The sequence below is a fragment of the Cottoperca gobio genome, chromosome 7, assembly GCF_900634415.1.
Source record: "Cottoperca gobio chromosome 7, fCotGob3.1, whole genome shotgun sequence".
NCBI lineage: Eukaryota > Metazoa > Chordata > Actinopteri > Perciformes > Bovichtidae > Cottoperca > Cottoperca gobio.
Genome location: NC_041361.1, coordinates 19,863,303 through 19,935,391, shown reverse-complemented (window position 1 = coordinate 19,935,391; position 72,089 = coordinate 19,863,303). Strand labels below are relative to the sequence as shown.

Sequence of the window (72,089 nt, the reverse complement as noted above, 5' to 3'; positions counted from 1 at the left end):
AAAACTGACTGCTGAGTATTCAAAGCCTGATATATCTTCTTCCTCTGTGCCACAGAGCTTCATTGTGGTCCAATAACTATTTACACATCAATGAGCCACACTGTTACAGGTTACCTTCTTTTTACCATGAACACACACTTTTTGTGTCGATCCCGCATACACCTTATCTTGCACGCCATGGATTCTCGCGGTATCACAAGATTGTGAATCACGGAATCATGGAATTACGACAACCAGTAGCGGCTCCTAAAGAGGTTACCGTAGATGCTGCAACAACATTGGTTATAACAGAACTGGAGAGTATTTCTACATTGAAAGAAGAGCAAAGAACTTCACTGAAGCATGTTTTCGCTCTTCTCTCGACTGGCTCCGGCAAAGGTTTGAGTGACATATAGTTCATCCTATCACCTGCCAAGTATTTTTTGAAAGTACCTGCCCCCAAACAGTTTCCAATGATGGCTACTCTGATGGTTCTGTGTAACAAAACCATCTGGTGCATCACATAAACAAACACCGTCCTGCTGCTAGAAATAACTGGCGCAGCAATCTGCTGTTGAAAATAGTCCAAACGAAAAGCACTATTTCCTCGTGTTTGAATAACATCAGTAACATAATATATTTACCACAGGTTAAGGAGGTCAGAAAGTATTGAGTTGGACCAAAGCACTGCTGGTTTTACTCTTGTTAAGGGATTTTTTGACAATAACAAAACTCTGGGTAGAAGATAAATTCTAATTAATACGGATTTAGATGGGTTTGACTGGAACGGACACGGACATGGACAAGTCAGACAGGATGAAAGTACCACACCTGTGTTACCCTCTGTGGCACCACTAGCTCACAGACAGGAAAGAACAAAAAAACAATTGTTGCAAAAATAGTGGCAAAACACATTTTGGTGTACACAAACTTTTGCATTTATACATGAACAAAAATATAAACATGAAACTTTTGTTTTCTAATTTGTTTGTTTTCACATAAGCCGTGTCCTTTCCAAGAATTTGGCAGTACATGTGTAATTACGCCGGCCCCCGGACTCCACATCCGGCTTCTTCATCTGCAAGATCGTCTGACACCAGCCACCCAGACAGCTGATGCAACAGTTGGTTTGCACAAACAGAATTGTGAACAGAAACCGTCTCAGTGAAGCTCATCTGTGTGCTCGTCGTCCTCAGCAGGGTCATGACCTGACTGCAGTCTGTCGTTGAAACCGTCTGCACTGGGAAAATGCTGAGCTTTGATGGATGAATTCCATGTGACCAAAAAGTGCTTATCTGAAGCCCTATTAATGTGAAGTCTGTAGTTCAGAGTACCAAATAAAAAAATTTTTTCAAGATGAAACTGCACATTTTAAAGAATGTGTTCAGTGTATATGAGGGCGGCAAACATTTTGCTCATATATGGCAAGGTCAGGGATATTTGTCTTCATCTTTGCGATTGACGTCAGATTTGACACGGAGCACACAATGAATACAAATGCCGGAAACAGAGTGTCTAGGCTTCTAGCTTAGTCATCATGGAAAATATGTGAGGAAACTGAAATCAAATATAAGTTATTCTACAAATGGGTTAAAGCCAAATCATTTCGATGATCCTAGAGAGAGAAAATAGAGTACACTACTGCATTCTCTTGTCTCAGAGAATATAGGAAACCAAGTAAAAACGGTCTTCCAGTAAATGTTAAACATGCACTGTAACTCTACAGCAGGTTACAGCACTGTGGAAGTATTCTGCTTGATGACGCCAAAGTGCTGTCAGTCCTGTAGCTGGCAGGAAGTTATTGTCCCGTTAAAAACTTTCCGTCAAAACTGTTGAATCTCTGAAACTCATTGTCAAAATCAACATGAACAAGGTGCTTAACCAGTGCAAAAGATTTCCCCAATGGTCCTTCACCAACTTAATAATGAAAACTGTTTCTTAACCTCTGGTGTTCACACAGCACACCTGCTTCACCATCTTAAAAGACACTGCGGTCACATAAACTGGTTACCCAGGGAGAAACAAATGGCACTCACGTCAGTACAGTAAAGACATCCCACCTAGTGTTACACGGTAGTCTTTACAAGTCTACAGAGTTACTGCATGGTTTACAGCATTCAAGGAAGATAACATCACTTTCATCGCTAGAACATTTACTACAGGCAAACTTTAGCATGCATGTCCTTTTCTTCAAACAATTTTCAATGCATGTGTTTTTCACATTTTTGCATGTGTTTTCCACTGGTTTCATTTCATTACCTCCGCCAAGGAGCTTATGTTTTCGGTTTGGTTTGTTTGTTTATTTGTTAGCAAGATTACGGAACCACTACCTGCCCAAATTTCATGGGCCAAGGAAGAACCCATTGGATCCGTATCACAGGGTGGATACAAGCATTGCTGTATTTTACACTTATGGCAACGGCCTTGGCAAAGGTCTGCGCTCTCCGAGTGCCCTTATAGTTTGAGTATGTTATAAAAAACTTGTAAAGATTATCCATCGCAATGAACATCGTATTTCTGTGACAATATAATCGAAGTGCAAAAGTCCATAACAATCCCCGTTCCTCCAAGATCTAGACAAGAAGGTGTGTGGCCTATGATGCAGGAGTCTACATCAATACACCATTTCTGAGTAACAAATCACGATTGACGGTTTTCAAGAAAACAGTGACAATTCTTTCTGTGGACTCTTGGCAAGAAGTCCAGAGGGACTGGCCATAACAAGGAAAACAGAGGAGAGGCTGGGAAAATGTGTAAAGTCAGGGGCGGGCTATGAGACAATGGGCCCCAGGGCACAGACATGCAAAAAGCCCCACCACCTCTCTTTCATAGGAACTAGACACACATACAGACTTTATAGTTGTCTAGCCTCTTTTCGTTGTTGTTTTGTATCTCTTTGTAGTCGTACAGTACTGCATCGCTCTGTAGTTTTCCCTCTCTTTGTGGTCATTTTGTGTATTTATGGTTCTCCTCGTGGTTGTTTTGCCTCTTTTCATAGTCGTTGGGAGTCTCTTTTCAGCTGTTTTGAATGTCTTTGTATCTTTGTCTGTTGTTTTGGTCTCTTTGTAGTCATTTTTGAGTATTTTCCTTCTTGGTACGTGTCTCATTGAGTGACATTTTGAAGGTGGAGGCCAGGAGGACACCTGACACTTTGGGCCCCTGGATCTGTCCCTTGTGGCCCTTGTTCATTAATTCATCCATGTGCACAGAGTAGATCTCAGTGCAGGCAGTTGGTCATTGAAAAAACTGCTTTCTCTCATCCTGTTTTCAATTACTCAAACAATAATTTGATGCTCTGCTGTCACACTGAATGCTGCAAGGCAATTTCACAAGTACTGAATATCTTGTTATCATGGAAAAAGTACCACATGCCTATATGAACTAAAAAGGTCACTTTACTTCACAGTTGACTGTGGTTTTGCTGATTTTTTAAGGGAAACCTTCAACAGGCAGTAGCACAAGATGAAATATGTGGTAGACCTTCTCCTTCAGTTCCTTCAGCGGATGAGTAAGTGATACATTTCTCACATCCATTTTGGTTAACCCAGGCCACTCCAAAACAGCATCATGAGTTGATTAGGAGGATTTAATTCTTAAATTGCCAGTGTAGCTGTTTAGTGGTATGAGAAGTTCATTCTCAGGAGCATTATGGGCAATTAGGGAATGCTGGACCATATGTTTTTGGGTAAAATTAACATGTAAATGCATTTCAGCCAAAGCTCTCATAAAAAAAGCTCAGGGAAGCAGCTGTGGGGCAGTTAACCAGACGTTCATCTATCAAACTAACCAGATAGTCGTCACCCTTGAATAATTTTCTCTCGTAAAACCCAAAAGTATATTGTTTGAAAACACTTCAGATAAAGCATAAATCTCACTTATTATTTTAAGCGATTTCGCTCAGACTGGCTCCATTTAACAAATACTGTGTTGGCTGCGTTTGATGCTGTTGGGACATTCACTCCTGGTTTGGTAATTTTCACAGAGGGTGTATTTTATTCCTATATTTTAATTTCTTATTTAAATTTGTATTACAAAGTTTCCTCTTTGTGTCACTTGAATATCAACAAAGAGACACAGTCCAAAGAAGCACAAAGAGGCAATTTTGTACAGAAATGACTGTAACTTTCAAAATCCATTTTTGATTAACTCAGACGATCATATAGTCTGGTCTTTGAAGAGTAAAATTAGGTGCTACCCGGAATAAAATGGTATAAAGCTGGTTTCGGTGTCAAACGAAGCAGAATTCTGAGTAGAACAACATATCCAAAATACGCAAAAATCCCCTCTGGGGAATTATTTTTATATGTATTTGAATATTTTTTATTTTTCGGCATTAATATGTTAGTGTGGGGCATAACATTTTTTCATCAATATAAGCGTACTTTTAATGAAATATTTTCTGTCTCTGAGCGGATCTAAATTACTTTGCTATTCATTTAAAATAATCATCGAATAGTCATTAAACGTAATGTAGGTATCGCTAGTTTTCGTCAACAAAACTACAATGTGCTGCCTGTGTTTTAGGTACAAAGGCCTGGTTACGAGTGCATATAAATAAATGGTGTCCCGTCCGGAGCGTCATCCACGTTCGGCAAGTTCGAGCACAATTTATGTAGAATTTCCCGGAAATTTCGACAAGATCCTTCGACCATAATTATCATTGAATACTACAACACACGGTAAGTCAGTAACAATACCCTCTCATTGTATGAAGCTGATTCTGAAATGACAGCTCGTTTACTAATATTGATGTTGACAGTCTCGACTCGAAACTGGGTGAATAGGTGATAACCTATAATTCTTCCCTCTAACTTTCACTGTCTGTAGGTCATACATCGGCAAAACTCATAGTAATTACAAACATGTTGAATTTATTTGCTGCAACTGGCCACATCAATTATGCAAAGAGTGCACGACTGTATTTGCAGCTGATGCTGGAATTACCAACAGACCACCCCTGGCTATACCATTGCTTCACAGAACAAGGATTCCATACAGTCCGCAGAAGCAATCGCTTCTGGGCAGGAATATGGACGGACCTTACAATTGAACAGGTCATGATGCGATCCATCAAAAGCAGAGGAGGGCTGACTAGAGGACGGGATGTGACGGAGACTGTACGCCTTCAGTGGAACTACAGCATGCACAAGTGTGCCGGGGTCCATGATGCCATGACATCCATGACAAATGTAAAGCATAAAACCAGTGAACAAAACATGGAACATGGGACTTCCAGGAGCAATCGGGATTTTGCTGACCTGCACAACATTCAAGAATGGTTCAGCCAACACGAGCCATTTGATTTGAATGAGCCAAGACTACGGTCCTTATCTTCTGGTTTAACGGCATCTGATGGTGATGGCGTAAACTGCGACAGACAGACAGAGGAGGTTAGGGGCACACATCCAGAAGAAGCTTGACATAGTGAGCTTCGTCGAAGCATCTATTAAAAGAAGTGATCAAGTTCGAGCTTTAGAACATCTGTATCCAGGAATCCAGGTTGAAAAACAGAAAGTTCATATCCACCCAAATCATCTGTTTTATTGCCTGATAGCTATTGTACAGAGAGAGGAAGACATGGCTCCATACTTTGGCTATGAGCTTACAACAATGCCAACTTCACTATTCAAGGACAATTTAATGCGTAAAACTGTAAAGGCACAACTAGCAAAATCCCTAGGAAATGGTGTGCAACCGTGTGTGGAAAAGGTGCAAGCTATGCATGTTCTTGATGGTGGGGCCCTTATTCATAGAGTGAAATGGCAGAAGAAGGTGACATAGAAAGACATAACGATACAATATGCCAACTATGTGCGTGCAAGGTATGGCGACTGTTGCATCGTGTTTGATGGCTACGAACAGGGTCCGTCAATCAAAGATCACGAGCACCAGCGAAGAGTTGGAAAAACATGCACAGATATTCAGCTTAGTGAATCTACAAAGGCTCATGATGACCAGCAAACCGTTCTCTCGAATGAAAAGAACAAAAGTCAGTTCATCGCGTTGCTGAGTCGATGCTTGGAAGCTGATGGTCAGATCGTGCACAACAGTACTGGAGATGCTGACACAATGATAGTGGAATGTGCCCTTCAATTTGCAAGACAAGGAAGGGAAGTAAGTGTAGTAGCAGATGACACAGATGTAATTGTCCTCTTGATGTACCACTGGAACCAGAATATGGCTGATATATACTTCCATTCAGAGGCAAAGAGATCAAAGAATGGTTTGAAGGCGTTGAAAATTCAAGACCTTGTTAACAAAGCTGGCAAAGTAGTTACATCCCATCTCCTGTTCATCTATGCATGGAGTGGTTGCGACACCACCTCTGCAGCATATGGGCATGACAAAACCAGTCTTTTGAAGAAGATAAAACAATCAGAAGAATTGCAGCAGATATCCTTCTTGATGACCAATCCAGACAGTGGAACAGATTGGCAAAGCTGGTATCCGGTTATATGTTATCTTATATGGAGGCAGAGCAGATGATTCTTTGAACAGTCTAAGGTACGCTAAATACATGGAGATGGTGTCGACAAGCAAAACACCAATTGATCCACAGAAGCTTCCACCTACAGAAAGAGCAGCAAATTTTCACAGTTTGCGGGTTAATTTGCAAGTCATACTTTGGTTGAAGCTCACAAGCAATGACCTGGATCTGATGCAATGGGGTTGGAAACTTGCTGATACCATACTAACACCAGTCCTGACAGACTTGGATGCAGCGCCAGAGAGCTTACTGAAGTTTGTCAGATGTAAATGCAAACTTTCTGCCAGAAATCCATGTGGCAATAACAGTTGCTCTTGTCGTAAACATTGCCTGAAATGTGTAACAGCCTGTGGAGACTGCAGAGGAAACAGTTGTCAAAATGCCGAGGAGGTTACCCTTGACGATGAAGACAATGTTGACACTAATGAAGAAATCGTGTTTCAGTAGTTAGTTAAAAGTAAACTTGCACCTTTTTTAATTCCAATTTTTTTCCCTTAGCACACTTATACAATTTTGAGCGGACTCTACCATTGTCGGGGGGTAGGGGTGGGGGGGATTGTGCTCATACCAGAGTTAATGCGGTAATGACTATTATAGTTCATAGTAAAGTAACAATTTTCAGCAACTTGGACTTTGCATTTTCTACAATGAAGGTGAATGAACCGTCAAAAGTCGCCATAAAATCCTTATTCTTTTACCTTTTCCATACAAAAACATGCAAAAATGTTCAAAATATTCAAACACATAAAACATTTTCCCCAAAGGGGATTTTTGCAAATTTTGGATATGTTGTTCTATGGCAGATTTGGCTTATGTGGTGAAAAAAATCATCTTTATACCATTTTTTTCCCGGTCAAAATGCCCAAAGACCAGACTAATAGTCTCATATTATCTTCAGACTTCAGACTTTGGAATACATTTCTGCACAGAAAGAAGACTGTTGACACTTTCTGTATTATTTTTTACCTACCTCTTGTCTCTCATTCCAGATCCCTTTACTTCCTGCCTTTGTGTGGTTTCCCGCCATCGTCAGCGCCAGCCCCGCCTCTGATTGTTTCCACCTGTGCCCACTCATCTCATGTATAAATAGTCTCCCCTTGTCTTGTGCCAGTTTGTCTGGTTATGTCCCAGTGTATTGAACCAGGGTGTCAGCAGTATTTTTTATTTTTTTTATTTTTTTGTTATACCTCCTTGTGAGTGTTTTGAGTTTATGCTACCTTTTTGCAAGTAAAGTATGTTATTTCACACTTTACATCTGTTTCTGGCATTGTGCATTTGAGTCTTCCTTCCCTGTGTCCGAGGTTGTGACAGGATTTCCCTTCTGATGATGCTGCGTGATGCATAAAACTCCTAGTTGAAAGTCCAAGTAAAGTAACCAGTAAACACGTGCTTATATTCCTGACTACACAACTATTCTGTATGGAAAGAGCACCACCATGTGGTAGAAGGTTTTCTCTACACCCTTCACACTGCAGCACCGCACTCAGCAGATGGGGTTTTCCCAGTTGAAATTGTTCAAATGTTCCATTTTCCCATTGGTTTAAAAGTTCAATATTTGCTTTGGAAACAGTAGTCAACAAAACAATCTCAATATTCCATTAAAGCTCTTTAATTTGTTGATTTATTGATTCCTGGATTGAGAGAAAATAACAGGCTACTGCTTTGATAACTGCTTTTATTTTTTAAAGTACATTTTTAAAGATAAAAACCAGACGTTCTTTGGTTCCAGCTTCTCAGATGTGAGGATTTGCTGCTTTTTTAAAGTTTCATATCATTGCAGCTTCGGTGTTTTCTGGTATTTTATAGCCTCAATGAACAATAGAGAAAATAATAGACAAATTCATTGATAATGAAATAAAGTGTTCATAACAGCACTTGGCAAACTCCATCTGCGGAGGAGGATAGTGTGACACAATGGGAAGCGCCAAAGCAGTAAGTAAATGGACCTTGTGGGGGGATTGTTTAGTCAACTATTGTTTTCTAAGTCAAAAGTGAATTTTAGTGAATTGAATTGAACCCTCCTCCTCATTCTGACCCCAAATGAAATCTTTTGCCGTCAAAATATGTTTTCTATTCATCAAATGGTCTGAAAATAATGAGGGTTGTATACAATACTAAGCTCTTCACAATTAAAATACATTTTAAGGAATATGATTGAATTATGGGTGTTTTATTGAATTTAATAACTTCTGTTGTCCTCTGGGGTCAAAAAGACGCAGCAGCACAAAGTGGTGCAATGGGGCAAATTGTCAAACCATACTGCTTTCTAACAGATGAACACCCCCCCCTCCTCACGGCTCACACACACACGCACACACACACACTCACACACACACACAAGCCCCTTTAATGTCTGGGGTCAAGCAATGGTGAAGACAACAATAAACATAAACAAAAACCAAACAGGCCTTTTCTCACAGAGTTTGGTGCAGTTCACATTTTAGTCTGAGAGAGACGAGCAGCACAATGAGGAGGCAGAAGCGCTTTACTGTACAAGAGGCTCATGAGCTAATTTTTAACCATTTTGTGGAGATGAATGACCAGGAGGACAATTCTGTACATATTGAGGAGGAAGAATCTGAGGAGGAGGACCAAGCTGAGAATATTTCCAGTCAAAGGATGAAATATTGATCTGGTCGTCCATCCCTCCCAGTGACGGATGACACATGTTGACAGCAGAGAGAGCAGAGAGAGCAGAGAGAGAGACAAGCCACCATGTCCAACCGTGCTACCATGACACTCAACATGTTTCATAAAACATCATCGACTTGCTGATAAAGACACAACAGAAGATGGCCGTGCACAAGACAAACGTACTCCCATTTGAGACGTACGGGACACGTGGGTTTCTCTCCTGCCGTTGATGTACGATCCAGGCACTGATGTGACTGTGCATGGGATGCCAGGTCCAGCTACGCATAGAACATGCAGGTATACAACCTGCTGGTGCACAGTCAGAAAAGAATGAGGGCATGCGAGTTGTCTTTGACATGACAGAAGGTCTCCAGGGTAAAACGATCACCTGTGACAACTTCTTTACTTCACAGGCCCTTGGTCTGGAGCTGCAGAGGGAAAGCTGTACATGGTGGGAACAGTACGGAGGAATAAGCCTGAGCTTCCCCCTGCACTGGTGTCACGGTTCTCATCCAAGTTTGCCTGCCTGCTCTGGTGTGCTATCCCCCAAAAAACTGAAAAATGTTCTTCTGATGCGCACTCTGCATCGGGATGCTGCTGTGAGCAACAGGGATGACAAAAGTCCAAAAATGCAATGCATATGCAATGATCACGCCATTACTACCTGCCCCGCATGCAGCTGAGGGCACATTCAGACTGCTTTTATTCATAAAAGTTAGTTTTTAAAAGTTTTGGAAATTAATGTTGACATGTGAGTTGGAATAAAGTTGACTAAAAAGTTGAAACACAGAGGTGGGTGATCATTTACACTTTATACTTTATAAACAGTCAAACCAACAACAGGTGTGGTCATTTGCTGCTATTAAAAAAATTGAAGTGGTTTAAAAACAGCATCCTAACTCAACTTTGACATATACCAGTCTGTGATGATCCATCAACACATGTGACTCTGATCATTAACTATAGTCACAATAATTGATGATTTAATTTATTTTTACTAAAACAAAAGGTAAAAGTTCATGTAAATGACGACTTATTGGCATAAAAATCCAAATGGAATGGTTTGAATGAAGTTGGCATTAAAGGTGTAACACAGAATTGGGTGAAGTTTCCACTTTATATTCTTTAAATAACAGTCAAACCAGGCGGGGTCAAACACTTTCACTGAAACATCACTAGGGAGCAGTGCAGGCACAGAGACGAGAAGAGTTCCTCTCCTCCACTGCATGAATTCATTCATAACATCATAATGATTTTATTATTGTAAAAAGTTTATTTTTTCAATCCAATGTCATAGAGTGTTTGCTCTCCCCATTACGTGATTTTCTAAAGTTACTTTGACCGGTTACATTTATAGGCGCTCACCACACTGTATCTTCTATTGTAATACTTTATCTTATTTGTGTCTATGACATTATGCTCGGATTGTTATTAACTCCACCAAGGTTTGTGTTCAGTTGGTTTGTCAACAGGATTACAGGAAAAAACTACAGGCTACTTAGCAGTGGATCCGAATCACGGGGCGGATACACACATTATTTTTTCACTTATGGAAACGGCCTTGGAGGCCTTCTAGTTTCTATTGTTATAGGAAATAATGAATTGTGGCTTTACCCTGTGAGTGAAGTGATACTGGAGGTGAAACCAGCTGCTGAGTCAACGTATCAACGTTATCAGGTTCATTTCACTTTCTGCCACAGGATTCTTATATTTCTGTCTACGTGCGTTCATACACAGTATATAAATATATCACATTACTGTAATATGTGCCACATGGCCACATACAAGTAGTTCAATGCCTGCTCTGTTTTGCCCAAAACATAACCATTATTTCTATGGTAACAGGTGCTGCAAAGGAGTTTGAAAGGCAAGGCGTGTTCATGCAAATACATGTCTGTCTGAATGAGGAGGTCTACAAGAGCGTGTTTATAGGGGCCAGAATCTGTGAGAACATGAGGGTAGACCTGAAAGAGAAGAAAAGAACACAGGCTCAGATATATTTTTACTCCTCACAGAGTTTTCCTGCTGGTCATCAAAACCGAAGCCTGAAAGTCTTAGTAACCCTCAAACAGCTCAATCATTGTTTTGACAACAGACTCCCCCACACATTCCAGCAGTAGCTGAACTACTGCAGACAGCTTGATATGGTTTTCATTAATATACCACCAAGGAAAAATGTTTTGTTTTTTTACATGGCCAGACTATGTTTAGTGCTCATTCCTGGACATTGCACTTTCTGTCTGGCTAATTATAAACTGGGCACATCGCAGTCAAAAAAGGGAACTTTAATCAGGGTGGGTTATGTAATCAGATTACATAAAATAACTAACTATAAATGTGCAATTAGATTATAGAAAAGAAACACCTCCCACGTGTTGTAGAATACACAAAATATTGCCTTTTGTATTCAGCAATTTACTACATTTCAAAGTAATATCAACCCTGACTTTAATAACTTTAAATCTGGCTGTACTGAAAAATAAATATATGCCATATGTTTGACTTTTTATGTCTTAGATTCTCATTTAGTTTTTTACTTGAGTGATTTTCTCTGCCAACGCGTGTTTCTCTGTGTCTCGCTGTGCTTATAGGCACTAAAGTTCTTAAAACTTGAAACTTATTCCCCAGTTAACTGATGTGTTTTAGTAACAGTAGGCAGGACTTCCCCATTCATTTAGTCATTGTCATGACAACGCTTTGGAGTGCAAATGTACGTCAGGGTTACTCGTCAGCGGCAGACAGGAAGGAGAGAGAGAGAGAGAGAGAGAGAGAGAGAGAGAGAGAGAGAGAGAGAGAGAGAGAGAGAGAGAGAGAGAGAGAGAGAGAGAGAGAGAGAGAGAGAGAGAGAGAGAGAGAGAGAGAGAGAGAGCGAGAGAGAGAGAGAGAGAGAGAGAGATGTCGACCTTATTTGTGGAAAGATTTGAGGTTTTGACTCTGTCAGTTTTTCCCCTGTGCTCTTTTTCCAGAACTGAATTTCAGCAGAGGCCTGCCATGTAGTAATACCAGAAACCTTACTTAGATGGACCAAGACTAAACTAAATCCTGAAGGCTTCTTTAAAGGACTAATATTGATTTAAATAATGCAACCAAGCTGTGTTAGTGGCAAAGCTTCAGTCGTCGCCTCCCGATTAAATTGAGTCTGACACTTTTAACAACAGCTCATAATTCGGTTCCTATCAAACAATAAGTGACAGTTTGGTGCAATGATGATGGGAATAAAAAAGATAATGATGTGCTGAGGTGTGTTAGAGGTTATGGTGGCAGAAGGTACAACAGCTGTCCTCCCACAATGTCAGCTGTGTGCTCTTAGTAAACATACATAAAAAAAACAAAGCTGCATGAATCGTCGTTTATTTATTAGATCACATGATTGCATGTAATGTGAGAGGGTTTGATCCTAGTGATAAACACACAGATAATTATCATTAAACTCTGTAGTCCCTCCTTTTTCAGAGTTTTGGACGCTCCTTGTTTTGCCGATACGGCCCCCAACTTTGCTTTACTCTCCTCAACATTGTTTCCAGATGCAGCAGCTGTTTTAAATTTTCTCTTCGAGACTCAGACCAAAATTTCAAAACCCACGTTGATGAAGATATTCTCGGAAGTGATGACGAGGCTGATACAAAATATATATTCAATGTGTTTTAAAGCATCACTTTATTCATTCATGAGTTAACCATCCATCCATCCATCCATCCATCGTCAACCGCTTATCCGGGATCGGGTCGCGGGGGCAGCAGCTCCAGTAAGGAACCCCAATCTTCCCTTCTCCGGGCCACATCCTCCAGCTCCGACTGGGGGATCCTGAGGCGTTCCCAGGCCAGTGAGGAGATATAATCTCTCCACCGAGTCCTGGGTCTTCCCCGGGGTCTCCTCCTAGCTGGACGTGCCTGGAACACCTCCCTAGGGAGGCGCCCAGGTGGCATCCTTACTAGATGCCCGAACCACCTCAACTGGCTCCTTTCAACGTAAAGGAGCAGCGGCTCTACTCCGAGTCTCTCACGGATGGCTGAGCTTCTCACCCTATCTCTAAGGGAGACGCCATCCACCCGTCTGAGAAAACCCATTTCGGCCGCTTGTACCGTGATCTCGTTCTTTCGGTCATGACCCAGCCTTCATGACCATAGGTGAGGGTAGGAACGAAGATCGACCGGTATATTGAGAGCTTTGCCTTCTGGCTCAGCTCTCTTTTCGTCACAACGGTGCGGTAAAGTGACTGTAATACCGCCCCTGCTGCTCCGATTCTCCGGCCAATCTCTCGCTCCATTGTCCCCTCACTCGCGAACAAGACCCCGAGGTACTTGAACTCCTTCACTTGGGGTAATGGCTCATTCCCTACCCGGAGTAGGCAATCCACCGGTTTCCTGCTGAGTTAACCATCCATGGAAAATATATAAACTCATGTTTGTTGTTGAAAAAAGGTCTCTTAAGACTATTTATTGTCATTTTTAAGTAGGTGCTTGTTTCACATTCAGTTTCTCCGTCCCTTGGAATGGACTATAAAAACACAAGTATTTCAATATTTTTTTGTATTGCATTTAAAGTAAAAATGTCTGTGTTTGGAACATAACTGGATTTTGAATGGGTTAAAGGAGAGAGAACTTTAGATATTGTGGTCAGAAAACAACCCCAGATTATGTACAATGACAAATGTTCTTTTGCGTCCAAATGCCAACGTGTTTATGATTGAGGTTAGAGAGATTTTGGTAATGGCAAATAAACTTGCATGGTTACAGTTTGGAAACTTAGAAACTTGGTTAAGGTTAGGGAATGATGTTTAAGTTAAAAATGTTATCTTCAGGTTTGTAACGGCACACAAACTCTCACGGTAACCGGCACACTAAGGACACACTTCTTGCTGCATTGGCTCGGAATGCCATCTTTCAGTACTGACGGCAAATGCCAGTGTGATTATCCCTGTGGAGCGAAGCATGGCCTGATGTCAGTAAGATCTCTGTGTGGTTCCTGGCAGAGTCATCTCTTAGATTCCTCAGCGTGAAGACGCTCAGAAAGACTCTTTGCTCCACTTGAACTGAGGGGCTTTCAGAAATTCTGATTCATCCAACCACATTACCCCCTTTCGGCAAGCCGGGCTGCACTCTGGCCGAGCTGTGAAAGAACTCTATTGTCTGCATCCTTTTAAAGTAGGCTCAACAAACGGATAAGCTAAATTCTGAATTTCTTTTATTTTTATATCTTGGTATTAGAATTTGATTGGAAGAATACAGTATGGTCTTTGTATTATTTGATTTACGGTGTCACTCACTACTAATTGTTGCCCTTGGAAAGCTTTTATTGCCATTATTGTAATTGTGTGTTTAAGACTTTTAAACCTGCAGGTGTCCTACGTTCCTTACAGATGGGTCTATTTGCTGTAGCAACATCGTATGAAACCCCACAGAAGGCAACGTTACATAAGGCAAGCAGACACGGAGCATGTTTGACAGAAGATGCGTTCTTGTGCACAGAACAGGCAAACAAATCCAGCTGATTTATCACCACATAAAAATAACAGAAAGAGGCACTCTCAGGTAGTTTTGCAGTCGTAAACCGTGAGACTGAAAATGCAAGAATATGAGTTACTGTGAGCTCTGGCAGGACCACAAACAAAATGGTTAAGGTAATGACTTCACTCCTGGCCAATTGGAGGAGATGATCTCGTATTTAACTTCTAACACATGTGCTAACATTGGGTTAAATGAGGATACAATGCCAAGGACAGCTGCTTGAAATAATGCACTTGTGCTCATTTCTCGTAAAAGGGAATAGTTAAACTTTTGGGCAAATGTGCTTATTGGCTTTCTTGCCGAGAGTTAGAGGAGAAAATTGATTCCACTGTGGAACCGAAGCCAACAGGGCCACTTGGATGGCTAAAAAGGAGAAACAGCGTGTTAATTGTTAGGTTATTTATGAGCTTTGGAGTGAGCCAGACTTGCTCTTTCTGTTTTTAGGTGAAGCTAAAGCCAAGTTCACAGTACACAACTTTTAAAGACTACAAAACCTCTTTACATGACTGACCAGCGACAGGGGGTCACACACTACCAGATCTTTCACCAGAAGGAATCCCAGACGAGTATGTCTGGTCTCCAAACTACATTTTGTCCCGAAAACACAAATGAGAAGTGACACGGTAAATAACGTAATACTATGCATGTCGTCAAGCTTGTGGAAGTTGGAGTTCCCACACACCTTTACCATTTATGTATTAGGTACAACTAGAACTTTGGTTGGGTTACACAAGCAACACATAGCACACGTGAGCCTTCCTCCAGGTTTCCCCTCAACCCGTGTCTTGCACTCTCATTGGCTGTAGTTCCCCCGACCAACCAGCTTTCGGTCTGACGACTATATCAAATCTGGTGGCAACGGCCAATATTTCTAGTGTTGAAGGTGAAGCCAGGGGATATCCGTGCCAAGACTTCCTCTTCCTCTTCCTCTTCCGCGCCCAGCCAACGCGATTCACCTCTAATCTGGGTTGAGTCCCAAAAACGAGATAAAAACTGTTACGACACGTATGTGAACGTCCACATGATATGCCATACTGCTGATTGGCTTCACAGTGATTCTCCACAGAGATTCAACTTGTTTGCCTGCTCATTATGCATCATCTGAAGCGGTTCAAGTGAAAGGCTTACCACGGCACTAAGTCATTTTAATTAACAGGTACCATAATTATATCTCACCTGATCTCAACACTTTCTCAATCCCTCCCCTCTTCTTTCCTTCTCACCTCCCTCTGTCTTCCACTCCAAACCTTTTTATCTGCTGTTTTTTCTTTTCTTCTCATAAACTTGGCAAGCAAACAGGTCTCATGAGGTTTTCCAGAGGTCTGGCTAACGGAAGTGTCAGTTTGGTTCATATTCGGAAGAAAGTGAAGAAAGACATGAATCAGAGAATGGAGGAATTAATATCCCATTTATAGCATTGCATACAGACTGTTCCTGACTTCCCTAAAAACAAAACCTGGACATAACAAATCCCAAATTCCAGATGAACCAGATAAAACGCTCTGTTATGCCCAGCAAGTTCAAGTTAAAAGTGGAAAGTTTCAATATTTTTACAGCTGATGAAACCAGTGCCATGTTTATGGGCTACATACATACCATGAGAACCCCTCCGGTCAAGGAAAGCCTGGGGGATTATAGTATCATACAGTGATGTCATTGGGAGGAAGATACTAGGTTAAACAAACTGACATCATCATTGTAAAAAGATCTCCCAAACATTCTTGTTATTGTTTCATTAAGTGTCAAACCAACACTCTCTTTGAGACAGGTGTACGTCATGCAATTTGTTTTTCATCTTAATCCTTCATTTGTTGCCATAAAACACAGAAGTAAGACCCACCTGATTTATTTGACATGTCAGTTTGTTGTTATCTGACATGCCCTGGCTTTGCTTCTCTGATGTTTGGAGACAGCAGACAGTGATCTCATCTTAAAGTTGGGTAAGCATTATTCAGCTCCCCGTCTCCAGATTATTCTGAGATTTGGGTGAGGTCCCATAACTGTGTGTGTTATAGGTTCAGACAAATGTCCTTTTGTCTGCACAATTCATGCGATGAGGAAAATATGTAAATATCAATTATGGGATTAAAAGGTTTTTTCACGCAGGAGTGACTGGTTTGAAAGAAATGTTCTCCTGTCCAGTGATGAAGATAGATGAGAAAAATCTATAGATGGTGGTAATACCTACAACATAATTAACCACAGACACCACAAGCAGCCAGGAAGAGTTTAAATGGCTCCTCGCCCTTATACTGTTGTTCAAAGATAGAAAACATTTAACCATGTGGCGGTACTTAAAGCTGCTCAAATATAGATCAAATAAATACATCTAATGTTGAAGGATTAGGAAAAAGTGAACTAAATATGTTAAACCGAGTTGAACAAAACCATCAGAGTGATTCCAAATGTACACGTCTGTTAGCGACTAGCTGCCGCATATAGTGGATTATTTTGCAGCTAAATAGTTAGATATGAAGGTGGTGACCAAAAGCTAAAAAGAAAAGTGAATATTGGAAGCACATTTGTCAGGTAGACACAAACAGTCTTAATGTTTCGCTGTGTCTGCTTGTAAATAGGCCATTGCTTGCTAAATTGTTTGCCATATCAACTTTGAAGGTGTTAATATATCAATGCTGCCCCGGTACAGAAGCCCTGAGAGACTAGTGAGAATCTTTTGAAGTTTCTTAAAAAAAAATCCTTCTGTGAAACAGAAGGGAAAAAAAAGGTTGAGCCAGGATCATTTTTCGAAATCAGTTTTTTTGTCATCTAAAAGGAATATCCAGACAAAAAGAAATGCGCAATATATATACTTTGTGTTGAGAGATCGCAAGGATAAATTAAATAGATGTAGCTCTAATCATAACATGGGGAAGTGGTACAAAGTAATCAGGACTCAATTTCAAGTCAATCTATCCAATAGTTATTGAGATATTTCAGTCTGGAAAGTGGTCTACAAACAGACGGGCTAAAAGCACAGCCACTTACCAATTACTATAATATGTGGATAAGTGTTTCTTCTGCTTCTTCACTGTCTGTTTTTACATCAAACATCTGGTTCTAGTTTTGGGTTTTGATCGCTAGAAATGGATCTCATCATCCGTCGCTGTGCATCGAACCGGAAAGTTGAAACGTCAATGGCGTCATATCTGTTTGGCAGTTGGAGTCAAATTTTGCATATGTAGCGAACTAAATATGATGTTATTCCTTTCACACCCTCGCACAGAGCCGGACTCCCCTCTCTGCTCTTATAAGGAAGGCTCGCATCCTAAACTGAGCACAGAGGAGGATGTGTGGATATGCAGAGGTGAGCCAATTCTCCAGAGGCTCAGCAGATTAGGCGAAGTCAGGACAAACATTTAAGGGTCAATTGAGTGAGCTCACTTGACAAACAAAAAAGGAATCCTTTTAAAATGAGATCATTGCAGGAGTCCCCCCTTACATAGCCTCACGTGTCCAGAAGCACAAAGTCGGCCCCCAAAGACCACAGGAAGCCCAGAGGGCTATTTATCCTGCTTATGTAAGAACACAACATTTGGGCCAAGATTAAAAGTTAAACGCTCTTTAAAAGGTTGCGATCAAGCTGTCGACTGTAATTTCATTGAAATCAGTTTCTCACACTCTTTTCTTTGTTCCTCATTATTTTATGGACGTGTTTGCACAGTGTGATTAGATAGGGCATTGACCAGACAAAAAAGGATCAGCGTCTGGGTTTAGTCTCAGTTAAGCCCATCACTCTTCACATGTTTTGCCTACTCTACTGTAGCTGTCATGTCGAGGTAATCTCAGGGCTGTAAATGTTTGCCAGCACAGATAAAATAACTTGTTATACAGTGAGGGGTTTTTTCCGCATACCTACCCTGTATCAGGTGGATTAGTTAATAAATACCCAAGCTGTTTAAGAGGACCGAAAGGTCTCATCGTTACCTTTCAAAGGTCACATGCTCACATGTACGTGCACTTTCCTGCACCCAAAGTCCTGCTTTGAAAATGTTAATTAAGCATAAAGTTTAAGTATAATCAGGAAAATGTACTTAAAGTAGAAGTACTCAATGCAAAAAATACCCCCTGTGACTGTTATACTATTTCATATATTATATCATCAGATTATTATTACTCATGCATTGATGTAAAAGCAGGATGTTACTGTTGTAGTGGGTAGAGTTTGAGCTCATTTCAAAATATTTTGTCTCAAACTGCAACTCATGATCATTTTATACTGGATTTATTGTTTGGTTTGTAAAAACTCTGAAAATAGTGACGAATGCCGTCACAATTGCCCAGAGCCCAAAATGACAACTTTACAAAGTTTGTTTATGTGTTTATTTCCATTAAATGTTTTTGGACGAAAACATTATCAAAATAGTCAAACTCAAAGTTCAATCTTTCCCTCTGAAATGTAGTGGAGTAAAATAGAAAGTGATGTGAAAAGAAAAGACTCAAGTAGATTACAGGAACCTCAAAATTGTATTTAAGTACAGTACTTTGAGTAAATGTACTTAGTTATATTCCACCTCTGGTCATCTTTTGTCCAACCCATCCCATCTCCCTCATTCGTCACAGTTCTCTCCGAAGCTCCCATGTTGACCTTCAGCAGCGTTTTGCAACAACTCCTTGTGGTTGAGAGATAAAGGCTGGATTCCCAGTAGCAGTGAGCAGTGAAAGGCCTTTTTTGGTCATATCACAGTAATCGGAGGCCAAATAAGCTAGCTGCTGGGAAGAACTCTGTAGACTCAGCACTGAGCTGCCTGCGTTATTGCTGCTTGACCTACCACTGGCAAAATTCATCGGCATGCACTGGCTGTCTGAGAGGGGCTGTTTTGGAGATTTGGATCAAGGAAATAGTTCAGAACCTGATGATTAAATTAGGATTTATAAAACAGTGGAATTTCTCCCCCCAGGGTATTCTATCATAAGAATTTGATTTGCTTTCTTGTGTAATGTCTTTGGCAGATGCTGTGAAGTTGATATGACCAGACTTCTGTGGTTCTCTCTGGAACACAAGGGGGGAGTGAAGTGCTAATATTTGCAAATGATCAGTAACTGTAAACCGGCTTTTGACTACAGAGTCCTATTATTTACATATTAACTGTCCATCATCTGGCCCAATCCCAATGGGCCCCCAAAGGCCTTAAGCCCTGAACCCCCCAGGGACATAACTGATGTCCCTGGTAAATGCTTCATTTTGAGAAATTGTATAAATTCTATTGGGACAGCACTTTGCAGCAATGTCACATTACCTGGGCCACGCCAAATCATGTTATGTACAGTTGTAGGTTTTTATTTCCTGATTTGAATGCTTCACCAGGCTCTTGCATTTCAGAGTGGACGAGAGGTATTTGTCAAGTAATCAATTTAATTGTTTTTGTCCAAACAGCAAAATTAAAAGAAACGTTTCATTAAAAAGCGAGCTAGGTGTTTTATACAGCCTTCGCTTGCATTTCTCTAATTTCTTCTTAAATCTTAAATCTTTAATGTTAATGTAGTGTTTCTTTGTAAATGTAAAATACCAGGCAGAACGGCATTGTCTTTGTTAACCTTTTTTCCCATGGTAACCCTACGTTTGATGTCACAATGCTATGAATTGTGGGTAATTCCCCCAGGCTAAGTACGACAGCCCTAAGTCATCATCAACTTTGCAGGCCTCCAAGTAAGTGAGATAGTGAGTGTGGACATTCGGTTGAGCCTAAAAAATCCAAGTCATGTCAGAGAAGAGTGTGTTGCCCTGTAGTACCTTGTTGAAATCCAGCAGCACATCCTGTACTGCACGTAGAGAGGAAAGGAAAAGACTGTGGTACTTCCTGTCTGTTAGTCATTGCTAAAAGTGGCTCCCTCTGGGACAACACTTCCACCGGGGAGATGCTAAAGAATAGGGGAAAGTGAGAGAGACATTTACCACTAGAGGTTGATAGACATTACTATTTGATCCCGCTGAGGAAATCCTCCAAAAATAACACACATCTTATGTACACAATCCCACATCGAGCTTCACATAACTAACTAGAGCCTAGAATTTTGGATACACTTGGACTTAATAACATGAGTTAAGGGAAGACACTACAGGTGAATAGGGTACACATATAAACTAATAAGAATCACCATGAAACTTCACCAGTTGATTACTTTACTTTACTTTTGGTGAAATTAGGAGAAATCTAAAGATGCAAATAGACAAAGTTAGTCAAATAAACGTGTTGTTTTCTTTCCACTAGTAGAAGAAGAAATGTTATGGAAGCAAAATAGTCCCCATTTTAAAAATTGAATTGCCCAGGGCAGAAGTCCATTTGTGTGTGTGTGTGTGTGTGTGCGTGTGTGTGTGTGTGTGTGTGTGTGTGTGTGTGTGTGTGTGTGTGTGTGTGTGTTTGTGTGTGTGTGTGTGTCTTCTTCAGGAGTTATGAAGCTCTCCTGCATGACTGGTCTGCAGAGCACTGTGAAGGCTTTGTCACGCTCTCGCAGGTTGTGAGGTTATGGGGAGTTGTGGTGTGATGACAGACACTAACTGGCCTCTGTTAACACTGTAGATGGACCGCCATGCACAACTGGACACAAATGCGGACACAAAGACGGGACACACCCATGCACTTGAATGCATTCAGTAACTTGTACATAGATCAGAGATGTACTTGAAGGGGGGCACATGACACACAAAACAACAACATTTCATTCACTTCTCCATTTTCTGTCCTGCTGTTAGGCACATGATTCTTGTTTCTGAAAAAACTAAACAAACCCCAAAATCCATTATTTGCTGCAGCATATTGCATGTCACTGTGTTACCATGGCAACCAAGTAAACATATTTCAACAGGAACCCTGAATAAACCTAACCTTTGACCCCCAACAGTAAGATTAATTGTTGCTGCTCGTTTTCTCTCTGTGTCCTTGAGTTTGTTCCCACTCAGTATTTGCCCAAATAGCCTACCCCGAAAACATCCTGGGTGAAAAAATGATGGCAAATGAGGGGCCTTTCTGAAAATATAGGAGCAAGTAAAGGTTTGAAAGAAATGCCTCTTTCATGAGAGGACTGTGGAGAAGACCAAGGACTTTCACAAAGAAAACACCAAACAATGAGCTGTTTTGTGTTTTATTGCTGGGGATAAGATCCTCTTTAATCTCTCTTGACCACCAACTACAGCAACACCACATAATGTTGCTCAGGCCTATTGTGTGCTTTTTCATACTGACATGGGAACTGGTTTAATTTATTGTTGGGTAACTGTGTGAGTACCTTACCTCTATTCATCAGCCTCATAATATAATATTTTGTATATATTTATGTATATACTGTATATATATATATATATATATATATATATATATATATATATATATATATATATATATATATACATTTATAAAACGGACATGTCAAATCAAGCAATCTGATTAGTTCTTAGCCGTGGTATAATGAGCGTATATCACGGGTAGAATTGTAGTTACTTTTCACAACAAGTCAGTATCCCTCAGCGTCTGAGAAAAAACTACAACCGTTACAGCTGTTAAATTACGTCCGTTAAGAAAAAAACTTACAAAGCTTTACTATATAAATAAGAACAGAGTTCCATTCCTTCGGTTGCTTTTATTATAAATAATATCAGCGTGAAATGACATAATCAAACACGTACTATACAGGCTGAAACACAGACGTGTTTACAGTTCAATCTGGTTCCGGTATAGTACAATGTTCTCTACTCTGGAGGAGTGGATTGATCAGTGCCTATCTCCAGAGAAAAAAGCCCCTAAAAGACGACATGCAGAGCTACGTGAAGAGCAGGTAGCTCTTAGGTAGCAGGTAGGTATATATATATATATATATATATATATATATATATGTATATATATATGTGTATGTGTATATATATATGTGTCTATGTATGTATGTATGTATGTATATATATATATATATATATATATATATATATATATATATATGTATGTATGTATATATGTATGTATACGTGTCTATGTATATATATATATGAAAATATACAATTCCAATTTATCGATGATAAAATTCATTACCAGCTATTTTAAAAATTTTAATTAAAGTAAGTTTAATTTGTTGCAGCCCTCATTAAGTTATATGGTGCTTATCCATTTCTAACTTTTATGACAAATCCAGTTTAAAGACAGAATTGGGCAACACATTAACAAATTCCTACGGAGCCTGTTGGGTGTGTAAAAAACAAATGTACTTTTCAGTTATTATGTGGGAAACCTTCCTCCCCTCTTAAATCCTCCTGGTTTTACTACTAACCATTAAAGAGGAGCCTCCATAGTTTAGTTTCCAAAGTCACACCCTTTGTGTTCCTAATTCTCACTCTGCCTCATTTACTTAGATTTAGATTTCACATGAGGAAACAAGCCACAGCTTTGACAAGATTATGTGTATGTATATGTCTTTTGTGTCCTGGCAATGGGAAGGATAATGAAGCATGCAGGTATGCCTGTGTGTGTCTTTGAACTGCATATATGTATTTGGGGGCATGCTGGAATGACAGAGGGTCATTCCAACCTTTTCAGCTTTTTAAATGTGGACTCTCCCTTCCTGTGATGGAATTCCTACTATCAAAAAAATCTCCCAAACAATCTCTATAATTAGAGCTCCCTCTCGAACAGCATCCTGCAGCAAGTGGATTAACTGGGGTTAGATAAAGAGAATTAATAAGGAAACAAAGGGGTCTCTGTGTAGTTTGCATTGGCTGTAATGAAAACAAAACTTTAAAATCCAATAGTGATTTTAATTAATGAATTTCTTTACCCAAACTTTTTATGGTCTTGAGTTGGCTTTTTTTTTTATAGCCTAATTAATATTTTTTTGAGAGAGGCTGTGAGAGAGGGCCCAGCTAGATTCACACACAAATGTTTTGTATCAACAAAATGTACTCCAAGAATGTTACAAAAGGGTGGTGATTTTATTTGCTCAATAAATTATAATCTAATCTAACTGTCACAAAGCCAGGGACAAACCACAACAAAAATACATAAACAATCAAATATATTACCCAACAAACATAGGCCTATTTTGACTTTTTATTATATGTCATCCTTGTTTCGCTTAGTGAACAACATTCAAAATTCAACAACATTCGTTACATATTTAGATATTTTTCATGGTATAACATAATTATAACAAAGTTAAAGTTACAATCTCGAACATCTCCGTTTTCTTTACTTTGGCACCACCTATGGTGGTAAGCAGTAATGCAGGTGTGTGTTTGGATCTTACCTCCCAGAGATACAAACAGTACAATGGCCTGTGTGGGGTCAGTCAGTTTATCGTTTATGGCCTGTAGTCATCCCTCTTTTCTGTGTTTGCTTCAGTTATGGTTTATAACTGTGGCTGAGCAAACACAGAAAAGAGAGATGACTCGCAACGCTAGCAGAGACCAGAAAAAGCAATACGCTGCTTCACACACAAGTGAGTCTGTTGCATTAGCTCCGCCTACACATTAGGCTATAAATGAAAAATGTGTCACTTGTGATTTTGTTAGCTTGTAAAAACCTATCACTCATATGAACATTTAGCTGGTGCTGGTATTTTTGTCATTGTTACTTCTTCCATATCCATATAGTTTAACAACACTCTTCCTTAAGTCAGGGAAATAGTGTTCATTCAATGCAGCTAAATACATCGATATTGAATAAACAATGATATGTTTAATTAAACATATGGAGTAAAAAAAAAAACATATACAGTTGAGTAACGCTGGTTTGAAAGTAATTTGCCTTATCACAAATGTCACTGGGATTTTAAATGAGTTTTTTTCTACTTTTCCTTTTTCACTTTAACCATTCTTCTTTTTAAAAGAGTCCTAACTCTATGGAATACAATGCTAAATTGTTGGAAAATCATGAGTGCAAATCGGTAATAAAGTCAAGGACTCATTGTGGTCCTTCAGTGTGTACTTCTTGCCAAGTTTTAAATTGAGCATTTTGCTTCAATCTCGGCTCCAAATCTCACCATTCACTAAAGACATGAATACTTCCCAATGTAGAATTATATACACAAAGTACATGTTGTTGTTGTAAGTACTGTAAATCTTGCCTTCATTAATTTGTTAAAACCTTTGTGGACAGCATTTTGCATGGTGTTAAAATATGTTGGGCCAACATCTGAGCCTAAATATAAAGCCAATTACTGAACTGTACAATAACTCGTAAACGGCTGAGGTATTTTAACTGGGTAAAGTCAGGGAGTGCTGGCAGCATGACAAACCTCTGACTTAGCTGTTAGCGACGCTTGTAGCATTTCACACTCTGATGTTATCAACATTTATAAGAGTTTATAATGTGTGAAAATGCAGGAGGGTACGTTCTGTAACAAAACTATGGAGGGTGGCCCATCTTGTGGACGGGATCGTATGTGAGAGAAAAGTTTGGGTCGAGCAGGGCCTGCGGTCTTTAAGTGGTCTACAATTCCTACTACTGCTAAAATTCTACATGGCTGATTGTAAACCTTCCAATTGTAAAAGTGTTCTTATTCTTCATTTTGTTGAAATATGAAATATCTATTGTATGCTGCATTAAAAAATATTAATCGGAAAAAATCCTGCATTTGGAATAATTCTACATATGCTATTTACTTGACCCGTATGAAATTCTGAATATTGTCATATTTTGAATAATAGTGGAATATTAGTGTGCATACAAACACAGTCATTAATATAAAAAAATAAATGTATAGTTTACAAATCTATTTGAAGTTCCGTTGTCCTTTTTGTCTTTTGTACACATTATTATGAAATTGTTAAACCATGAAAATGTAACGTAGCATATGTGAATATGTGAATGCGCAATGCAAAAAAACCAAAACAATGCTTTATCTACAAACAATTTCGCAACCCCCCCTGCAGTACCTCAGCAGACCTCCTGGGGGTCGTGGACCGCCTGTTGAAGACCTATGCTCTAAATGTTGCTATCATTTACTGCAGACCAGATCAGCACAGTCCCACTTGTCGTTTTAATCATTTACCCTTGACTCTGGAATGTGTGTTAGTTACTCATTGAAAAAATGTCAAGGTTAATGAAATTGCTTTAGAAAACGTGAATCAGGGCTGTAGTGGGACTCATTTTCAGCCTGGCAGTTTCACAACCTATTATACTGGAGATATGTAATTATAGCTTTACTATGTAAGTCCACTATGATGCACATTCTCTACAACCTTGTTAGTCTTGTGTATATTTTAAAACATCATCGTTTCCAGTTCAGTGCAAATAAGTAGCTTCACAACTTTAGTTTCGATTTTTTCTGAGAACATTCTGCCAACATGCCACACAATTTCTTGACATTAACTTGAATTGTGGTTTGACTGTAGTGCTATCTAAGTTATGCTTGACGTCCTATGTTATCACGCGTAGAGGGTAACGCGGCGCATGTGTCCAAGCGGAGCTCGTCATGGTTTAAGTTTGAAATGAAAAATGCCCTTTTAACCCAAATAGATCACGTTCCCCTCATCTTTTCCACTCCGTCCTTGATTGAATGAAAAAATAATTGTCAGCAGTCTGAAAGGTAAAAGAGGAGATGAAGTATTTCCTTCATCTTGGGCAAAGTTTGATGCTTTAAACTCGATGAACTCAGCTTTGGAACATTTTTCTGCAAGAGTTGTTTCAGGCTGGATTTATCCCCACCGCTGTATTTTTAGCAGAGCATAGGCCGTAATCATCCTACTCCTTCGGGTGTACAGCTTGCGACTTTCTGGTCACCAAGTTCCTTTGGTGGGTTTCCACGGAAACCAGACGAATGAGTCACTCAACAAGTTCAGCCAATTGAGCTGCAGTTTGGGATTTCCAGCTCTCACTCTCTCCCCTCGGTACAGGACTGGAAAATGAAATGTGGGAGAGAGAAATGGTGGCTGGATGGTGGCACACTGCCCAGTTCTGTTCTTATTTAATCTGCCCTCTGCGCCTCCTCCTTCTCTGCCTCCTCCACATCTCTGCTCTCCCACACTCTTCATCTATCACTCTCTTTGAATTTCTTTTTTTCCCACCCTCCCGTGCACCTTCTTTCTGTCACCTCTCCCCTTGCCCTCGAGCTTTGAGCACATTGGCAGCTCCAAATAGTGGCGGGACTTCCAGTAAATGTTTAAAAGAAGAGTCTGTTCCCAGAAGTAATTTAAGGTGACATTAGTTTGTGTGCTAGTCTGTCATGTGTGGGATGTTGTGAGGGGCCAAAGATCTGGTGAGTCAGGATGTCATTGAACAGAAGCATTTACTCGCCACTGTTTAGATTTTGAATGCAGCTTTTGATTATGAACACTTCCTGTGGGCAGTCTGTTATGTGTCTAGCATAGAGTGTTTATTCTGCCAATTAGAGTAGATCTACAGCTTTAATGAATTATTTGTTTTTTCCACCAGTGTACTTCCTTGCTCGTGTGACTGCTTCCATTTCTCTCTGATTACTTTATCCCGCCCTTCAGTCTCGCTGTCCTCACATCTCCCCAACTTGGCCTGCACACACACCACACCCTTCACCGTCAACCCCTGATCCCTCACTTCTCCCCCTCTTTTGCTCCCACTGGGAGGAGGCCCAGCGAGTAGGGAGCACTAGATGATTGGCTCACACCCGACACACCCAACAGATGTGTGGGGTAGAGGGAAATATCAAGAATGTGTGTTTACGTGTGACAGAGAGAGTAGGAGATGATTCATGGTTTATCTCTGTTAAGTCTCTTTAATGTTTTACTAGGGGAAAGGGAAAAGAGATGAAACAGTGGCCTCTAACCTGCCTTGCGTGACTCATGCACGGCTTAGAGAAGATTCTGAATGAAATCCTACGGCCCTGCTCAAACTGTTTATCTTAACTCATAATAGCTGCTGATAAACCTTAACAGGCCTTTCTTGTTAACAATAAATAAAAGGATCTTTATAACTGTCAAGTGAAAAACGAGGTGGTTCGTGAATTTCTACACTCCGGGTGAGGCAATGCGCTTGCAACACTTGGTATATGGAGTTCATCTTTAACATGTCAGATGTTTGCAACATTTATCTGAGACTTGGCTGCACACACTCAGGGACAAACACACGGGCGGCACTTTCAGAATCACATGTCACCGCCCTTACAGATTATAAGATTACTGTCCTTTTTAATTGGAGAATAGGGATCAGTTTAATAAAAAAATGTTTTGTCTTTTGGTGAGACCTTTTTACTGATAATGTTCCATGAACATTTTTAGACAGAACGAGGACTGTGGGACTCACCTTATCCCCCATCTTTTACAGTGTAGAGAAATAATTACAGTATTCAATACATGTTTTTTACAGACTTTCCACAAGTATTTTTAAAATTATAAAACCACAGATTTGGACTTCTATTAGCCCATTAAATGGCTGTTATCAGTTGTTATCACTACCCTTATAATGCTTCAGACAGGGCTAACTAGACCTACCCACATTGTGAAACGGTTGCAGTTTTAAACATGGGATTAACGTTGGTTAACTGGTTGGTTAGAAAAGGATCATAGTTTGGGTTAAAATAAGAATGTTTGTTTTGTAAGTTAAGTATTTGACATAAGTTAACTTATGTTAAAAGAAGTCCAATGTTGACTTTTGTTTTTTACATGTGACACGTCTCCTGGGTGAAAGTCCTGTGTTTGTTTGACCCACCCACCCTGATATTACATCACCTGACTGGAACAATTTGGAACCTCCCTGCAGAGATGCAACTTACCAATAGAGGATGACATGGCCTACTGTGCCAATTAGGTGGTAGAGTACGGTCATACCGCATCAAATCTATGGTCCCCATGAGAACTGATAATTCAATGTATTCCAATAGAATTGCAGCAATCAACTTTACACAATAACAGCCGTAGGGCAAGTGAAATTGCACTGGAAACTGGAAACTATTACTTGTTGTCAGATGCAGTTTGTGAAACCAGTCTTGATTTGATTCTGGCAGAATGATTAATGGTGCTGTCTGTGGAATGTTGCAATTAAATAGTTCCATGCCATTGTAATGATGAATAGTGGATTGATTGGTAAAGGTTGAGTTCAAGCTGTATAATCATCCAAAAATGTCCCTGACAATTACCTAAATCTGTTGCTCCCCACATCTCTATTAACAACATATGAATGGCCTGTTAACATAAAGCTTTGCAGTGATTCAACTGAGACCAAAAGAGGTCAGTGTGTATCAAAGAGCACACAGGAATTAGACTGACTAAGGTGAATGTAAATAAATAGAAAGCAGAGGCACAGATTTGCTTGGACATGGCATGGGAATAGAGGCGAAAGAACTGCAGGTCAGAATGTGAATTTCTCGGAAGCTGGAAGAAATTCCCGGACAGACAGCAGACTTGGGTGTGTTGATGGGATGATGGCAGGAGGCCAGACAGCCAAATTGTAGAACTATGTATAACAGGAAAGTTGACTTACGTGTTTAAAGCTAAAATTGTAGAACGATATATAATCATTTTCAGCATTTATATTTCTGTGTTACATTAACATTACATTACATTACATTTCTGTGTTACATTAACAGATTCTAAAAGTTTTCTGTCAGCAATTGAAATCCGAGTTCAAGGAGTGCCTTTAACCTGCATTCTTTCTGATGGCCAGCAAGGGGGAGACTCCACAGGTTAAAAAAAGAAGTCAGATTTTATAGAAGTCTACGTGGAAATTACCTGACTTCTCACTTGATTTATTACCTCAGTAAACATTTTCCTAATGCTTTCAAGATCTCATTCGCTAGTGACAAGTTTTCTTCAATACAGCATGATGTTCATTTAGTAAATTATGGTCCAATTTGGGATAAAATAGACTATAAAGCAGAGTATGTTTTAGGGCGTGGCTACCTCGTAATTTACAAGACGCTACCACTGCATCGCTACCAAGGCATTGTTCACTAAAATGAGTCGGCTGTTAATTTTTTACAGGTCAGTACATTTAGTTTGAAGCATGTTTTTGCCTGGCCAAAATTAGCATCCAAATTAATATCACGGTTTATGTTAATTACGGATGCATCTTGCTAACCAAGCTAGCTAGCTAGTGCAAGAGTAGCTCTGTTTCCAGTAATTATGCTAAGCTAAGCTAACTGTAGCTTCATAACAGACAGATATGAGATATCAATATTCGCACCTAACGCTCGACAAGTAAGCGAATAAGCATTACTATAAACCATAAATAATGAATATAAAATAATATTTCTAATAATGTATGACTGTGATTGTAGTGATTGTTTTGCTTCTTATCACAAAGATAAAAAACAGTCACACACACACACACACACACATAATGATACACTTTTTATTGTTCATTTTATTTTTGTTACCAAGGGTTTCCCTGCCTCCCCACAGTTTTAATTGTTAGCCAACTTTTCACTGGATTTGACAGCCTTGCTCTCTGACACCACTTTGCCATCCACCAGAGTCTGAGTGACTGTCACCACTTTGGTCTGGACCATCCTCGAATCAACTGCATCCTCTAGACTGGAAAAATTAACAAAAGAGTTGAATTAATACAAAGTTGTTTTTTGTTTAACTAAATTGAGTCCTATTATTCAATTATTTAAAATTTCATTGTTGTAATTTTTTGTCTTGCAAACTTCTATTTATTGTTGTCTATTTTTTGTTTTGACCTCATGATTGTATGAAAGGTGTTATAATAATAAATAATAAGTTGAGTATACACTGGAAATGTCACTATTCGGGTATCAAATATGTATTTTCTCTTAAAGTTATCTGGTATCCACATGCTGAAATGTAGCAGTACATGAAAGTGATGGGAGTATTGTATGAGGCAGATGGACTGCTTTTACTTTTCATATCAACGTCGCTTCATGTTTGCATGAAGCTGATTTTAATCAAATTTGCTAAAACTTCCCTGAAATTAACTTTGCTGTAATATCCGTCAGCCTCACAATGTACAGCATTGAATGTTTGGCTTTCAGCAAATGTATGAAAAAGCAGTTTTAACAGTTCCACCCAAACCTTTCGCCCCCTCTCCTCATACTCACATAAAGTGTGCCTCGCCGTCCAGTAGCCTCCTGTACTCAGCGATCTCGACCTCCAGTTTGACCTTGATATTGAGCAGGTGCTCGTACTCTCTTGTGCTGTGTTGGATGTCGGTGCGGATCTTAGTGAGCTCCTCCTGTAGCCTCAGGATGATCGTGTTGTACTTCTCCACCTCCATGTTGTAACGCATTTCGATGTCACGCAGGGTGGCTTCCAGGGAAGCTTTCTGTGAAGCGGTGAAAAGCTTGATTCCGCATTTCAATGATGCAGTAGAGAACACATTTCTTGGCTTTCTTGCCGAGAGTTTGATGAAAAGATTGATACCAGTCATGTCTGTATGATAATTATGTAAACAAGCACACATGTTCTTACCAGACTAAGTGCAGACTGCATTTCAATGTCCAGTCCCTGATACCTCCTCCTAAGCTCAGACATCATAGTCGTGGTTTCCTTCAGAGCTGTTGAGCTCTCAGTCACTTGGACCTGCACCTCTGTGATCTGGTTACACAAAACAAATGCATATAGTAGACAGAAAATGTGCTTAACAAACACAGCTAGTCTACAACGAATATTGACATTGACGAATTACCTGAGATTCGTGCCATACTTTGAGCTCCTCCTGGTTCTTCAGTGCTATCTTCTCATACTTAGCCCTCATCTCCTCCATGACCCTGGCCAGGTCCTGTCCTTTAGGAGCGTCAACATCCACATGGACGCCAACCTGGGTGATCTGGGCACGCAACTCAGCAACATCCTGTTGAGGGGGAGATAGTTGGGGAGTGATTTCCTGAGGTTAGTGGGGGTTATCGTGTGCAAAAAGGTTAAGAGAAAAACTTCTTGCCATAATGGTGAGTATTGACACTCCTGCTTACAGTAGTATTGGGATTATACAGTTTGTTTTTCTCTTTGTTTAGTTGGATTAGGCCAAAGGCAGTTGTCATCATACTAATAATTTCTGACAAGTGTCCCTTACCATCTCATGGTTCTTCCTTAGGCTGATCAACTCTTCCTTCAGAGACTCTATGTCGGTTTCCAGGTGCAGGCGAATTACGTTGGTGTCATCCAGAAGCTTCTTCAGTCTGGCCACGTCAGCCTCCACCGCCTGACGCATGGACATTTCATATTCCATCCTAACCAAACATACTTTACATCAGATATGTTGACACTTGATGGAGAGCCAGTTTAATTTTCTTTACAGAGATGATCACTCACTTGACTCTGAAGTCGTCTGAAGCCAGACTTGCATTGTCAAGAGAGATAGCAAGATGTGCGTTGCCCTTGATCATGCCAAGAATCTGCAATAAATTAACATTTTCAGTGTCGAATAGTAACAAACGGCATATTCTCAGGGGCACTTGGTGTTTTCTATTCTCCCACAGCCAATTTGATGGACTGCAGACTGTAATTTTCACTTTGATATATCGTGCAGATGCCTTTGTTAACACGCTGTAAGTCATAAAAGAACAAAGCAGGTTATCTCTCATGGAGGTGAAGATAAGAGTGAGAATGTGAGTCAGTTAGAGAGTCCATAATAGCTCTGAAGAGCAGAAGGTACGATAATAAAAATGAGTGATTCAGCCTGGAATGACTTTTGCCCCAACATTATGTAATGTTTTCAAGATTAGGAAAGTGGACAGAGGCTTAAGATCTTGGTCAATAAAACCTTTTGCATGAAGAGTTCTATAAAAAACTACAATTCAACAGACATTTTTGAACATTAGTTTTTCATAGCTACAGATTTACTGATAGACTCACCTTGGCCCTCAGCTCAAAGATGATGGCATTGTACTTGCTGAAGTCCTTCCCCTCAGAGGGGCCTCTCTTCTCGAGGGTCTCTCTGATCTTGATTTCCAGAACACTGTTGGCCTTCTCCAGATTCCTCACCGTCTCCAGGTAGTTAGCCAGGCGGTCGTTCAGGTGTTGCATGGTTACCTTCTCGTTCGTGATGGACAGGGTTCCAGAATTCGACCCAGAGGACACGGATTGGTAGTCATACCCACCCCCGAAGCTGCTGCCAACCCGTGTGCCATAGGCCGTGGAGATCTTGATCCCATGGCCCCCTGCCCCTCCGCTGACACTGTGGGCATAGGCCCTGTCCATCTGTACAGGTCTGTGGATGTGTGTCGAATAGCCACCAAGAATTTGAGAACTCTGGCGTTTAATCAAAGGTTCCATTGCTAAAAGAAGTGTTGATCAATTAGAGGAAGAAGCAGTGTGTCATGGCACAGAGGGGCTTGGCAGCTGAAAGTGGAGGACGGAGGCGAGTCCTCAGGTCTTATATATCAGTCAAAAGGCAATATTTCTTCATGCCACTCCTTTCCTATCTATATTACAGTTTTACCCTTTAGCCTTTTTGCTTAGACTTTGACTAACAAACATCCACTGTGAACTAATTAATCCAAGGCAAAAAGACATGCTGACATAAGGATAGTCAGTAGTAAACGAGCTGTATCTATGGTAACTATGATATCAACAACATTTTACAACATAAGCCATGTTCAATATTTATCTTTAGAGATTAAAACTAACAATTAAAGGGCCTACGAAATGATAAACATGAATTTCTACTGATTATATATATGTATGTATATATATATATATGTATATATGTATATATATATATATATATATATGTATATATATATATATATATGTATATATATATATATATATATATATATATATATATATATATATATATATATATATATATGTATACACATTCATTACAATTTCACAGCCACAATCATTTTATCCTTCATTTCTACGATTGTACTAAGCAGTAGAATTACCCTATTCAGGTTACAAAATAATTTATCAGGAATGTACACTTGCACATTATGTGGTCGGTCTACACACGTTGCCAATGTTATGATGTGTGATCTCATTGAAATGAATGAGGGGGCTTTGTTCTTAAACAGGCGTGTTAAAATTGGTCTGAAGTAAACAGTAAGGTACCCTATGAAGTTTTTCGCTCTGTACAGGGATTGTAAAGGTAGCAGTACATCTTCAAAAGTGGAGAGGAAGAAGACTGCCATCTAAAGTTGCCAATGGATTAAGAATGAAGGATCTAATGGTCACCATACATGAACTGTGAGGCCTTAGTTAATCATAGGGTTAAGTGTTATCCAGCCAACAGCCAGAACAGTGTGTCATACATTTTATTCTTCTCAAGAATTCATGCTTTTGGGAGTGAAAGAGGTTATTATTTCTCTAGTCACTATGGGATGTCGTAATATTCTTCACTTATTCCTCCTCTGTCATGTTAATGACATGATAATATAATCTGATATATGACGTATTATTTTTAGTTTCATACAAAACACCATTTTCACACCAAAATAAATTTCTCAAATGGACTTTATTGAAATATCTGAAAATGACAGCGCAACAACAGCCTTAACTGGACAGAAAGAAAACCAAAGATGACGACATACAAAAAATGTTTTGCATTTATTTGGACATTTTCATAACTTTGAAATATTCAATGTCTTCAATTAGTTTTGTCTCCAATTTTGAACTTCTGCAGGTCCACACACAAACACATAAATAAATCATGATGAAATAAATAAAAGATGATTTAGTTTCCCTCTGATCCAGTTTTTATTTCATCGGCCCGTGGAACAGCTGTATACCCAGAAAGTCAAACTAATTTCAGCGTCTAACGCAACTCTAATGGTTAGTGCTGTAAGACGAAAGGAGATACATTTTGGCCAATAATATGTTAGTGTTGTGAAGCAGTGGTGGTGATTGTTGGGAGTGTCAGGTGGTTGCTTCTGGTATTCAAAGGTTCTTGGTTTCTGTGCTGGAGGAAACCACCTTCCCGTCCACCAGGGTCTGTGTGACAGTCATCACTTTGGTCTTCACTGTTTTCTGGTCTTCCAGTGCATCCTGGAGACTGAACGGAAATATCAAGAACAGATTAATGTTAAAATAGTTTCTATTGACAGATTTGGGGAGCTTTACCTCTGCAGGTTACTTACAAATTAAAATGTGACATAGGATTTTCTGTCATTATAGAATCATTTATCTACGCACGTGAAGTCTTCCCCATCCAGCAGGCGTCTGTATGTAGCGATCTCTGCCTCCAGCTTCATCTTCATGTTGAGCAGGGCCTCGTACTCCTGTGTCTGCTGCTGGATGTTGTTACGCAGCTGTGTGAGCTCGGCCTCCAGACCCAGTAGGATGGTGTTGAGAGACTCCATCTCTATGTTGTAACGCATCTCTGTGTCCCTCAATGTGCCCTCCAGAGACCCTTTCTGTGAGCACGAAGGAAGAAAAAAAGAACGGGTTAATTTCTTTTACAGTGAACCCAACTTGCTGATGACAGCTCCATAGCGAGGGGTCACTAGAGTGTAAAGCTTGTATCAACAAAGTCAGTGCGAGAGACTTGAAGTGAGAGTGCTGAGTTAGCCATTGCAGCGTGTGTTGGGGTAAATGAAGTGTGTGCTGACTGTGCTTCTCACCAGGCTCCTCTGTGACTCCAGGTCGATCTCCATGGTTTGAACCTGTCTGCGCAGGTCATTCACCTCTGTCTGGGCACCCTTCAGGGCCTCTGTGTTCTGGACGACCTCGCTCTGCACTTCAGTTATCTGAAACAAGGATTGACATTAAAAGATAAAAGAAAAGAAAACAATTTGTTTATTAGAAGGGAGTTTGCAGATGATTATCTCAGCCAGGGAGGTTATGTTTTTAGCTCAGTTTTTCTTTCTGTCCACAGAATTATGTAAAAAACTGGCCCGATTTTCATTAAGCTTGGTGCAAGGGTGTAACATGAGCCAAGGAAGAACCCATAACATTTTAGATCGGATCCATATTCAATTTTGTTGTTATAACATTGTGAGATAGCGCATTTGTGTTGCATTTATGTGGTGTCAGAATAATCGTAAAGATGTATCATGGGACATGGGACCATCCCATATCCCGAGTTGGAAATCTGGGAAATAAATCTTTGGCAGAGGAACACGTGAATACACCATTGGCCTTGGCGGGGGAATTCCCTGTGAAAACAATTCTAGTTCCTTGTTAATTGCTTACCTGAGATTCATGCCATGCTTTGAGTTCTTCCTGGTTCTTCTTTGCCATGTTCTCGTACTTTGCCCTTATTTCTGTCATGATCTGAGACAGGTCATTTCCTTTGGGAGCGTCAACATCCACGTGGACACCTGACTGAGCAATCTGGTTACGGAGCTCCATAACTTCCTAAAGAGATACAAATGAATGGAGGAGTTAATAGACACAATATCAAATGTAGTGCACTTCAAAGTTCAAGTGGGTAGAGCACAGCATAGATCCTGTGGATTCTACGACTAAAGACATCTTTTATTTAGCCGTGACCCAGCTCTGACTCCAAGCCCTTTCCAGCCATAATCTCGTTATGGTCAGGTAAATATACAGGGGTGCATCTTAACCTCTATCTGGGGCCATAAAGACTTAATTCCTTCAGTAAACAAATGGTTGCATTGTGGCTTATGCACTTAAATGATAGTCATTTGAATTCTTTGGTGTTTTCTTTGTTGCCAAATATGGATGGGAACCATTTTTAACGATGAGGCTCCCCACAGAATTCCCACACAGATATTTTAGATTTCTTTACAAACCTCCCGCTTCCCACTTAAGTTTTCTCAAGCTTGTATTCAAGGACGCCCTGCAGCCTGTCAGGATGTGTCGGCTGCAGTCGTGGCGTTGTGTGTAACGTGCATACAGTACGTCACACATGGTGATGATGTTGAAGGGGATTATGGAGAGATACGCAAATATTTATTCAGCTCTAAAGGCTGTTTGCTTAAATAATGTCCAGAGGTCTTTTAAAAGTGGCTTTTGTTTGGGATTCATTAGACTTTGTTGAAAGCTGAATAAAAAATGTCAACACTGAAGCAGCATTAATACAACCTTTGACTAATTACATACAAAAGAGCTTAAGTTAATGTTACATTTCCAAATCAGTTGCTAATTTTAGCAGATTTCTAAATTTTTTGTTTTTTGTCCCTGCTGTTTCCACAGGTTTCAAATGGGCAGCTGGAAAAATGTGATATTAGCGTGCACCAATTGAAGTTTAGTGTGAGGACAGTTGTGGAGTTGTTGGTAATGTTGCCACTACTATCAGTCAAACCACACAGACCTGACAAAGCATATTAGCTAGGTTTATGATTTACACCCAGGAGACCTCTGTTCGTGTCCCGTGTGAAACCAAAAGTCAACGTTGACTTATTTTAACTTATGTTGTAACTTCACTAACATAACAACCATATTTATTTTCAGTCAATCCATGATCTTTTACTTATCGTAACCAAGACGTTTTGTTGACTAAACACAACCAAGTAGTGCTGTTGAGTTTTTGTTTTGTTTTAACTTACAACATTAACCACGTGTTTAAAACTGTGACCGTAACTAAGGAGAAATTCCCCTCGAAACTTAATTGAGAATGCAGTTTAGTTGTAGGAGACGTGGTATGAATGTTTAATATTGTGCAGAAACCTTTTAAAGTTGAGTTTTGAATACCACCATACTCACATTTTCATGGTTCTTCTTGAGGTGGATGAGCTCCTCCTTCAGGGATTCAATCTCACTTTCCAGGTTCATGCGGCTCATGTTGGTGTCATCGATGAGCTTCCTCAGGCCGATGATGTCAGCCTCCACAGACTGGCGAATGGCCAGCTCAGACTCGTATCTGCAAAGCACAGGGCCGAGCAGTGAGGATGACTTCAAAGCATTCACTTTGTAAATCTCCTCATCACGACTCACTAACTGAATAACTTAATGACTAAAGTTCATGGACCTACACCTACACCAACTATGTTTATATAAGATATCTTTCCTTTACGTTTACGTGGTCAGCATACAGTATTTTACGCTCTATTTGCCAGCTGTGTTTGCTATGACATTTACCTTATGACACAACTGAAACATCTCCACCGGCTATGATGCAAAGGTGATGATTTATGACTACAAGACAGATCATGTATTCATCCTACAACCCATTCAGCAGTTAAAAGGGTGTGCCCGCAGCTGTCTGGCTTAGTGTTTCCTGTCTCAGTGGGACAGGGGACTTACTTCACTCTGAAGTCATCAGCTGCCAGGCGAGCGTTGTCGATGTTGAGAACCAGGCGGGCATTGTCCGTGATGGCATCAAACACCTGGAACAGATGGACAAAAGAAAGAGGTGATTTAGATTGCAAACACAGACAAAATTGTCAAACTACTAACTTTAATAAGAGTCCACTAGCTCCTTTAAAATATTGTGAGAATTCTACACAGGAAACAAGTGATATTTAAACTGTCCTTTGTTCGAAGAAAATTTCAAAATTCAGACTTTGTTAAATGCCTTTCCTTTTTTTTATAAAAGTGAACTGACACACATGCATATAATAGGTGTTTATACCCCAGGTTTAGTGTTACAGAGAAAGTGTCAATGTCGATGTGTAAATGGGGACAGTGCCAGCGTGCCACTTCAAAAGAACCAGGTGGTTGCAGTATTTGCTTTAGAAGTCACGGTACGGTAGATAAGGGCTGGGATGGGTGGCAGGGTGACAAAGTCCACGGGCCAATCAGTGGATGCCAGGTAGCAACTGTCCTGTCGCTGCAGGAACAGGATCTATCCTGTCAGCAGGGTCGAAGCAGGTGATTTGCATGAGGAAGTTGGTGATGGTGGTTGTGGTGGTGGTGGTTGTGTGTGTGCGTGCGTGCATGTGTTTATTTTCATGGGTAGTTGACTGTGTGTGTTTTACCAGGTCGGGCTGTTTTAGTGTTGACGTGAGAGTCTGTGTTTTCTCAGATGGGGGCTGAGCCATTATTAATTTGAATGAATTTTGCATCACGCCTAAAGAAAAATGAGGCTTTTTGGACCCTGGGCTGTTTGAATAAACTGAGGCCCTCGGCTGTTAATAAAATAAACAAAGAATGAAAAGAGAAAAAGACGTTAAAATTGTTCTTCTTTCCCCTTTGCCTCCCATTTTGCACATTTCGTTTGTGTCATCATTTCAAAGGAGGGTTTGCTGACGTCTATGCTATCTGTGTGGTTCCCAAGAGGAAAAAGTTTAGAAAAGACATCCTGTATGTGGGCATGCACACTTTCCCACAATGAGGACATGTAAACATAAAAAAAAAAAAAAACTGGTATGTTCCATTTGGAAACTGCACTTGGTTTTGGCTGAAAAGGAAAATGTAGTTTTGAAATTATTTTAGACGTTTTACTGTCTTTGGCATTCAGTTGGTCAACACCTGGAATAAATAATTTACACATATTCCTGGTTGTTGAATATCTTTTACTTTGAGTTCTAAAATCTTTCAGCACTGGTACCGGATGTGTTTGTATGGGGTGTATCAGGTTAGTGTGAAAATGAATCGCCTTATCAGATTGATTACTTATAAAATGCAGAGCATAAAGAAATAATTAGCTCCACCTTGAAAGATCTTATTCACATTAAGTGAGTTTCCTCCTTCCCTCCCTTATCAGCTTCTATTTTATGTATACACACTAGTAATGACTGTACTGTGTGTTTGGTCCCATTGTCCAACCAACAACACACTGTTTGTGTTACACTAAACAAAGAGGAAAAAGGTAGTTAAAGTCATGAGGTGGGGGGCCTGCAAGTTGGCCCTTTACAGCCTGTAAAGTCCCTGGACACTGTTGTTTTTTTGTTTCGCTCTGCTTTCCTGTCTCTCTGACCCCTGATGCTCCAACATTCCTCCACCATCGTGTTTCCGGTCCGGCCCTCGACCCCCGGAGTGGCAGCAGGGAATGTGCCAAGCAGTAACTCTCATGGGGTTTCATTTAAGTCAGAGGGTTCACACTATATTGCTTTGAACACATTTGAAGTGTAAATACCTTCAATATGTACACATTTCACATATCTTGATTCACATCTTCTCAAAACATCATCATCATCTTATGGCTTTCATCTTAAATTTATACACATTACCTCCCTCCATTCAACTCCCCCCTCATATGCTTTAGCTCAACACTTAATAAATCAACACATGCACATTCCCTCTCCTCACCTTCTTCCTCAGGCCATCCAGGATAACATGGTACTTGCTGTAGTCTCTGAAGTCGGGTCCGCTCTTCTCCAGGGCCTCCTTGATCTTAATCTCCAGCTTTTGGTTGGCCTGCTCCAGGTTCCTCACTGTCTCCAGGTAGCTGGCCAGGCGGTCGTTCAGGTTCTGCATGGCGAACTTCTCATTGCCCATGATGTCTCCGCTGTTCCCGCTCACCTGCATGCCACTGGAGAAGCCCCCCGCTCCAGAGCCCACTCCCATCCCGGATCCCAAACCACTGCGGACGCTGGAGGAGATGCTGATGCGTCCCCCGCCGGCCCCGCCGTGGATAGTGGGGGCCCTGTAGACAGCACCAGAGGTACGGGTGACGGATGTAGCAGGAGCCCTGCTGCTAGTAGAGGAATGCACAGAGTATGTACTTTGCCTGGAGGTTTTCATTGTGGCTGGAGGAGTGTGAGATTCAATGAGAGAGACTGAGTACGAGAGAGCGGCAAAGGCTGAGGAGGCAGAATGTGAACTCACAGACACAAGGCAGGAGGAGAGGGAAAGCTGTTAAACTATATAAACCTTGTGGGCCCTCAGGTCCGCCCCTCAGACCACTCCCCCTCACCCTGAGTCACCTCCTTCTTTTCCATAAGCCTCAACCGCAGACTGCTCACAGTACGCCTTTGTCCTTCACAACCTTCCTAAATTGGTAAATTCTGAGGACTTCAATAGCTTTGTACAATAACACTTTTTTTTATTAGACATGAATGACACTAATTATTACTTGGACTTTAAGTCCAAGAACATCATTTATCTCTTTATTTCAACAATATACAACAACATTTTTTCTTCTATGTGTTTTAATAGAGTTGTGTGGCACTGAAGCGTACAGTATAAATAATATATAACAGCCACAACCATCATTGGCAGTTTTAGTCTTCATGGGAATTGTTTTATAATAAAAAGATAAAATAACAGCAGTCAGATTGTTACCTGGGTATAAATTATTTTGGACAAAAAAATTCACAATATTGCGATATCCATAGAACATTTTCTAAAAAATATAATAATAATGCTATCAGTCAAATTCATCTTTTATTTATTGACCATTTTGTCTCTTTTTGGCAAATGAATAATACTCAAAATAGTGTAGGGAGGAGGTCTGTAACCATAACTGTACAAAAGCACAAAAGCCCTGGATTATTTACACAGTATTATCATATGTGTATTATTCACATGATATCAATATCACGGCCAATACATCTCAACACCCTATGAAGCTATACTGTGAGAGTAGATGTTTTATGTTTTTGTTTTAGTCGAACAAAATTAAGTTGCCATCCACATTAGACTCAATAAAACATGTTATTTGTTTAGGTTACATTCCCCGCCAGTCACATTTCTGAGCGGCATCATCACCTCTCGAGAACATCTCGGGATCGGTTCACTCAGTTTACTCAAATGATTTCATCACTGTCTTTAGTCAGTGTGGGCGGGTGTCACACCTGGAGAAGTGAGACTGTAATCATTAGATAGATAGTCATTTGATGAAATAATTAATTGCGTCACGAGCATACTGTAGTCTGGAAGTCTTCCAACTTGAATGTCAATTTAAATGTGTATCTGCACTTTCAGATTTATTACGAATAAAACACTTATCGTGTTAAAAAGAAACATCCACTCTCACAAATAATTGGGGTTGACATGTTTTAGCACAGGCATCTAACGGTTTCCACTCATTGTATAATACAAAAATATGGCCAGAGATGAATGGAAACTAATGGCTTCCTGGAACTGTTGAAAAAGTACAGCATGTATTGGGGGAAATAGATCAGCAAACATTTTAAGTACATGATTTGTCTTTTAAAGCCTTGATGGTTGATAAACTTTGACAAATACACAGAGTAAAATCCGCTAAAGGTTTATAAGGTGTCAGGTAGCTCCAGATGTCATGTACGGTACAATATATTATCTATCCTACATAGCCGGATGTGTGTCTGATTGTCCCCCTCCCATAAAGGATATGGTTAAACAATAGAAGAATTCCACAGTCTCTTTCGTAGATATATAGGAGCAATGAATTTTCTAAACCAGTAAACGTATTCCAGAAGCTCCCCTTCAGGTTTATCAACACAAGCACATTCCACACACAGTACCTATGAAACTACTTTATACCTGCTTAAGTCAAGGACAGAAATACAACATGGTGGAAAAAGCTTGTCTGTCATTGGAGCTTAATGCTCTGTTATTCTAGGGTACAAACCATTAAGCAACAACGATTAAGTCTTATTTACAGATCTTATTATTTCTTCCCGCCCACGATTGTCTGTATCAACATTAACTTGTTCTCAAATAGAATTCCTGCCAAATGGTTTTCTGTTTGTCTGTAGTCATGTTCAGTCTCATCCTTGCTCCAACTTCTTTGTTTGTTTTCCAGGAAGGAACATGCAGCAGGATATTAAAGCATAAAGAGCTCCTGATGAAAAAACAACTCAACTCTTGTACAGTCATTGAGCGGGCCAACAAAAGGGATTCCTGCTAATCGTAGCAATAAAGTGCCTTTATAAGAGGTTGCCTCAAAACATGTATTATAATAATGATATAACTGCCTTTTCTTTGTTGAAGATGCCCGATCAGACAAAATGCATTTTTGGAGTTTGCAGTATGTGTTGTTATGCAAACACCAAATGAGTGCTAACGTTAGCTTAATACAAACCATGAACTATAGACTACATAATAGTTAATAGTACAGTTTAAATGAATGAACACGAGTACCACTCTATTTTACCATTCAACAATAGGAAAAAACGCAGATGACGTTCAGGGTGCTCCTGCGAAAAAACGCGAGGTGCACAGAGCGGTACAACAGGAGATGCTCAGTAACGCAAAAGCAGCAAGCAGAATGCTTTTTTCTCGTAGTAAACAGTTACAAAAATCCGCCCCAAGCTGCTTAAACGCTTTCCGTCTGATCGGGACCTAAGGCAGTTTCTATCGCATGGAGGAGATCTTGTGTTTGGTAGCGTGTGTCTGTCCGAACTTAATCTCACATACTACTGGACCCGTCATTCTAATATTTTTTGTGCTCATTTATGAATGTATGCTCAAAGACCTCTTGTGGTTACGGTTATTAACAATCTTTGAAAAAAATATGTTATTGATTGTTTTATACCGTCATTTACTGCTGGCAGTAGGGGTCGCAAGTGCTCAACAACTGCTTCGGTAGCAAAAGGCATTTCCGGCAATCAGCTAGGCTTAAAACAAGGCTTACCTAGTCTGACATACTGACATCCATAGAAAAGCTGGTCTCATTTTGATGCGGAGCATCTGCAGATTAATTCCATACCAAATATGTTATGACCCACTAAAGTTAGGCACGATACGAGATAAATAAATTCCAGTTTTTGTTATCTTTTCCGCTATCCTGAATGCAAGTGAGATTCAATTATTCTGTGTTTAGGAGGGGAGAGACAAGCCTGCCGGTGATCTGCACTCTGTGTGCACTTTTCTAGTTATATCTGTGTTTATCTAGGCAAAAAGCAATAAATACAGAAAGGGGGAGACAGAAAAGCAGAGATAAAAATCAAGGTGGAGTGGCAAAACAAAATGTATGATGTATTTTCAATAAACAGATAAACATCAGACATCCTGAGTTTTCTTTTAACAAAAGTGAGTAATCCCAAATACAGACCAAACCAGCACCAGTAACACAGGGTATTTTTATGGTCGTCAAGTTTTATGGTCTTCGTTTGTTTAGCAGTGTCAGTGATGACTGCAATGTTTTGTCTGGTCATGATGGCTGCCACGCCCGGCAGAGAAAACAAAGATTAAGGTACAGAGATGATAGCCGTATAGAGCAGATAAAGGTGTGATGAGTTAAAAGCTTGCGTGTAAAATAAATGATGGAGATTACTGAGGGTGTCAGTGCTTTCCCATGCTTTCCCAACAATAAGCCTTTGTTTTTCAGGAAGTGATTATTTTGAAGGAATAGTTTTGTTAAAAGTAAGAGAAGAAGATGACACAAGCACATAATAAGCTTCCGATGTGAAACAATACACCTATCATCTCTGAAGGTCAGTAAATAACTAATTCTTGTTTGTTGAGCCTGTATACAAACAGAAACGTAAAGACGATGTTGTTACAGTGAGGTAGCCAGGTATGGTGTCATCGTGTCTCTTCAGAGTCCTATACTTAAATCTGTTATCATCGAATACCTTTAGAAAACAGCTGTTTAAATTGGTTGCCGTACTTTTGAACTTTGGAAAAATACAGTCAGCCCTGCTTCGAGTCGTTTATGCTTATTGCAAAGTTTACCACATTCCCACTATAGCTCGCTTCACACAGATATGATATTGGTATCTTCTCCTCTCACTCTCGGAGGGAAAAAATCCAAATCCTTTACGGACTTGCCGTTGGTTCCACTAGGTCTAATAGCATCTTGAACACCTTTCATCCAGGTGTGTGAAATACAGTAACATTTTTCCTCTTTGCTAATATTTGCTCTTGACAGGACCTAACTGTTATTGCATTTCAGATGTCAGTAAAGCCTTAATTTCAAGTAAAATCAACAGGGTCAAGTGTTGGGAAAAGCCTTCATGTTATGACAAGTATGATGTATTTCATAATCTCTTAACTGGAATTTCTATTGCATAAGGGTACAAAATGGTACCATTAGATACGAATGGTTGCAACTAACTAACATCAATTCTCCACTGACAGAGATCTCTTTCTTTCTTGATCGGCTCCCTATTAGTTTAAACTCTATATTCCTGTAAAGGTTTTAAAATATGAAGGGGTTAAATGCTTTTGCGGACATCCTACTAAAATGTTTGATGGGAAACTGATTGTCACAAGTTTTGGCAGGCAGCCAAGGATTTACCTCAAAGGTTCTGGCCCAATATCAAGACTGATAGTCATCAGTGAACGGATCCCCTCCCAGCTTCACTCTAATCTCTGTTCCTACGAGGGGCAGAACACAGTTTGTTCCCGTAAATATTAACAAGCCGTGGATGGTTTCAAATTTCATTAAAGTGTAAGTTATCTTGAGAGTCAAACATTAAATGATAAACATACTATACGCTAACCAAACGGCAACTATACTCTAATCACTTTTTAAAAACTTTGGTTTGGTTTGTTGGGAAGAAATCAGCAGTCTATTTTAATTTTCTCTCCATTTTCTCTTTTACTTTCATTTCCTGTGAACATTTTCTCAGCTGTCTTCACTGCTTCATCTTCTGTAAACTGATGAACAGCAGATAAAAACAAGCACTTTCAGGCATGTGGGGGAAAAAAATAACACCTGGTTGGAGGACATGCTTTGAAAAATGAAAAGAAAAGCTATGTGTAATTAAATATCTGTTTTGTAGATACAGGGATTTCCATTATGGAAGTGCACCTTCAACACAGATAAAAACCTCAGTATGCGTGCCAGCCTGTGTGTGCAGTGCTTGACATGGGAGGGGCGAAGCTAAGCCTCCGTTTACTCTACTCCACCACCCTTATCAGCTTTGTGTAATGATATCATTGACTGCGATGGACGCTGAGTGTGGGAAGTCACAAGACACTCACACCTGCAGTGTGACAAATGTTCTGCTTGGCTATGCGCTCACTTTTGCCTAATGTGGGCGGGTGAAAGGGTCAAATATGTACATCTATATATGGTATTTATGCTGTCAGTGTGAAAGTTTTGAAAGCCACCTGAACAGTCCTCATTTATTTTTCTGTTTGGACAGTGCTCTGTTTGGTTACAAGGGTTGTGTTTGTTGTTAATGTGAGTTAATACACTCATGAGTTTGACTCATGATCATCTGATAATGAGTTGAAACTCTTCTTTACTGAGATAAAGAACTTAAAGGGAAAGTGCGGATGTTCTGAAGTGGGGTTGTATGAGGTAGCCATAGTCAGTGTATTATCTAAAGAAGGCTGTCGGAACTCCCCCAGTTTGGAGAAACAGACAGGAGTAACATCACAGAGGCTAAGCAATGTACTGCTGTGGACGGGGAGCGCAGCAAAACATATTACCTTGAAAAAAAAGTAATTTGTATTTAAAATTACCGTTTTTTTCAATGGAGTCTGGTGGCTTTGGCAAGAGCATAGATGGATATTTTCATTTCCCCGTCTCATGGCAGGGTAAAGTGGTGAAATTGTGGTGAATTTAACTTTGTCTGGCTCAAACTGATAATCGAGACTGTAGAGTTCTTGTTCAGCCGGACCATCCCTGCTCTGTTCTGACCTCAGGGGTCAGAACACCCACGGAAAGTGCTAAATCAGAGCCGCCCTGACAGAGCCAGAGGACGACTACTGAGAAGTTTCATTTATGGGCCGGGCTGAGGGAACGTCCAGGACCTGACATGACCCGAGGGTCATATTTTGACCGACCCCATGGCCATTTATCACTCATTCAGTAGGAGGACAAACCACCATAGATGATTTCAGTGGAAACTCCTCCTGACACAAGGGCCTTCAGTCACAACTTACTCACTCACTTACTCTCAGTGTAAAGATATCATCTGACAGCATTGTACCTATGTGACACCTCTGGCTGAATGTGAAAATATGCAGCACCGTCTGTACAGCTGACGATGCCATTGTGAGATACATCATAAAGAATCTCATAATGACTCACTGGGTGAGTGGCAAACACTTGGGTGCAGACAATTTACAGGTGTGTGGAACATTCCTACCAGGTGCAGTGGCCCACTGCAGACAGTGCATCACAGGTCTGATATGAGTCAATCTGGTATCGGGAAATGTTAGTGATCCCGTATGCGTGAGAAAATGACAAGCTCAGATGTAATTTCAGAGGGTGTTTTTCTTCAATACCTGTAAAACGAAAACAATGTGCACTGAGTGTGCTCATGATTAAAGCAATGACTGATGCTCCATTCCAGGAAGCCAGACATGCAATTGTTCAGTCTGCAGGGGGCGGATAAGGTCAAGTAGAGGCAGAGAAACCTTTAGTAGGTTTTAATCAAAAGGTACATGTTTAAAGAGGCTGCAATTGAAAAGAGGTAGACGTATGTTTTTGTGAAAGGAAATATGAGTAAAGTATGACGGTAAACTCCAATGAGCACATTGGTGTCTTGGGTGGGGCAGGTGGGATACTCAAGGATGGCAAGGGTGTCACAAAGGGAAGCACAACAGCTACAAAGAGACAAAACAAACATCCCCGAGATGTTCGCAATCACCACAAGGACACGCAAAATGGCCCACAGAGATGCAAAAAAAACTTTAAAGAGATACCAATGGAGCAGGGACACCTTGCTGCAGCGGTATTCAAACGAGGGGGGGTGATGTCAGAGTTCTGTGCGAGGGGGGGATGTGAATGTGCAAAAAAGAAAAAATATATATTTGCTTTATCTACAAACAATTCCACGACCCCCCTGCAGTACCCCCTGTTCAAGACCTATGCTTTAGGGCTTAGGAGAGGTGGAGAACTGCACACACAGGATATTCTGATCCTTCCTCCACTTAATGCACATTTCAGCAGAGACTGCCACAAACTCTGGTCTTTAGGTCATTTTGAGACTCCTTTGCTGTCTTAACTTTTAAGTTTAAGGATGATTTTGAGCATTCTTAGACGTAGTTTGACTGAATATTAACGATCACCTTTCCACTGGGTTACCTGCATCAGGGAAAATCTTGCGCCTTGCGATAGAGGGATAATCGGGAAGAGTGTTGTGAAAATGTATCGCTTCTGTTTTTTGGCCGACTGAAGAGGAAAAGCATATCTTGTTCTCTGCAACTGAGATCCTGTCATAGAAGCACCCTGTGACCTGACTTAACCTTTACTCACTGTCATAAAGGAGCGAGGGAAAGTATTACATGTAGATATATTTCAAGGATGTACGCATGTTTGATTTTGGTCATTAAACTGAATATCTATAAAATCCGCCTTGACTAAGTGCTTTAAGATGTCTAAACATAACTATAAAGTTTTCAAAAATTAAATGTTCCACCAAGGAAAGAAATGATTGTAAGTTGAAGTCTGTAGGGCATATGGTATATTATATTAAAGAATCAAGGGTTTGAAGGTTAGATAAGTTTAGAGCAGATACAGGTTGGAGGGGAGTGATTTAAGATGTCAAGGATGGGAGTGGGAGCTGGGAAGATATTCTACAGAAGGAGACTTATTCATGTGGAGGGGGAGGTTAATATATGTAACTGTAAGGGTGGAGGAGTAAAGTCCAAAGTAAAAGGACTTGTCAGGATGCTGCAGGAGGGAGTGCCAATGACCCATGATCATTATAAGAGTATTCTGGGACCTCTGGATGGGAGTAGCAGTTTCTTAACAGGGCAAGGCTAGGATCTGATACACATGAAATAAAACTCAAGGAGGCTCACAGTAAGCTATAAATGTGTTCTCTTGCTTTCGTTCGTACACGCACACGCACACGCACACACACACGCACACACACACACACACACACACACACACACACACACACACACACACACACACACATACACACACACACACACACACACAGTGTCTAAATCACTTTCCTTTTCACTCCCTCAGTTTCTTTCTTTCACACACTCGGAACATTCTTAGCCGCTGTGTCTCCTCCTCTTCCCCAACGCCACCCACATTCCCGCTCGGTAATTGCTCCCAGTAACCCGGCCTCTGACGCAGAGAGGGAAAGAAAGTTCCAAACTGGGTTCCTACCATGTTACCATAGCGACGAGAAACACATTTGCAGAGTTCATTTTTGGTAAATTGCTATGCTCAGGTGGTTATTTCACGACCCCGCTAGGCACGCATGGTGGGCCTGTATAGACGCTTCTTGGCATATCCCTGGTGGAGTCGACACACCACATTTCACGAGCGTGTGCTAGAACACAGTGCAGCAGCCAGGAGCCAGTTTATCAGAGCTGTTCCCTGCTCCGCTTTGAGACTGAGCTGCTGTGCTGGATGTTTTCAGACACAATGGGTTCATTTGAGTGGACAGGCAAAGTGTGAAAAAAGTTCTCCAGTCCCAGTCAAGGATAAAAAGAATGAAAAGAAGGGGGAGTGAAAGAATGGCCACGGTCTGGTCTCAAAGAATGCTAAAACTGGCCAAGTTTGACTTTTAGAAGAATCAGCCATTGATTGAGATGTGAGTGAGAATCAAGTGTTCCTGTTCACAAGCCAAGTACATGCTTTTATCCATGCTGTGCAACATGGTTTATCATACACATGAGTGAGTAAATGTAACTTTTGTGAAAAAACACATTATTCCTCTCACGAATGAGAAGAGGAATATATAAGCAATGAAACACACTTTAACCCCGCCTGCTAGCCGCTCAGTTTCGAGCTTATTCACATGAACGGCAGCACAAAAATAACAGGATTATTATGTTAGTGAATTCTACAATTTTTAAGCCCTAATGGTCAAACTATTATGCTTTGCGTACCCCTCTAGTGTCAGTTTTGGACGTGCAGCGTTGCCTCTTGTGGCCATAGTAATTATGACGGCAGTAAAAGAGGGAGTAAGGTGACGGAGTATAAAGAGCGAAAAAGTTCATGTGAGGAGGAGGTTAGGCTGGATGGATGAGTCAAAAAATCTAAGAACTGTCATCCAGGAAGCCAAAACAAAATATTGACGTATTTCAAGTAACATAATGTACTTAAGTCACGTAAATAACGTAGTTAACTTAATTACTTAACTAAAGTTACATTTAATTTTAAATCAAACCATGACCTTTTCCTAACCCTAACCAAGTAGTTAAGGTTAATGTACTTAATTTATGTCAAGTACGTAACATAACGTTAACCATGTGTTTCCCTGCACGTTGAAGAATGGTCCTTAAGGGGCCCGTTATAAAGACGCCACGGGGTCCGGACGAAGCCACTGTCTGTGACGAGTTGGGAGTAAAAACGTGTCGTCTGTATAGAGTCAAACAGCTCATTTATGAGAAATAGATTGATTCTATCCGATTATATACTTTGAATAAGAAATCCTGGGAAAGTTTATCCTTATTTTCCCCTTGTTTTTCATTGGTTCTCAAAGCCTGCAGTTATATATGTCTGTTAACAGCTTTTTTGCAGGCTGTGTCTATTTCAGGTACAGTGTGTGACTCATTTCCCCCATGTAATTAGCTCCTGGCTAACCAGTCTCCGCCTTGTTGATTGTACAGTCGATGGAACTTACAGTAAGGGAGGCCACTTCAGGGAAATCCCTCTAAAAAGGGGTATCCCCAAAGCAAGGAAACCCTCTACATCCCCTCCTCCTCCTCCTCCTCTTCAGACGACCATATGGAACCATACCATCCTCCCACAGCTTTCCACTCCCTTCTCTCAGTCTTTCCATCCATTTTGTTTTCCATGCCACGCCACTGTTAGGTTATAATTCATTCCAAATGGCGGGAAAAGTATCACTGTCTTCTCCTTCACTATTCCTCTTGCTGTGGTCTTTGTCACTTCTATAATTTGCAGGCAAACACATGGAAGTGCACGTCAGATGCTCCCTCACAATGCAACACATGTACACGCATAGATAGGCTGTGATAGGAAAAGAGGGGGCAGCGGAAAGAAACAAAGATGATGTTACAGAGAGGAAGAGCCAATTGGGGGAGTTGATAAATATTGCATATGTTCACTAGCTGCAGCGTGTGAGTATGAAAATGCTAAATAACAATTTGCAGCGACCTCAGTGGCCCTTGGGTGGTGCTGATGTCTGGTCCAAGAGGAATTTGTCTGTCTGGTAGCCATATGTTGGCATGTCGGGAAGTCAGCCAGTAGGCCATTCACTGACCTTCTGAGTTGCCCCGCCCCGCCCTGCTCGCACGAGAGTGATGGAAACACTTTGTGGCTCAATAAAATGTGATTGCACTATTCTATCCTGAATATTTAATGTAAAATGATAGTTCCTTTAATCATAGAGTTGGACTGAAATTTGAATTTCCCTAACTTTCTTTATATAAACACATATCACATATACTGCAGTTATTTGTGTACATTTTTACAAGAGGGTGATGCAGTTTCTTGTGCATTGGTCTTCAATAGGGGGTCCGTGACCCTTAAGGGCCCTTACAGGTAATATTTCAAAAGTTTTTTTATTTTTAAATTTTAAATTTTTAAATTTTTAAGTTACAGTAACATAAATCCAAAAATATTACAATATAAGATAAATCAGCCTGCATTAAACCTTATCCGAATCCAGCTTTTTCCAAGTAAGACATGTCGGATATGCCGATATTATTGGGGTTTTAGGAGCATTCTTTGGACATGCATACAGCTCATTTGGAATATGCGTCTCATTTGGGTGTTTTACCGCTGTTTGAGTCTTGCCTGCATTGTACATAAACCATCTAGCCTGTTCTAATCTGTTCTCATGCATAGCTGTAAAAAGGAAAAGCTTGAAGAACTTCCAGAACGGTGACAATGAGGGTTCACCACAGGAGCAACATGGCTGCAGTTGGAAAAGGAGGGAAATTAATAATAATAATAATAATAATAATAATAATAATAATAATAATAATAATAATAATAATAATAATAAATTGAATTTATATAGTGCTTTTCAAGACCTCAAAGCCGCATGAGGTCAAAATGTAAGTTATTTAAAGGGCATAACACTAGGACGTACGTCACAGGGACATTTTTAAGTTAATCATGGCTGAATGTTAACAAGAATGTTAATTAAATAATCATTTTCATTTGTCATGTAAATAGTTTACTAGGAATATTGTCTTTTTCGGAATATGCAGGAAAAAACGGAATATTTTGTGCATGTAAACATAGTCATTATCAGTTTGATTAAAAAAATTAATGCCCGCCAGAAGCGCAAGAATTTAATACGTGCTATCAGAGCAGAAAAATTAAAAAAACTTTAATATCCTCTTTTTTGACAATTCAAATTTTGACAAAAAAGTACACAAATCAAAACAAACGGCAAGGAGATACTTGTCAAAAATGAATTAAAAATGTTCTTTGTTCATGACGCCATACTCGTGACAGTCTCTTATTCATTGTGTACATTCAGAACAATTTGAGTATTTGTGTGCGTACCTGTGTGTGTATATGCACAAACTATACAAGTGTCTTTGTTTGGAGAACTTGTGAGTGTCCTACTGTCTTCATGGCTGTCATCATGCATACACAAACATCCCTGCACTTATGTTTGCATGTAAAACTTGTGGGTGTGGAGTTTATGTCACTGTGTCTTTTCTTTTGACCTTTGATCTGGGAGTGGCAGATGAAGAGCAGAGACTGTATGGAAGAATGCAGAAGTTACCAGGACTTGGGCCTCCCTCCTGAAACTCTCACTTCCCCCCATGCTTGAAACTCTCTCTTTTTTTCAGCTGTTGTACTGTTGTACCTCTTCCTGTACCAACGCTGTCTTCTTATTTGTGTCCTCTTTCATCTGCGACTTCTAATTCTCGCCTCTCATCCGTCTTTGGTTTCATTTGCTTCCGACCTACTATCTCCTGTCCACATACATTTTCTCCTTCTCTCCCATCAAGCCACAACTACAGATTACATTTTGCCTTTTTTTTTCTCCCATGGGCGTCTATCTCTAAACCACCCTGTCTGTTACTCCCTCTCTTCCTCCCCCTTTATCCAAACCAGATCTTGTGTGCAGTATTGCTAGTCCTCTAATCATTTTCAGACTCTTTATGTTTTCTTTTCTCTCTTACCCTTCCTCTCCCTTTACCTCCCCCCTCTCTCTTTACCTCCCCCCTCTCCTTCCATCTCCTCCTGACCTTCCAGCTGCAGAGCTGTGATCCGATCCTGCTCTGCACGCCCATGTCCCCCTCAGGAATGTGCTGTTTGTACATAAACATAACAAGAGGACTGATAAGAACGTAGTCTGCACAAAGACAGCCTTCTGACCAGTAACACAACACTATCAGGGGAACAGTGGAGGAAAGAAGAGAAGATTAGTCCTTCAATTCTAGTTTAAGTTAAGTGTGGGGAATTCCTGATTGTTGGGTCTGTGATGCACTCAGTGTGCAGGCCCCAAACATAAGGGTTTCAAATTAAAATAGTGTGGTTGTGTACTATTTTAAGAAGAAATGCTTAATGAAACTTAGTAAAGTCTGGTATTAGTTCAAAAAAGGTTTTTCAATTCAATTTGAATTGTTTAAAAGTTGACCTAATATTGCATTGGTACTGTGCTGACTCAATGTGGGTCAAATTGGCAAATTAGGTCAATGTTGACCCAGTGATTATCGAAATATAGCTGTTTTGTTTGAGGATAGTTATTGCAACAGTGATGTACAAACTAAAAGCAGGTTTCCCTGATGTGATGTCAGTCATATTATGGACATTTTCCTCAATTATTAACCAATGGTTTATTCAACAACAAATAGAGAGGGGCCTTGAGTCGGATTGAGCAGCAGCTGGATGTAACTGGTCATGGATGCCTGCGCCAATCTTCCGTGAAACGACAGGTGGGGACGCACCGGTCTCCATGGAAACACAACGTAGCAGATGACTTATTAACCAAAATGGATAAACCTTAAACTCCCCTTCAAAAGAGGAAACGTTGCTCACTGCTGCAAACATCCAGCCTATTCTCTTGTCGACAGACTTAACATCCCCAGGATCTCATTCTCTGTAGACACAAATCTCCCAAGTGAGGCATTACATAATGGTGTCGAATTACATGCAAACACATGCAGCCGGGCCACACAATGGCTGCATTTTCATGTGCCACTGTGCTGACCGGACAGCTAGCCATGGCCATAGCAAGACATAACGGATGGAACAGCAAATTGTGACTGAAATCATTCCTTAATGTTCAGTCAGAATGTGTTGGTTCAATTAACGTTTTTCATGGAAAACACTTTTCATTGGCTTCCCTATTTATAGAAGCAGAAGGGGGCAGCATAGTGCAGGTGTACAGGTAGAGGTAGCAGGTTAAGTCTCAGGTGAGGGACGTGATTATCCGCCCCACTTGAATCTTTCCAGACCTTTGCAGTCCTCCCCTCAGTATGGGTCAGACCAGTTGCTGTCATTTATTGTGTAATGTTGTTTATCTGATGTGCGTTTTGGGTTATTGAATATGTGTGTGTGTGAGGGAGAGAGAGAGAGACATCCAGTGGAGGACGGAAAGTAAGTCTGTAGGAATTCAAAGGCGTGGGGGTGGGAGGGTGTGTGTGTGTGTGTTCCCGGAATCGCCATTCTTATCAGCGGCGGGGAGCCAGCAACATTAAAGGTGTTGTGACTGGTTTCCAAAACAATGCCTTAAAGAGAAAATAAACTGTACAGTCCCACATGCTGGTAGTGTCCAACTGTTATCTCCACACAGCATACTGACTGGGTAGGAAATAACAGGTCTGCACCCCTCCCCTGCTCCACTTGAGCCCACTCTGTTACCTTCCCCACACTCTGCCATGTGTCTCTCTGTCTCACTGTCTTTCTCTCTCTTTGGCTTATATTTAATATATATATTACATTTTTCAGTTTTCCAAGTGTTCTAAGTTTTTCTCCCTGGAAATCCCTTCCACCCTTGTAGTTAAACATGTCCACCTGGCTTACGTTTGCGTTGTGACCAGCTCAATTTTGTAGTTTTGGTGACGAGAGCAATCCGATAGCAGCACAATGTGGAAAAGAGGCCAGAGCAGGATGAAAAAAGTGTTGGACAGAGACCATAACAGTAGGTGGAGTCGGCAGAGGTGGAGTTAGGATAAGGGAAAACACAAACTATATGAGGGCTATTGAATTACAACTAAGAGGTCCAGTTGCTTTAAGTCCAGCAAAGGTGCGAACCTCATATTGTCTAAATTGCGTCCCACAGCCTACATTTCTATATTATTTCAACATTGTTTATTGTCAATTTTCAAAGTAGGATACTTTTAACATACAGAAACATTGAACATATATGAAAAACAAATAGCTATATTTAGCATAAATACAATTAGTGCTGGGACCTAGCACAATGAACATAAGGCCTACATTTCAAGTACAAGAGAACAAGACAGTATATTCTGAATAAAATGAATAACAAACAGATCTTTGAGCAGCCCCTTTTCTCTTTATTTATTTATTTTACATTGTTTTTGTATTTTCTTCCCTAGAAGAGATGTGACTGCCCTGCTACTCGTTAGAATTGGCTTGAATGGAGTTAGTGTCCCATGTGAAGGGGCTCATCGCTGAGCCTGGAGCTTTAATCATGTTCAGAGCGCAGAAAGATGACTCACAGCTAACAGCGCAGAATTTGGTCACGGGTCGAGATAGAACCGTCACTCGGTCCAGCTCCGCCATTCGGTGATGCCTGTACTGTATGGTGAATATTAAAGTACTGTACACATATCATCCCCAAACATAACATTAAGAACAATCCCAACACACTGGTGTTCATCATCATCATCATCATCATGGTTACAGTAGTGTGAAGGCAATATGCCTATGTATACTACTGGTCTTAACATAGATTTTTGGACAACAAAAGTCTAGTAGTTGTAGAGATAGTCCCTCCAGTGTTTGTCTAGTCCAGATTTAAAAGCATCAGGGGACGGTGCTGTCACAACGTGGTTTGGTAGAGAGTTCCAGTCGTTTATGATTCGGTTACTAAAGAACTGTTGTCTTATCTGTCTGTTCGCTCTGGGTTTGATCAACTTCAGAGAGTGTCCTCGAGTCCTGTCACTGCTGTGTCTAGGGAGTAACGTATCCGTGTCCACCTTGTATTTGTTGTTCAGGAGTTGATACGTGACAATCATGTCTCCTCTGTGGCGTCTGTATTTTAGTGATGGCAAGCCTAGCAACTTCAGTCGAAACGAGTAGTCCTTGTCTGCGAGGTCAGGTATCAGTCGTGTGGCTCTACGTTGGACCTGTTTTGTCCAGTGTTAATACAATGTTGTATTCTCCACGTCTTTACTGTAAGCAAAACACATGAATACCTGAAATATGGTTAGGCTCTTCCATGGGCGATATCTGAGGACTGCCCTTGCTGTGAAGATAAAGTAAAGAAAGAAACACACAAACGTTTAGTTACACAACATCATGTTTGTCCTCATCTTAAACTGAACCTAAGTAACTAACTGCTAACAAAGATATCTGTAGATACTACTGTAGTTACTGTTGTACTAATGTAATTATGTCTGTTCGCCGCCAAAGTACCCCAGGGCCATCCCCTTAGTGCACTATTTAATATCAGAGTTATAGCAATGACATTCTTCACGATAGTGCCCTCAAAGAATGATTTTATATGGCATGTAAACGACTCTCTGATGTTATAAATATATATCATATATTTTTATTAGGGCTGTCGAATTAACGCGTTAATTTCGATTAATTAATCACAGAAAAAATAACCCGTTAAAATATTAACGCAGATTGATCGTGCTCCTAGATGCCCCTGACTTTTGGTCCGACAGCACGGAGCACGGAGCTCCAACAACACCAGTCCCCGGCGCCTGTCCACCGTCGCACGGAGCTCAGAAAGCACAGAGTACGGAGCTCTGACAGCAAATATTGTTATATGCGATACTGGGATACTGGGCCGTGAAAATTGCCCTTTGCACTTTTTTATTTTAGATAAAAACATGGTGGAAAAGCAAGCTCAAAATTATGCACTGCACCAGCTCATGTGCATTAACACTGGTGCTGCATCTCTTCAGAGGCACACAGACTATTACATTGTGACTGCACTACAGACAGTGGTTTGCTCTGACTTGACAATGTACACAATTAATATTTCCATATAGTACAGCAGCATCTGCAAAACACTGACTAAAGAGAAAACTGTGGTTACAATTTAGCTAAGCACTGTTGCAACACTCTGGATATTTAACCAGGGTGTGTACTTATTATTAACTATTTTTCATATTTTTAAAGATAGGGTTGCACTTTTATGTGTTCAAGGCCGGGCCTTAACACAGTGACCAGGTGTAGACTCGTATAAATAATTGACACCGTCAGTAGAGGGCCCACAAAAGGTGTTGTAGTGTCAGCAGCAGTCATATGATAGTAGTGCACAGGCACAGGCCTTGTTATTGTTTATAGAACGTTCATGTTAATAAAGTTTTATTGAATTCATGCAAATTGGACTGAAGGCTGAAGGATTCCTTTTGATCTCTTGCATTGGAATGCAATGTCCCTTACTTAATGAGATGCAAAGGCAGAACAGCAAATCATGAGAGTTACATCATTCATTGTTACACAATCAAATCCAGCCTCTCAAGCTGTCAAATGAATCACTTTGGCCTTGTGTTGCTCCTCAAACCCCAACTGCCTGTGGTGACAAACCCAAACTAAATTCCTCTCCCCTTCCATCCCTTCACTGAACAAATGAAGCATCAACACCTTGCAGTCCTGTGGAGAGAGTGTGTGTGTTCCTCTTGTCTTCTATGTTATCTTTTAAAAAGCACTGTTCAGTGGCAGCAAGTCCTTTCGTCAGCTATTAGAATATTTTCTGTGTATCAACAAGAAAATGATCCTGTACCTTTTTGAGACACACACACAAATATATTGTACAGTTGCACTTTAAATGTTAACCAGGCAGGTGGTTTAACCTGTTGGTATCAATAACATCTATCATCAAATCCCATTGGATAATCATGTGTGTGTGTGTGTGTGTGTGTGTGTGTGTGTGTGTGTGTGTGTGTGTGTGTGTGTGTGTGTGTGTGTGTGTGTGTGTGTGTGTGTGTTTGTGTGTGTGTGTTTCAATTAATGCTGTGGGACTGGATGTGACAGGTTACACACACACACACACACACACACACACACACACACACACACACACACACACACAGACGCACACACGCACGCACTAACACACACTGAGTGATTCTGTGTGTATGTGTTTGCATGTGGCTGCATGTGCATGCCAACCACAGCAGCAGCTTGGTTGGTCAGTGGCCTTACGTATCCCTCTAGCGTCAGTTTTGCACGTGCAGGGCAGCCTCTGCCTCTTTCACCCAGGATGCCGCTGTTTGTGTCCCGAGTGAAACCAAAGCTCATCAGTGACTTTTTTAAAGTTACTTAACGTAACTACGTAACGTACTTATCTTACGTTACATACACAAAGTTTTTTTGTTTTTCTTCTTCCCCCTTTTTTAAATCAGTGTTTGTTACTATAAAGTTTTTGTTTGCACTGCAAATATTTTCTCATTCCTCCCTTTCTCTCATTAGATATGTCTGTGTCACTCCATATATTCTTCTTCTAAAGGGGTTCTTCAGTGTACATAATCAGAAATCCTTTATTAGTCCCACAACGGGGAAATTTACCTTACACTGTTTGTGTATTGTATTGTATATTGTATGTGGCATCATGGAAACAATATAATAAAAACTATTAAAATAAAACGTACATTAAGTTACATAACAAACATACTTTTTTAACCAAAACCCTAACCTAAACAAGTAGTCGTGTTCCCTAAACCTAACCTAACAGTAACCACATGCTGCCCTGCATGTGGAAAATTATGCTTAAGGGGTTAACGTTACCGTGTATTTATGCAAATTTAAGTTTGTATGTTTATGCACATATGATATTGGGTGCGACAGAAGTAAAACCAAATGGAAATTCTGTCCTAACAAATTCTGTAGATTAGGTCAAACTGTGCTCACACACACAGGAACCTCCTGATTCACTCCAAATGTCTGAGTGGATTATTGAACCAGGTGTGGTAGTTCACTGGAAGTAAGCATAATACAAAATACAAAAGAAGTAAGGAAAGAACAATTTAATACAACAGTAATGTAAAGGTATGACTTGTGTATATATTTAGTATTACGTTTCTGACTTTACAAAATAAATAATAAACAGTAAGAAAAAACATGGCCAGATTTCACAGGGCATCCCAGGACAAACTTTTTGACCCCACAGTTTGTTTTATGCTGGGCCAACATGAATGTGAATGCGGGCCAAGAGCACAGACTTTAATCTGCAAACAGATGCACCCAAAACCTTTTTAACATCCAGCTTTTCACTCTTTACTTTCCTTTATTTAAAGTGGCCTGTGGCTTTGCGTCCAAAGGTTTGACCCTGGAGATAAAAGGTCATAAAGCAAGCAAGTCTTCTGAATAAAATAAAAATCACCTTTTCAGCCAGCTTCTCAGAGCAGTATTATGGGTTGTGGATAGAAGACAAGTGAGGAATTGGACACCTCACATTCTTCCCTGAAACCCATAAATCTCGTTCTCCCTATACACACTGAAGCTCTTGTTTGGCTTTAACTCCCTCTTTTTTATTGCACTTTCTCTTCATTCCACTGAAGCTAGAGGACCGTTAGCTTAGCTTAACACGGAGTGGAGGCAGGGGAAACAGCTAGCCTGGTTTTGTTCTAGTAAGGTAAAAAAGTACAACCACAACATGTCCTTTTTACACTTTGCTTTTACAAACCAGATATAGCGTAACTATGCATAATTAAAGGTGCGCCCACTTTGAGTAGCAGGTGGGCTTGTCACAGGTCGCTAGCCACTAGCTGTTGTCACCCCTGGCCCACCTCAGCTCCACAGACGCTAACTCCTCTTTGCCCATTTTTGGATTACCCAAGAGTTAGGAAGAGTTGTCACTACCAAGAATGCTACCGACGTTGAGCTTCACATTTGGCTCTTCAGAAACTTATGGGTGACGTCAAAGAATCTACATCTATGGTGTTGACCACTATTACTCTGCATTATTATTAGTCTGCATTCTTACAAGAGTGTATTTCCCAAAATATTGAACTATTCCACTATTTTCTTTTCCCCAAAGCTAACATTAACATGCGTTTACAAATGCATGTAAAGTTATGGAAAACCTTCTTTTCCCCCAAATTCCTTTCATCTTACGGAACTTTGTCTAACTTATTTACCTCCTCAGCCCTCCTCCAAACCCACCTATCACCGTCCGTCCTGTTGCCATGCCAACATCATGCAAACCCCTTTTCTTTCCCTATATGCACGCCTACACACTCTCGCAGTTACTCCCTTCCAACCCTAATGAGTTTCGCTCCCATTCCTCGTCTTCCTTTGCTCCATGCCCATTTTGGCACATTCCAATCCTCTGACATCATACCTGTTTTTCACACAGGCCCTGGAGTCCACCAGTTTTCCTCTCTGCAGTAAACCAAGTTTTGGACAAAGACTTTGGTGTTACACTGGACTCTTTGCCCACTCTTCCCGGCTACTGAACATGAGCATTAAACTTGGTTTATTTGTGCATTGAGCCATGTTTTCAACGATTATGCTCATTTATCCCATCATGCATATTCTATTTCTTGAGATTGTTTCGCTTGTGGGCTTAGTTTTATGGTTTTGACCAGCGCCAAAGTCAGCTTCACATAATAGCCCTTTATGACTCACTTGTGGTAAAGACAGGAAGCACAGATCCAGATTTAAGGCTGAGATTTTGAGATGTTCAGATAAAAAAAAAAAATCCACTTCTTTTTTCTCTTACCCACCGAGGTGTAGCCATGAGGGAGTGAGTCACGTCAGCTTTATTTCCCTTTTCGGGAGTGTCTGCTCTTTGACCATTGTGTTTCTCTTTTATTGTTCTCCTCTCATCGGGCCAATGTACAATTTTGCTTACTTTGGAAGGTGTTAAAAGGCTAATTGGATAACCACATCTCACGTTATGTTTTTGGGGATGAATATTGCGTTTGAGATGCCAACATACACGTCTTTTATGTTCGGGAAAGTGCTAACGTTTTGCAAATACAGGCTGAATTGTGATGTTTGAACAACCAAGCCTTTTCCCAAACAGGAATCAGGAGGGCTAAAATTGCTTAAACACTTGTGTTCACACAGTGAACACCTCAATGGCCAAATGCCGGCTCCTTGATCCAGTTCCAAAACCATAAAATAAAGGTTATCAGTGTTATGTATCTTACTGTACCGGTGCCAAAGTGACACACCTAGTAGGAGTATAATAGCACTTAGATTACCCTTTTTACCCCTCTGTTTATGTTAATTCTCTGATCTCTTTTGTTACACCAGATGGCATATATAATGTATCACAAAGTGAAATTCAATCACCTGTTACAAAAGAACAACCGGGAATTCAGTTCTGATCACGATGTCCCAATTTTCCTAACTTTCAGCATATATTAGTTTAGCCACACAACCATGATAAATCCCTCACACTGCAGTAAACAAACACAACCACCCTCAAATTCATGTAACATGATTTAAATACGATGCTGCTGACTTTGAAGCAGATGTCTAAAATGAAGTCTTGTCTTTCCCCTCTCTGCATTTCCAAAGTGGAGCTTTGTGCTTTTATGGTGAACAGACTCAGAGGTCTACTTGACCTTTTTCGCATTTTTCTCATAACTCTGTTATCCTTTCTCTCTGTGAGGAGGATTTGTAAGAAAGTATGCCTCTGCAACCCAACACTCTACCTCTCTAACCTAACCTTAGTAGTTTTAGGGCTCTAGACACACAATCTTCATATCCATATCTTCACAATAGTTTGTTTTCCCCATTCTCCTCTGGGTTTCATGGTTCAACATATTGCCCAATAGGATATTACAAGACCTATTTCTGAGGAATATTTGAACAATCATGTTCATAAATCATGAGAAAACTTAAAAGATGTTTGTGCTGTCACAGCACATGCCTCTAATGAGAGGTGTGGTTTAACCCATTTTTACCCAAAGACCTTTGTATGATAAGAAAGAAATTAGGATATTGGTTGTGATTTGTCTAAAGTCATGAAATCTAGTACAGACATATTTGGGGTAAGTATCAAACAGTAAAAAATTAGGAAAAATGCTAAAATGGTGTTTATTAAATGTCTTCCATAGCATTTCTTTCCTTTACACTGCATATGTATGAGTACTAGAGGAATAGGAATACTGTTTTTCTGAAAATTTAATTGTAAAAAACATTAGTACTGTGTGCCCAAAGACTAAATATAGTATGATGAGAAAAACTTACATTACTGTCAAATGATTTGACCGATTTTGTAAGATTAGTGTTTAGGCAAATTTCAGTTGGGGGCACTAATTGTTTAAGCAAAAGGAAATAAAGTTTTGGTTGGCCGTGAAAACTAATAGCTTGTTTTTGTTCCAGACTGAGATATCCATCATTTGAAAAGTCTAGGATAGTCTTTCTCAAAGGTATAGTCTGATTGGAAATACACTTATTCTCGTACCACTCATTTACATAAAACAGGAAGCTAGATCCAGCAGCCTGTCAGCTTAGCACAATGACTGGAAGCATCTAGCCAGGCTCTGTTCAAAGTATTAACACAAATCTGCCTACACCTCTTAAGCTCCCTAATTAACATGATATATCTAGTGATGTTGCCACGCAACCAGTGGAGTCTCCAGGGAGTCACTGAACCCAGCCAAACCAGCACGAAACCCCCCTTAAAACTCCAACTTGTTGTTTTTACACTTTTTGTACGGATTAAACAAAAGATATGTGTTAGTTAATGAGATTTAGAGGTGCTGGTTGGCACAATCTAAAAAATGGACGAAGCCAAGCTCGCAACAACTGCTCCCTGTGTTTCCAGTTGTTGCTTGCTGTTATTTTGAAAGCTTAAAAAATAGGCTTCATGTATAAATATTTTTTTCATATATTTTCAACCAACATATAACATTGGATATTTCAAATAATGCCAAAAATGGTGTCTACTGTACTTCAAACTTTATCAAAATCACCTTGATCACGACCATTATCAATACCACAATACAAAGTACGAAAGATAAGATATGGTCCAGATTGTTATGTAATTCTGTTCACGCCAGTGCCACCCACTATAGTGGCCTCCATTTTGTCTTCAGACCCAAATTACCCCGACATTACACCAACATGAAGAGGGCCTCACTCAGCAGTCAAACATTAGAGTAGGCCCAATTTAAACACTGCAATCAGGCTTTGTATATCATCCCATTTTGTGTGAGTTTAAACACAGACACACCCAGATACATACAAAGCTAGCAAGAGCCACGCTGGGAGAGGAATATATACTGTCTATATACTGTGGGTCACTTGACAAAAATGGTTTAATTGAGGAAAAGAGAAATAAGTGAAAAACACTTTTGACATGTTTTTGTGTTTACATTTTTGCTGACCCACTAATACAGCCCACCTGTGGCAGACCCATACAACCCTTCCAAGATCACACAGTAGATTAAAAACTGTGTGAAAACATGCTGTGAAAGTGAGATTGCACATGTGCTACTATACTCTGCACAGTATTTATGTACTGTCTGCAGGCTGAAGGCTGTCTGCAGTATAATGTTACACAGAAATACCTCGCTGTTAGTGGCATATCCTGGTCTCGTTCTGATGCTAATCCCTTTCTTTGTACCATACATGCTGTTTGTTCTCGCTGAATAGCATATTGTATTACTAAGTTTCAATAAGAGGCATAGATTTAAACATAAATCTCATAGAGCTTGTGAGTCTTATTTCAAAGCGAAATATGCTGATGTTGATATTGTGAAGAAGTTTGAGGCAGAAGGCGGGAGACTTTGTTAGTTACACAAGGAAGGGGAACTATAGTACGAGCACGGGGAGACATGTTAATCATTCTCTTTGAGTCTACAGCAGGGGTGTCAAACTCATTTTAGTTCAGGGGCCACATACAATCCAAATTGATATCAAGTGGGCCGGGCCAGTAAAATCATAGCATAATAATCTATAAATAAGGACAACTTCAAATTTTCCCCTTCGTTTTAGTGCAAGAAAGTACAAGTACATTCTGTTTTACCCCCTGGTCTATAGCAACGCATTGTACCTGGTTGTTACTTTTTCTTTTTGTCTTGACTGCAGCAGATAGTAACCAAAACACATTGGCGTAAAACTAGGCTACTACTACTATGATGCCTAAAGGTGTACAGTGTTGGCTTGTGTTTGTCAGTCTCAGTGAATATGAGTAGTTAGTTCAACTTAATTTATCCTGAGTGTTCCAGAGAGAAAGCAAATCCTGTGATCTGCTGTCATTGTTGTTCGCTTGAAAACTTTTCATATAACTCACAATGGTGAGTATGATAGCTGTATTAAGTATTTGAATAAATGTAGTTTAAGAGTAGTGGCAGTAGCATGAGTATTTAGTATATCATCACAATCCAGTGTACATAAAGTAGAGATTGTATTGTTTATGTTTGAAATAAAAACAAGCTTTGTTCCAGTATGAGTTTTAAAATTGAATGTTTTGCCATGCAAGGTTTGGTTGGTTGGTCAGTCCTCCGCTTTGTCCAGACTGAAACATCTCAATAAGTGGTGAATGACTTGCCATGACATTTTGTACAAACATTCATGTTCCCCAGAGGATGAAGCCCACCGAATATGACCCATGACTTTTCTACTAGTTCTGCCATGAGGTTGAGATTCTTGTTTTTTAGCGATAATACTAGTGTGGCTGTAGGGATGGCAGAGCAGTCTGTCGGTCGGTAGGTCGGCCAAAACTAATATGTCTTTTCAACTGTTGGATGTATTGTCATAACATTTGGATATCAGATATTAATGGTGTCCAGAGGACGAATCTTAGTTAATTTGGTGATCCCCTGACTCTCATGTAGCGTCATCAGCATTTTCACTGTAGGACAATCTGCTATCTCACCAAATTCCTAAATATTTATAATGCTTTACTGTCTCAATTAGATGTCCATGGAAGATATGGATGGGAGTGTGTTCTGTGCCCTTGTGAATTGCATCCATTTTGTCTTTTTGATGTTTAGAACAAACCTTTTATTCCTGACAGATGTCTCGATTTAATTAAAAGCAGACTGTAATCTGGAGAAAGCCTGGTTTGCAGTAGAGACTATGGCATACAAGATTGTGTCATCTGCATACAAATAGAGTACTCAATTGAGAAATAAACATCATTAGTGTATAGAGTAAATAGCAAGAGACCTAATACTCATACTTGTGGGACTCCAACAGCTTGAACTGTATTAGAAAGATGTGATTTGAACAAGCTGTAAGCAGAATGAACATGCCTTTGTTCCCAAACATATGTTTTCCTTTCCAATGTTGCATTGAGGCACACAGACAAGAACGTGAGTATAGTGGAGTGTGTTTGTATGGGGGAACACAAGGACTGAATGGATAAGAAAATCTGACGGCTCAAGAAAGACTGCATTGGAGGGCTAACAAGTTAGCAATGGCTGCTGAATTGGATAGAGTTAACTTTAAAAAGTGTGAATAAAAATGCTGTTGACTGTGTCGTTAGTGTCACCTGGCTGTGTGTCAATTCTAACTAGACTCTCCCTCCTCACGGCACAAAAAGCCTTGATACATTTTATCTGCAGACATGTCAGTGTAGCTAGACATTACTGCCATAAAGATGGGATAAGGGTTGTTTTTATGAATGGACCTACCATACATATCAGTCAACAGCATTGTTGGAGTATGAATCATACAGCATACAGAGTGAACAGTTAAACCAGTTATGAGCAGATATGTGTGTGCCTTTTTATAGGTTCAACCTGACACGTGTAATTACAGAACATCAAACACATAATTTATTCAGACTCCAGACACTTCCAGAGGAAGTAAAAGAAACAGACACAAGTACACACACGATCTTAATGCAGCAACATAACAATGCCTATTGCCAAAAGCACCACATATGTAGCCCCTCTTCCCTCCTTAGGTTTCACCAAACCTCTAAAAACATTTAGTCATTCAGCTATGACATGAGGATGAGCTAGGATAGGCTTAAATCAGTGTGATAAATACCACTTGTTGAGTGTCACTTATCCCTACTAGGTTCTAAAATCCTCCTCTGACCCAAAACACTCTCCTTTCCAGGCTTGACTCCAATGCTTTTCCTGTTACTTTTCTTTTCCGTGCTTTTGCTGAGTACCACCGAGCCTTTTGGATGTAAAGTACTGGTATTTGAAACACACTGTTGGTATTGTTCTGGGGCTCCGTGGGGGTGGTCACATCTCAGTTTATGATGCTTGTTTACTACCTACCTTTTTACATACTGTAAATAGGATTTACAACAAAGTAGAGAGCAAGTGAGAGAAGGATTTCTTGTTTCAAGACTTGTTTCACTCCATGTATTGTTTATTATTGTGCAATCTTGGAACCCATCGGGTAGTGGTTTGATGACGATGTACGCTCTGAGGGCATCGGCCAATATTTTAGGGGGTTTTGGTGAAGCCAGCGGAAATTTAGGCAAAGACTTCCTCTTCCATGCGCTGGTCATTGTTAACAGTTACGGTCAGCAACTTGAGATGCAAATGGAGTAACCAGTTTACAACGTAATTTTAAACTTATAAAATCTCATCAGACGATAGCAGATGGGTTCTGAAATTGCATTTCAGTCAATGAATTCTGCCTCTTTTGCACTCCACACTGACTGTTTACCTGCTGGTTACAACCAAAGCCCACTCAAACTTCAGTGGTCAGCAGTACTCGAACTACAAACGGAAAGCAGAATGCTTCTGAAACCAAAATCCTGTCCCGCTGCCTACATATTCTGGATTCATATGCAGATATCTGTTTATAGAATTTAATTATTGTGTAAATCTATGTATCTTTCTATTTTTCCCACAGAAAAACATGATCTGTTATTTAAACAAGCAACACAAATGTTTGACTAGTGTTTTATTGCAAGTATTTTCAAACAATATATTTGACTTTTACTTTATGTTAAACTTTACATTAATTCTACAGATTAAAGTTGCTAACGTTACTTTAAACATTGAACACATTAGGGCTCTTAACCTGTGACCCCATAAAGTAATGTAATGAGTTTATATGTTCTACTTAACTTGGCATGCAAATCTTTAATACAAATCTGAAACATGAAATTGTGGAAAGTGGAATTCTCTTCTTTGTGGCTGGGAAATATGTATGCAGAGTTATAGATAGAACGAGTTTGTGGGGCCAAATTAAAATGAAAATGACTTTATGGAGCAGAAGCTTGTGGCATTTCCTTTCATGTTTTTTTCATGGTTGAAGTTTAATTTTTGGAAAAGCTGATAACACCATAAAACTCAACTTTTATTGAAAATGTAAAGCTTTTTAGATCTCTAGATGACATATAAATGTTGTTCAAAGGCATTTTGATGACTATATTGGAACATGTAGAAGGTTCTACCGGAGCTTCTGGACATATTGGTAAAAGAAAATTAATGTTAAAATGTGATGCAAATAAAAAGATCAACTTATTCGGGTTGAGAACGTTATATTGTTAAGTGATCACAATGTAAAGAATGTATCTCATGAATGTTAAAATTGATCACTGAAGACCTTACTTTGTTATACAGATGATGCATTATAATATTTGAAGTAAAACAACTGCCTCCACAATAAGTCCTTGTGAAGAATGAGTTCATTCTGAAAAAAGGGTTAGTCAGCCTTTTTGCTGAGTTGCATAACACTCAACTATCCTTTCCTTTGGATATTTTAAGCATTTCTTTTTTCACTTAAATTTGAAAAAGAAACCATCATACAGACAAACCTCCTTCCCAGACAGCTACCACCAGGGGAGCAGAAAACACACAATGGCATTCTGTCTTGTTGAAAGATTCAAGCCTGAGGGACGCTACAGAATGGCTTTTCACTATTGTCTGACGTGGTACAAACGACACATCATCAATGAAAATCTTCATGTTTGACCTACAAATGTATTTATTACTTTCAAGCAATTGAAACCCCACACAAGCTAAAACAAGGGAGACTATTGTAAGCAGCATTGTGATTGGAAACAGATTCGACACACACACAATGTTCTGCACTGCACTTAAAGGCAGACTCTAAATTGGCACAAAAAGCACACAAATTCATAGACTTCCTTTTTCCGTTTCAACACTCTACCAACGTTTATTTGTCCCTGCATTGTCCTACAACCTGGAGGGATTGTTTGGGTTATTAGTCATTTCACTCAAAAAAAAAAAAAAAGGTGTCAAGGGAACATTCAGGCTTAGAGCATGAGCCTCAGCCCGTTAACATGAATCTGTTTTTAAATGAGGACTATGTGAATGAGTCTCCCTGTCCAGTCTCATGCCAGGAATGAAGGCGACTTCAAATTTCCCGTGACACACTCACGCTGCAGTGTTTCCACACGTAACTACTCGCCATACAGTGCAGAACTGCACATTGTATGGTTCCATGTATCTCCGTATGCATGGCAACTACACACAAACTATTTCCATATACATCTGGCAAAGTCATCATTGCTCTGTGGTAAACCCCGTTGCCATAGCGACTGTGGGTGTGTCGAAGGGGTAGGGACATGGGCGGTGGGCGGAGGACAAACTGTTAGGGATCATACAAGGACAGGCACAGAGAAACATAAGAGGAACATGTGGTGTGTGTGTGTGTGTATGTGTGTTTTTTGATAGAAACAGAGAAGACAGATAAAATGCATATGTGATTAATCTAAATAAGAGGAAATGGTTTCCAATATAAACACGCTAAACATAAAGTCTTTGTTTTATAAATCAGGAAATGCTGCTGTTCAAAAAGAGAGGAAGGAAAGAGCAGGAGACAGAAAATCAAATAAGGAACCCAACTTTCTGTGGGCACTGGTAAACTGGGCGCAGGGCCACTGAGCTGAGTGGAACCAGGTTTTTCCATGGAACATGTAGATTTTTCTCTCCGCCTCCTCTTTCACTGCATGTTTTTCTAACCATGCTTTATTTTATTTGTACAAACCGCTGTAAAAGAGAAAAAAACATCAGGCAGGAGTTGATAGTGTTGTAGAAAAGGGAACATCAAGGTTGATTAATCATTCTGTAGCATTGATAATAATAATAATAATAATAATAATAATAATAATAATAATAATAATAATAATAATAATAATAATAATAATAATAATAATAATAATAATAATAATAAGCTTTATTTGTATAGCACCTTTCATACAAGAATTTCAGCCCAAAGTGCTTCACAGCAAAAACATAACAATTAGTACAAGGACAGAATAAGAGCATTTACAGTACAATAATCACAGTGTTGATGTAAATGAGTCTGAAGTACCATTATAGAAATAGCCAAATTAAAATAGTATAAAATGGCAGATAAAATAGCAGATAAAATTGCAGAATTAAAATAATATAATATAGCAGAATTAAAATTGTATAAAAATAGCTGAATTAAAATAGCAGATCAAATAGCAGCCTTTACACATTCTTTGACATTTTCATAATCCCTTTGTCTGTACTTTCATCTATATTTGTCTTTGCAAATAATCCACATACTTTCTTCCTATCCCTGTTCTCTGCTTCCTTCTCCCATAACATAAACTGTCTTTTATGTTCTTCCATTGTTTTCAACGCTTCAGATTGAATCTTTCTCTTTGACATTACTTTTTCCTCTTGCTCTCTCAACCTTACTTTTAACTTTCTTACTTCCTCAACACTAAATGATCCTCCTTCAGGAAAACCAAGCTTAAAAATGTATGAAATCATTTAAATTAGTTTAAAGTGGCTAAGATAAAAAATATATAAAATATCACCATTAAAAGGCTAAAGTAAAGAGATATGTTTTTAGCTTACTTTTGAAGATATTGATGTGCAAAATTGTCTTCCAAAAATCTTAGCTAGATAGCAGTAGTAGAATGGGACTGTTTGGGTTATCAATCATTTTGCTCCATTCTCTACTTCTTCTACTCTGTTTACTGGCAGATTACAGCCATCTGTAAAGTGTAGCCTACACCACCAACTTCTGATGAAATTTCGCTTTGCGTAGCCTAGTTTTTAGGCCTAATTTGCATTTTTTTTTTGCAACATTTCAAAAGTTTGCTTTTGCAAAAGTCATTTTTGAAACAACAGGTCCTTAATTTGATGCTATCATCATCTAGCTTTCTTTTTTTTACGTAAACTGTAATCCCACAAACTACGGTACATGTAGTTGTGCTCCCTGGCCTTGGAAGTCACGCTAGCTTACTACTGTGAGCTACAGTTTCTGCTTAAGCAGAAAAACAAACCAATATCCATTCCTTTCTTGCTCTTGTGTTTTTGGTTTCAGAAAGACTTTGTTTGAAAAGTGCCACCCTTCAAACTCTTAATATCACTCTTACTACAGCCCTACGCACATCACCTTTGCAGAGGTGCTAGTTATTACCTAAACGTTTTGTAACCACATAGCTGTCACGTGGGATCTATTCTGAAAGCAGAACTCCGTATACAATCTAGTGCTCTGGCAGGAATGATTGGCATGCACAAAATTACAGGTCAAAGCCTGGTGCGGAGGATGATTGTGGGCTTGTGGATGGAGTTACTGCTGGGGTGAACAGGGTGAGTATATTAAGGTTAAAGCTGAAATGTTGACTTGCTACAACAGATGTAGGTCACACTAGTACTTCGACACAACCAACTTGCTGCTGATGTTTCTACAAGTCTCTCCTGCCTGTTATCTTCAAATCTTTTATTCCTTTTGTCAAACAGGTTTTCCACCATGTTATCATCACCAAACATATAGATACATAAGCAAAACCCAGTCTACATATCAATGCAGCAAAGTTGCTCACCCTCTTCTTACACATTGATTGTTCTTCATTCTACCATAGAGAAGATATGATATCTAAATCTAAATGTATGATATGATATCTAAATCTAAATGTAGTATGCATAAGAAACAAAACTTTCTCTACAGTATATCACTTAACTTCTAACAGCTTTTCAGTACAGGCAGGGATCATCACAATAGTATTTGAATATTTTAAAAACATTTCAATGTAATTGATGGTACATTTATTTATTTACTCTTTATTTTCAAATGTTGGTTATTTTCATCAGCTTATTATATTGTCCTCGCTCTACATTATCACAATACTAATTGCAGTGTGCTTTGCAGTTGCGTTTTTTGTCTGATCTGGAATGACTGGAATATTTGTGCTTAACCTCTTCCTGAGACATACTGTACAACATTGAGTCACAAATCTGAATGAATAATTACCATCATCAACGTTTTATAATGTATTGCACCACATTAACTCTGTGTTTATTAGAAAGGGATGTCAGTAGCAGGTTGACATTTACATCTCACACTGGCTGTGACTACCTACTAGATGACGAACATAGTGATTGCATAGCCTACATGTTATGTTTGTTGCCATTACATTACTGTGAAGGAAACTGCTTTCTCACATTTTTCATGAAAGTTATTTCACATACTGAAAACTGTATGACTTATTTCTAATGGGAGAGTTTAATTTCAGGGTCTCCAAACCCTTTGTACGCTAAGGACATCCAAAATGCTGCAGTTCCCAACTGGAACCCACATCAAGACAGGCTGTCATCCACTATCCACATTTTAATTATTTACATTATTTTCCAGGAGACGTTTGCATTGTTTTCTCTGCACTCAGGAACATCCACATCAACTGGAAACTTCTAGCAACGTTTTCGCACAGATGCCCTGTGAATTAAAGGTCATATGGGAAGGTCTAAGTCTTTATGTGTGGGTCCTACTCTTGCTAATCTTAAACCTTGTACAGACCTACCCACCTCAAGATATTGACCCTTCCTAAGTCCTGCCACTTTTTTACTGTGTGCTCCAATAACAGTTGAGCAATCTTGGTAACCGGCAGATCCTCGGTTAACTTTCCCCTTTCCTGTTATACTCTACTTATATAGGCTATGCTATGTGATGGCTCGTCTACGTTGAGAAGAAAACCAAATGTGGACACCTACGTCTATGCAAAGCTAACATTTCATTGGTGTTAAAATCTTCACGGACACATAACATTTTCACATCGTAAGATAGCTAATGTTAGCATAATGCTAGCCAACTAGCTAGCTAACGTAAAGCCAATGGTACATCAAGAGGAGTTAGCCTGATGTCAGATCATCAAGGTCAGCCAGGTTTGCTTATTTCTGTGGTAAAATTAAAGAGATTTTGAAAAGGATAGATCGGTTGGTTGCAGACATATTTTTAAGATGACATATTAAATGTTCCACTTAAAAGTATATGTTGTTTATTGAAGAATTCAATGTATCAGATTAAACCATTTGGAAACTACCAAACATTAGCATGAAATATGTAGGCTACACCAATATTAAATATTTAAGCACTGTTTAAATGAAAACACTGTCCTCTTTTATAGGGACAACTTTGGTAGTGAGATGACTTGTGGACGTTTTGGGTTTATTCCTGCCCATGTGGCTTGGGCGTCTGGTTCTGCACCGTAGACTGTATAAAATAGGTCTGCACACTGTAGGCTGGCTCGAAAAATATTACATCAAGGACAGACAAATACAAAAAAAGCACTTAAACTGAAATTCTTCAGGCTAGAGCAACAGCCCCTCAAATTTCTTTGTACGTCCCTGTTCACCAGCCTCATGCCAAAATACTAGAGGCTACCTTCTAATCTAATGTTTATCCAGAATATCCCACAGAACCTGCTGTTCCAGAGGGAAGTAAAGTAAAATCTGAGAGGGAGGGTCGTCTTTCACTGCCTAATGGGGTATAGAACTCTCAACTGCAACACAATGGGGTCTTAAAACAAAAAGGGTTATTCAGGGTGTTTGTACCGTATCCTGCCAGGAAGTGCTGCTGGACAGCTTGAAGTTATTGTTGAACTAAAGACATAGTGTAATGAAACCACCCAGTTTAAAAAACATCTAATCTGATCTCTGATGCTTGAGTCATGCTTGTCTCATGACAATGACACATTTAAGTGAAGGGTCGCAATCTGCTACGATTTTGACACATCTTGAACGGCGACTAACACGACAAACGTTCCTCTGCTCTGTGTGTCTTTTATGGTCGAGTGAAGCACAG

The 72,089-nt window shown here is 39.9% G+C and overlaps 2 protein-coding genes across 3 annotated transcripts; both read right to left on the bottom strand.

Annotated features, from left to right (window-relative positions):
• Window positions 1-29,835: 29,835 nt before the first annotated feature.
• LOC115011071 (keratin, type I cytoskeletal 18-like) lies at window positions 29,836-32,802 on the bottom strand. Its single transcript, XM_029436009.1, has 7 exons — window positions 32,312-32,802; window positions 31,769-31,851; window positions 31,530-31,686; window positions 31,146-31,310; window positions 30,929-31,054; window positions 30,559-30,782; window positions 29,836-30,031 (listed from the first exon to the last, which is right to left on the bottom strand). Exons 1-7 carry the CDS (start codon window positions 32,729-32,731, stop codon window positions 29,902-29,904), a joined length of 1,305 nt encoding a protein of 434 aa, XP_029291869.1. The 5' UTR covers window positions 32,732-32,802; the 3' UTR covers window positions 29,836-29,901.
• Window positions 32,803-33,898: 1,096 nt separating this feature from the next.
• krt18a.1 (keratin 18a, tandem duplicate 1) lies at window positions 33,899-40,085 on the bottom strand. Of its 2 annotated transcripts, none has more exons than XM_029435622.1 (7): window positions 39,557-40,085; window positions 37,610-37,692; window positions 37,070-37,226; window positions 35,594-35,758; window positions 35,023-35,148; window positions 34,595-34,815; window positions 33,899-34,454 (listed from the first exon to the last, which is right to left on the bottom strand). In XM_029435622.1, the coding sequence occupies exons 1-7, from the start codon at window positions 39,989-39,991 to the stop codon at window positions 34,340-34,342; spliced, it is 1,302 nt and encodes a 433-aa protein (XP_029291482.1). In that variant the 5' UTR covers window positions 39,992-40,085; the 3' UTR covers window positions 33,899-34,339. The 2 variants fall into 2 exon arrangements, with proteins under 2 accessions (XP_029291482.1, XP_029291483.1); XM_029435623.1 differs by having other exon boundaries at window positions 34,316-34,454; window positions 34,540-34,815.
• Window positions 40,086-72,089: the final 32,004 nt, after the last annotated feature.

What these genes read in the sequence shown, in the direction of transcription:
- LOC115011071 (XM_029436009.1), bottom strand. Translation starts at nt 32,731, where the DNA reads ATGGAACCTTTGATTAAACGCCAGAGTTCTCAAATTCTTGGTGGCTAT. An exon ending in TAAGGAAGAACCATGAGATG is followed by an intron (nt 31,311 to 31,529) that starts GTAAGGGACACT and finishes CCCCCTCAACAG; the next exon opens with GATGTTGCTGAGTTGCGTGC. An exon ending in AAGTATGGCACGAATCTCAG is followed by an intron (nt 31,055 to 31,145) that starts GTAATTCGTCAA and finishes TTGTGTAACCAG; the next exon opens with ATCACAGAGGTGCAGGTCCA.
- krt18a.1 (XM_029435622.1), bottom strand. Translation starts at nt 39,991, where the DNA reads ATGAAAACCTCCAGGCAAAGTACATACTCTGTGCATTCCTCTACTAGC. An exon ending in TCAAGAAGAACCATGAAAAT is followed by an intron (nt 35,759 to 37,069) that starts GTGAGTATGGTG and finishes GTATCTCTTTAG; the next exon opens with GAAGTTATGGAGCTCCGTAA. An exon ending in CTGGATGGGGAAGACTTCAC is followed by an intron (nt 34,455 to 34,594) that starts GTGCGTAGATAA and finishes ATTTCCGTTCAG; the next exon opens with TCTCCAGGATGCACTGGAAG.